The sequence below is a fragment of the Aegilops tauschii genome, chromosome 2, assembly GCF_002575655.3.
Source record: "Aegilops tauschii subsp. strangulata cultivar AL8/78 chromosome 2, Aet v6.0, whole genome shotgun sequence".
NCBI classification, from domain to species: Eukaryota; Viridiplantae; Streptophyta; class Magnoliopsida; order Poales; family Poaceae; genus Aegilops; species Aegilops tauschii.
The window spans coordinates 288,478,520-288,550,608 of record NC_053036.3 but is presented as its reverse complement, the minus strand read 5'-3'; the positions used below and the strand labels follow the sequence as shown (position 1 = coordinate 288,550,608).

Sequence of the window (72,089 nt, the reverse complement as noted above, 5' to 3'; positions counted from 1 at the left end):
CTGAAGTCCGTCCGAATCATGTTAGCAATTGCCGCATACTATGATTATGAGATATGGCAGATGGACGTCAAAACGGCATTCCTTAACGGCTTCCTTAAGGAAGAGTTGTATATGATGCAGCCGGAAGGTTTTGTCGATCCTAAGAATGCTAACAAAGTATGCAAGCTCCAGCGCTCAATCTATGGGCTGGTGCAAGCATCTCGGAGTTGGAACATTCGCTTTGATGAGATGATCAAAGCGTTTGGGTTTACACAGACTTATGGAGAAGCCTGTGTTTACAAGAAAGTGAGTGGGAGCTCTGTAGCATTTCTCATATTATATGTGGATGACATATTATTGATGGGAAATGATATAGAATTCTTGGAAAGTATAAAGGCCTATTTGAATAAGTGTTTTTCAATGAAGGACCTTGGAGAAGCTGCTTATATATATTAGGCATCAAGATCTATAGAGATAGATCAAGACGCCTCATTGGTCTTTCACAGAGTACATACCTTGACAAAATATTGAAGAAGTTCAGTATGGATCAGTCCAAGAAGGGGTTCTTGCCTGTATTGCAAGGTGTGCAATTGAGCACGGCTCAATGCCCGACCACGGCAGAAGATATAGAAGAGATGAGTGTCATCCCCTATGCCTCGGCCATAGGGTCTATTATGTATGCCATGCTGTGTACCAGACCTGATGTAAACCTTGCCGTAAGTTTGGTAGGAAGGTACCAAAGTAATCCCGGCAAGGAACACTGGACAGCGGTCAAGAATATCCTGAAGTACCTGAAGAGGACTAAGGATATGTTTCTCGTTTATGGAGGTGACGAAGAGCTCGTCGTAAAGGGTTACGTCGACGCTAGCTTCGACACAGATCTGGATGACTCGAAGTCACAGACCGGATACGTGTATATTTTGAATGGAGGAGCAGTAAGCTGGTGCAGTTGCAAGCAAAGCGTCGTGGCGGGATCTACATGTGAAGCGGAGTACATGGCAGCCTCGGAGGCAGCACAGGAAGCAGTCTGGATGAAGGAGTTCATTACCGACCTAGGGGTGATTCCCAATGCGTCGGGCCCGATAACTCTCTTCTGTGACAACACTGGAGCTATTGCCCTTGCGAAGGAGCCCAGGTTTCACAGGAAGACCAGGCATATCAAGCGTCGCTTCAACTCCATTCGTGAAAGTGTTCAAAATGGAGACATAGATATTTGTAAAGTACATACAGACCTGAATGTAGCAGATCCGTTGACTAAACCTATCCCTAGGGCAAAACATGATCAACACCAGGACGCAATGGGTGTTCGATTCATCACAATGTAACTAGATTATTGACTCTAGTGCAAGTGGGAGACTGTTGGAAATATGCCCTAGAGGCAATAATAAATGGTTATTATTATATTTCTTTGTTCATGGTAATTGTCTATTATTCATGCTATAATTGTATTGTCCGGAAATCGTAATACATGTGTGAATACATAGACCACAAAGTGTCCCTAGTAAGCCTCTAGTTGACTAGCTCGTTGATCAACAGATAGTCATGGTTTCCTGACTATGGACATTGGATGTCATTGATAACGGGATCACATCATTAGGAGAATGATGTGATGGACAAGACCCAATCCTAAGCATAGCATAAAAGATCGTGTAGTTTCGTTTGCTAGAGCTTTTCCAATGTCAAGTATCTTTTCCTTAGACCATGAGATCGTGCAACTCCCGGATACCGTAGGAGTGCTTTGGGTGTGCCAAACGTCACAACGTAACTGGGTGAATATAAAGGTGCATTACGGGTATCTCCGAAAGTGTCTGTTGGGTTGGCACGGATCGAGACTGGGAATTGTCACTCCGTGTGACGGAGAGGTATCTCTGGGCCCACTCGGTAATGCATCATCATAATGAGCTCAATGTGACTAAGGCGTTAGTCACGGGATCATGCATTGCGGTACGAGTAAAGAGACTTGCCGGTAACGAGATTGAACAAGGTATTGGGATACCGACGATCGAATCTCGGGCAAGTAACATACCGATTGACAAAGGGAATTGCATACGGATTGATTGAATCCTCGACACCGTGGTTCATCCGATGAGATCATCGTGGAACATGTGGGAGCCAACATGGGTATCCAGATCCCGCTGTTGTTTATTGACCGGAGAGGCGTCTCGGTCATGTCTGCATGTCTCCCGAACCCGTAGGGTCTACACACTTAAGGTCCGGTGACGCTAGGGTTGTAGAGATATATGTATGTGGAAACCCGAAAGTTGTTCGGAGTCCCGGATGAGATCCCGGACGTCACGAGAGGTTCCGGAATGGTCTGGAGGTGAAGAATTATATATAGGAAGTCAAGTTTCGGCCACCGGGAAAGTTTCGGGGGTTACCCGTATTGTACCGGGACCACCGGAAGGGTCCCGGGGGTCCACCGGGTGGGGCCACCTGTCCCGGAGGGCCCCGTGGATTGAAAGTGGAAGGGAACCAGCCCTTAGTGGGCTGGGGCGCCCCCCTTGGGCCTCCCCCCATGCGCCTAGGGTTGGGAACCCTAGGGGGGAGCTTCCCCCTTGCCTTGGGGGGCAAGGCACCCCTTTCCACCCCTTGGCCGCCGCCCCCCCAACCCTAGATGGGTTTTGGCCGCCCCCCCCCTCCCAAGGGGGCCTATATAAAGGGGGGAGGGAGGGCAGCAACCTACAGCCTTGGGCGCCTCCCTCCTTCCCTGCAACACCTCTCTCTCTCTCGCAGAAGCTCGGCGAAGCCCTGCCGGAGACCCGCTACATCCACCACCACGCCGTCGTGCTGTTGGATCTCCATCAACCTCTCCTTCCCCCTTGTGGATCAAGAAGGAGGAGACGTCGCTGCACCGTACGTGTGTTGAACGCGGAGGTGTCGTCCGTTCGGCACTCGGTCATCGGTGATTTGGATCACGGCGAGTACGACTCCGTCATCCACGTTCATTGGAACGCTTCCGCTCGCGATCTACAAGGGTATGTAGATGCACTCATTTCCCCTCGTTGCTAGTAGACTCCATAGATGCATCTTGGTGAGCGTAGGAAAATTTTAAATTATGCTACGATTCCCAACACTCTCCCACTCTGTAACTGTAGCAACCTTAGATGGATCAACTGCAACTCCATTACCTAACACAATATGTCCAAGGAACGCTACCTCATCCAGCCAAAACTCACATTTGCTGAACTTGGCATATAGCTGATGTTCGCTCAGTTTCTCCATTACCAAACACGATGCACCTCATGCTCTTGCTTTTTCTTGGAGAACACCAATATATCATCAATGAAAACAACCACAAATTTATCCAAGAACTCCATAAACACCTTGTTCATCATATTCATGAAGTATGCCGGAGCGTTAGTCAGTCCAAATGACATAACAGTATATTCATACAACCCATACCTCATAGTAAAAGTAGTCTTGGGAATATCTTGCTCACGAATCTTTAATTGATGATAACCAGAACAAAGATCAATCTTAGAAAACACAGTAGCTCCCTCCAACTGGTCAAACACATCATTTATCATAGGCAAAGGATACTTATTCTTAATGGTTACCTCATTCAAAGAACGATAATCAACACACATCCTCAAGGTTCCATCCTTCTTCTCTACAAACAAAACTGGACATCCCCAAGGTGATGAACTTGGGCGAATAAATCCTTGTGCCTGCAATTCTCTTATCTGCTTCTTCAATTCCTCCAACTCTTGTGGAGGCATTCTATATGGTCTCTTTCCAATAGGTCCAGTGCCTGGTATTAAATCAATAAGAAACTCAATATCTCTATCTGGTGGCATACCTGGCAACTCCTCTAGAAACACATATGGATAATCTCTCACAACTGGCACCTCTTCCAGGCTACCCCCTTAAGGGAGTTCACCTGCACCTGATTACGCTTATACTTACACACATATTTGATCCTCTTCCCTCCTGGTGCACTAAGAGTAATAGTTCGACTGGCACAATCAATACGACCTTTATATAACTGCAACCAATCCATACCCAAAATAATATACAAACCTTGTGACTTCAATATAATTAAATCCGTAGGAAACTCATCCTTCCCAATAGACAAAGTCAACTGATGACAACCAACACCTGCTATCATCTTAGCTCCTGGGTAACTCACTCTAATAGGCATACTAAGTGTTTTGGTTGTCAATCCATGTTTATCAACAAATACCCTCTAAATGGATGAATGTGATGCACCAGTATAAAAAAGAACAACTACAGGTACTGAATTAATCAAGAACTTACCAATCACTGCATCAGGTTTATTGTAAACCTCCTCCACATTAACATGATTTACATGACCCTTTTGGAAGGGGTTTGGCTTGCTGGATCCTGAGTTCTTCTCCCTCGGTCAATCTGTGGGGTAGTGCCCCATAGCCTTACACCTGAAGCACTGCACCTGACTCAAATCCCTTGGCGCACGTGTAACCTGGTGGTCCTGGTTATTGTTCCCTCCATTGCCATTACCATTACCATTACCATTACCTCTGTCATTGCCATTGTTACTCTTGTGCCCATTATAACGATGGTGGCCATTATGGTTGTGGCCATTCCCTCCATGATGATTATGATCATTACCTCCATGATGATTACGCCCATTACCTCCATGATGATTATGTCCATTACCTCCATTAATATGATATGAAGTGCGTTGCTTCTGTTGTGGTCCTGAATTATACATGTTATTGCTGTTGTACTTCCTCTTGTGATTCTCTATGGCATGTTGCTTTCCCTCCACCACAATAGCCTTATAAATCAGATCCTGGCAATTCCTAAAAGTGGCCACTGTCAGCTGAAGGCTCAACTCATCATTTAGGCCCTCCAAGAATTTCTCCTGCCTAGCGGCATCAGTGTTAACACCATTAGGAAAATAACGTGCAAGATTATTAAATTCCTCCACATAAGCATTAACTGTGTGACCCCCTGGCGCAAACTGCGAAACTCCTTTTTCCGACTCATAGCATGAGCAGACACCTGTGCAGCATAGAAAGCATCCTGAAATTAAGGCCATGTCATAGTAGCAATGGGATAAGGGACCAAGTAGTTGTCCCACCAAGCTGCGGCAGGACCCTCCAGCAAATGTGAGGCAAAACTCGGCCTCTCTGCATCTGTGCATCCAACCGTCTCTAGGTTCCTATTGACTGCACGGAGCAAATCATCAGCCACAATAGGTTCAGGGGAACTAGAGAACCTCTGAGGATTCAACCTCAAGAACCTGGTAAGCATATCCACATGTGGCGGTGGCGGTGGATTGTTGTTGTTATTGTTGTTGTTCTGGTTCTGAGTAAGCAACTGGATCAACTGGGTCTGTCCCTCAATAACCTGATGTATGTATGGTGGTACTTCATTGCCATTGTTGTCTCCTCCTGCAGCAGTGCGCCTAGTTTCACGCCTCGGCGGCATCTAGTGGGCAAGCATAGATGATTTATAGATATAATAGGGCCAAAAGCTATGTATATATAAATATATTCTACCCATATGCATAATATGATCAAGCCAACAAAACCCAACAAGGAATAACACCAACAAACAAACAACAAACAACAACAATATGATAATATTATATATATATATAGTCGAATAATTTCGACAAGATGCAATTTAACAAACAAACTACCAATCAAGCAAACAATCTAGTCTCTTCATACCATCAAAGTGGGCATAATCAGATACGCTAATACGATAACGTTGCAATATAAAACAAACATGAATGTTGGTCTCAGCACTAGTTCCTACCTAACTGGTCAACATACTTGAGGGGTTTACTAATAAACAACAAGAAGTATAGCTAGTTTATAAAATAACTTTAATCCTATGGCTTTTCTAATCCATTTTCTAGGGTCACGTCCTACAGTCAACACACTGCTCTGATGCCATCTGTAACAACCAAACCTTGAAGGATCTGAGTCTCTGTGCTTACCGTGCTAGTCCCTGGATCGAACTCGCTAGGACACATAGTATAGATGAATAACAGAATAGCAAGTGCATCATTTATTACAATGTATGATCCAGAGTATATAAAATAAGACAATATGCATAGCACATGGCTAGCTTTATTCAACCAAACAGCGGAAAGTAGCAGAAAATAATGATGAGTCCCATCATAGCCCACTGGTGATGCTGAGTGCAGACTCGCGACCCTAACGGTACCTTACTCTTCGTCTGAATATCCTGCAACATGAGATGTTGCAGCCATATAGGTCAATACTTTGAATGTATTGGCAAGTTAGACAGGAGTGATAATAAAGCAGACCTACATGTATATGCATAGTATAAAAAAGGAAGGCTTGAGGGTTTATTTTTGCAGAAAGCTGACTTTGTCCTCATAACTACCTAATAGTCATATTTTAATGTAGTTCTTTTATTACTACAATTATAAACACAAGGTTGAGTTGGCAAAATCAACTCCAACATACCCTTTATTAAGTTTTCCCACAAATATTATTAAGTGTCACATCTGTCAAGATCATCCAACAACTAGAATGGCATAGTGGCTCAAATTTGCCCATAACCGGTGGCACGGCTAATCATGATTAGTTTTTAATACTCTACAGAGTTTAGTATGCTTTACCCACTTGACCCAATCCGAAGATTGAGACGAAGTCTTTCAGAAGAGGTTCCCTTAACCACCTGACGGCCACATCACACCTACATATGCTACATCTGTCGACACTGTCTGGGATAGGGTTCCAGCAACTGATCAACTAAGCCAGAGCCCATATAGCTAGTGGCCGCACATGGAAGCTACTAGTCACTAAGTCTGTTTGATCTTTTTGAACCTGGGCGGCATTCCACTTAGGGTGCACTCTCATGAGAGCATGGCCTTAGAAAAGGTGCAAGACCCCATGATGCCTTCCCTCAACGGCAAACAATACCACTTCCGCCCAGAGGTGAGTTAAATCCTAAGTTACTACTCAATTTTTTAAATATATAACCCTCACATAAGCTCAATGAATACTCGAACCACCCCCGTCTACGAAGCATAGCAACACTACAACTACCACGATCTGCAATGAGGGGAGATAGCTCAACAATATAGCAAAATAATATAATAACCCTGTACATGCATATATTCACAGTGTGATATAACTACATGCATACAAAACAATAGGTAAAGGATGATCAACATGTAACTTGCCTTGGTTCTGGTTCAGAAAGTCACACTCCTGACAATAGCTCGCGTCGCACTCCGAACAATCTACACGTTTCACACAATTCATCAAATCAATCACCGGAACACGAAAAGAACCAAAACAAAACCAACAGCAATAAAAGCATTTTTAAAACTCAACAACAGAAGCTTAACAGCACCTAAATGCTCTATGGTCACAACGCAAAAAGAAACTATTGATTCCGATGAACGGTTTGAAAGTTACGGCCTCTGGAAGGTTTAATTCAAATTCAAACGAATTCAAATTTGAAAAGTGCAAACATGTGCAAAGTTGTTACTATGATAATGTGTTGATTTTTTTGAGTGCACCGGAAAAATAATTACCTAAATTGGACTTATATAATAAAAGATATAGCTAGTTGAAGTTTTAGCTGAAATCTGAAAAAGAAAACAAAAAACAACAGAAACCCCCTGTTCCTGTAGTGACTCCTGTGCATGCGCTGTAGCGACTTGCCACGTGGCAGCGCGTGATTGGCTCAGGTCGTGCTATGCGCGTGTGTGCTCACCCAAACATGGGACGACGGCGGCGGTTCCGGCGTCGACGGCGGCGGCTCTCCGGTGGTGCTCCGGTGAGGGAAAAGTGACGGGCGGGTGCGGCGTCGAGCGACGGAGGTGGTAGTGGTGTTCAACGGCGGCGGGGCGTCCTCTCCGGGCGACGGTGACGACGTGAACAGCCACTGCTCCGGCGGCGTCGGGTTCGCTCGGGCGGCTCGCTCCGCTGCGATTCCGGCGTCAAAAGTATGTCAGCAAGGTGCGGAGTTGAGCGGAGGGTCGAGGGGTGCAAGTGGCTGAGCTCTGTGAGTTCTTACGGCGACGGGAACAACCGACGAACGACGGCGAACAGCGGAGCTCCGGACAAGATCCAAATCACCCCAGGCGGCTCGTGCGGCAGCAGGAGAGATCGGGAAGGGGAGGCGGGGTGCGTTGTGGGCGTGAGCAGCGCTAGGCAACTCGGGCGTGTGCGGGGTCAACCATGGCGCCGGGTCGAGTCGGGCTCGTGCTCGGGTGCGCGAGTGGTGCGGCGGCGTCCAGTTCGGGGTGGGAGAAGCGACATGGGGCCCGCTAGTCAGTGGCTCTAGGTGGCTAGAGGATCGTGTGCGGGTCGGGCAATAATACGTCTCCAACGTATATATAATTTATGAAGTATTCATGCCATGTTTACAATAGTTTTATATGATTTTGGTATGATTTGATTAGAACTAACCGAACTGACGCTGTTTTCAGCAGAACTACCGTGGTGTTGTTTTTGTGCAGAAATAAAAGTTCTCAGAATGCGATGAAAATCAACGGAGAATTTTTCTGGAAAATATAAAAAATACTGGAACAAAGAGTTACTGAGGGGAGGCCCGTGGGCCCCATGAGGGTGGAGGGCGCACCCACCCCCCTAGGGCGCGCCCCTATGCCTCGTGGAATTCCCGTGGGGCCCGCTGACTTGTTCTCGATGCCAACCTCTCCTATAAATACCCAAACCTCCAGAAAATAACCTAGATCGGAAGTTCCGCCGCCGCAAGCCTCTGTAGCCACGAGAAATCAATCTAGGGCCTCTCTGGGACCCTGCCGGAGGGGGCCATCATCATCGGAGGCCATGGAGGAAGATCCCGGAGGGGCCATCATCGCCATGAAGGCCAAGATCCAGAGGGAGAACCTCTCCCCATCCAGGGTGGATGCCATGGAGGAGGAAGCACAAGGGGGAGAACCTCTCCTCCTCTCTCTCAGTGGCGCCGGAGTGCCATCGGGAGGGGAATCGTCGCCGCGGTGATCGTCTTCATCATCATCACCATCCTCATCTCTTTTACGCGGTCCACTCTCCCGCACCCCGCTGTAATCCCTACTTGAACATGGTGCTTTATGCCACGTATTATGATCCAATGATGTGTTGCCATCCTATGATGTTTTGAGTAGATATCCTTTGTCTTTGGGTTGATTGATGATCTAGATTGGTATGAGTTGTATGTTTTATTTTGGTGCTGTCCTATTGTGCCCTCCGTGTCGCGCAAGCGTGAGGGATTCCCGCTGTAGGGTGTTGCAATACGTTCATGATTCGCTTATAGTGGGTTACTTGAGTGACGGAAGCATAAACCCGAGTAAGGGGGGTTGTTACGTATGGGATAAAAGGGACTTGATATGTTAATGCTATGGTTGGGTTTTACCTTAATGATCTTTAGTAGTTGCTGATGCTTGCTAGAGTTCCAATCATAAGTGCATATGATCCAAGAAGAGAAAGTATGTTAGCTTATGCCTCTCCCTCATATGAAATTGCAATGACGACTACCGGTCTTGTTAATGATTGCCTAGGATAATTCCGCACACCGACCCATCATTATTATAATATTTAGTAATATATTCTAACTTTATGATAACATCACCTACTTTTATATTTTAGCTCTCCGAGACCATGCAAAGTTATCCTCTTCATACCCACAACGTAGTTTTATTTCTCGTTTCTAGTTGGAAGCAAACGGTCGGTGTACGTAGAGTCGTATCAGTGGTAGATAGGACTTGAGAGAATACTGATCTTACCTTTAGCTCCTTGTGGGTTCGACACTCCATACTTATCACTTCCACCTTTGGGAATTGCTACGATGATTCCCTGCACTTGGGGATTATCAAGCTCTTTTCTGGCGCCGTTGCCGAGGAGCAATAGCGTGGGGTTGATATTCTCGTGTGGCTTGTTTGCTTTCTTCACTAAGTAGATTTTGTTTTTCCTTTTTGTTTCTGTTTAGTTGTGGGTGAAACATACATTTTTTTAAGAATGAAAATACAAATTTTTTTACTTGCCTCTCATGCCTAATTTTTTTTTCAATAAGAGAAGTGATTGGAAGTTATGCATTGGAGAAGTGAGGGTCGACCTTGAACACTTGTGTTCATGCTCATGGAAACAATGTAAAAAAATTCATGGAACTTTCTCTGAAAAAATTATCCCCTTGTATATATCCATTGTATTATAAAAATAATCTGCCAAGCTTTGGTTTTAGGATGATTAGATTGCTTGTTTACTATGTGCAGTACAAAAACAGAAACTTTGGCTGTAGCGCGTGAATTTACATTTTTACTGGAAATTCAAATGGGTCTGAAACTATTTGCACATTACTTATGTACAATTTTTTTGAATTGTCATATTTTCTTTAGAATTTTTGGAGTTATAGAAGTATACTAAACTTCCAAATTACTAAAGATTGTCCTGTTATTGACAGATTCTGTTTTCTATGTGTTGTTCGCTTATTTTGATGAATCTATGGGTAGTATCGGGGGGTATGAACCATGGTGAAGTTGGAATACAGTAGATATAGTTCTAATATGAAATTGGAATGAGTTCGCAACAGTACCTAAAGGTTGTGATTTGCTTTATTATAGTAATGGATCTCACAAAGTTTTTGTTAAAGTTTTCTGTGGATTAAGTGTTCGAAGATCGAGGAGCTATCAATATGAGAAGAATAAATAGAGGCAAGAGTTCAAGCATGGGGATGCCCAAGGAACCCCAAGTAAATATTTCAAGGATACTCAAGCATCTAAGCTTGGGGATGCCCCAGTTGGCATCCCATCTTTCTTCTTCAACAATTATCGATATACCTTGGTTTTTGTTTTGTTCACATGATTTGTGTCCTTTGTGTTTTTCTTTTTCTTTAAGAACCATGCTAGTATGAGATATCCCTTCATCGATTTATAGAATGATTCATTTGCTTCACTTAAATCTTTTGAGTATGGTTTTATAGAATGCTTCGTGTGCTTCACTTATATATTTTGAGCTTGGATATTGGTTAGTCTATATTAATTGTAGAATGCTCCATGAACTTCACTTATATCTTTTGGAGTATGAATAATACTATCATCTAAAGCGGATTTGGAAGAGTGTCGACTTTAGTTAGTAATGATTCCACTATTTCGGAAGAGGTTCCAATTGATTATGAGAACAAAGTTGCTATCTATGATGATTATTGTGATGACATGTATGCTATAAAGAACAATGTTAACCATGAAACGTGTCATCATGATTTTAATTTTCAATTGGATTATGCCTCACATGACATTTATTTTGTTGAGTTTGCTCCCACTATTCCCAATGAGAAGAATTCTGCTTATGTGGAGAGTAGTAAAATTTCTATGCTTGTTGATCATGAAAATAATGCTTTATGTGATGGTTATATTGTTGAACTAATTCATGATGCTACTGAAAATTATTATGAGGGAGGAATCCATGCTTGTAGGAGTTGCAATAATATCAAGTTTCCTCTATATGTGCTTAAAGTTTTGAAGTTATACTTGTTTTTCCTTCCTATGCTAGTTGTTGTTCCTATAAATTATGTGCTCACAAAATCCCTAGGCATAGGAAGTGGGTTAGATTTAAATGTGCTAGTCATATTCTTCATGATGCTCTCTTTATGTTTCAATTCTTATCTTTTATGTGAGCATCATTGAAATCATCATGCTTAGCTAAAAGGCATTAAAGAAAAGCGCTTGTTGGGAGACAACCCAATATTTATCCTTATTGTTTTTGTGTGTTTACATGATTTAAGCTACTGTAGTAATCATGTTTTAAAGCTTTTGTTTCTATGAAGTGCCAAGTAAGACCTTTGGGAAGACATGGGTGAAAGTTAATGTAATCTTGCTGTAAAAAACAGAAACTTTGCGCTCACGAGATTAGCTGTCATTTTTTACAGAGGAGTGCTTTTGAGTTGATTATTTTTGAAGAAGATTAATAGAAAAATTCCTCACGACCACCAATTTATTTCATAATTGTTTGACTAGCAGAAGTATGGTTGCTGTTCAGATCATTACAGACGGTTCTGTTTCTGACAGATTATGTTTTCATTGCATAGTTTGCTTGTTTTCTAGTTTCTATGGCTTATATTTCTCAATATAAATTGTAGAAATGATATGGTACAGTAGGAATTGTGTGAGAACAATTATGAACCTTGTCTTTGACAGTACCAAAGTGAATGGTTTACTCTTTATCATACTAACCTATCTCACGAAGTTCCGTTAAGTTTTGTGTGATTGAAGTTTTCAAGCTTTGGGTGAGATATCGATATGAGGAGAACAAGGAGTGGAAAGACCCTAAGCTTGGGGATGCCCAAGGCACCCCAAGGTAATATTCAAGAAAGACTCAAGCACCTAAGCTTGGGGATGCCCCGGAAGGCATCCCCTCTTTCGTCTTCAAAACTATCAGTATACCTTACTCGGAGTTATATTTTTATTCGTCACATGATATGTGCTTTGCTTGGAGCGTATTTTCAATTTTACTTGCTGTTTGAATAAAATCATTGGATCTGAAATCTTGAATGAAAAAGAATCCTCCCATGGCTAGTTAATTATTTGACTACTCAGTGTTCTTCAATTATATCTTTTGGAGTAGTTTGTCATTTACTCACGCGCATCACGTATATCCTAGGAGTAAATGGTTGAATGAATTGAATATCATAAATCTGAATTTATATACGTTTCATATGCTTATAACATGGGGAGTAATGACTTCACACATAATAAGTATAGGTAGTAAACTTATTGGAAGTTAGCAAACACAGAATTGGTCACTTGAACAATTCATGAAAGAATATTGAAGGAAGAGAGATTTCACATATAAATATACTATCTTGGACATCTTTTGTAATTGTGAGCGCTCATTAAAATATGACATGCTAAAAAGTTGATGTTGGACAAGGAAGACAACTTAATGGGTTATGTTTTCCTATATCCGAAACGTTATATTGTCTTGGATCATCCAACATGTTGAGCTTGCCTTTCCCTCTCATGCTAGCCAAATTCTTTGCACCAAGTAGTGATACTACTTGTGCTTCCAAACATTCCTTAACCCAGTTTTGCCATGAGAGTCCACCATACCTAACTATGCATTGAGTAAGATCCTTCAAGTAAGTTGTCATCGGTGCATGCAATAAAAAATTGCTCCTTAAATATGTATGATCTATTAGTGCGAAGAAAATAAGCTTTATACAAAATTGTGATAGGGAAGAAATAAAAGCGACGGACTGCATAATAAATGTCTTTATCACAAGCGGCAATATGAAGTGACGTTCTTTTGCATTAAGATTTTTGTGCATCCAACCATAAAAGCGCATGACAACCTCTGCTTCCCTATGCGAAGGGCCTATCTTTTACTTTTATTGTCTACCCTTATACAAGAGTCATGGTGATCATCACCTTTCCTTTTTACACTTTTTCCTTTAGCAAGCACTTTGTGTTGGAGCGATCCGGATATATATATCCACTTGGATGTAGGTTTTCATAAATTATTATTGTTGACATTACCCTTGAGGTAAAAGGTTGGGAGGCGAAACTATAAGCCCCTATCTTTCTCTGTGTCCGATTAAAACTTTGAACCCATAAATATCACATGAGTGTTAGCAATTGTGAAAGATTAAATGATAGTCGAGTATGTGGAGTTTGCTGAATCAAAGCTCTTACATAGACCCTTCCCAAAAATAAGATGAATTGCAATTGTTTGATGACTAAGAGCACGGTTTGTTAGTTTTCAAGAAAGTTTATGATCTATACTTTAACATGTGAATAGCTTGTTACTTGATCATGAGAAGTTTCATGAGTTGAGCCACTGTTTTGATATATAATGATGCTAGAAAAAGTGATTGGAACTATCATTGATCAAACTTATGCACTTGCTAGCATTCACACTTCATAAATTATTTCTTTTATCATTTACCTACTCGAGGACGAGCATGACTTAAGCTTGGGGATGCTGATACGTCTCCAACGTATCTATAATTTATGAAGTATTCATGCCATGTTTACAATAGTTTTATATGATTTTGGTATGATTTGATTAGAACTAACCCGGACTGACGCTGTTTTTCAGCAGAACTACCATGGTGTTCTTTTTGTGCAGAAATAGAAGTTCTCGGAATGCAATGAAAATCAACGGAGAATTTTTCTGGAAAATATAAAAAAAATACTGGAACGAAGAGTTACTGGAGGGGAGGCCCGTGGGCCCCACGAGGGTGGAGGGCGCGCCCCTGTGCCTCGTGGACTTCCTGTGGGGCCCCCTGACTTGTTTTCGATGCCAACCTCTCCTACAAATACCCAAACCTCCAGAAAATAACCTAGATCGGAAGTTCCGCCGCCGCAAGCCTCTGTAGCCACGAGAAATTAATCTAGGCCCTCTCTGGCACCCAGCCGGAGGGGGCCATTATCACCGGAGGCCATGGAGGAGGATCCCGGAGTGGCCATCATCGCCATGAAGGCCAAGATCCAGAGGGAGAACCTCTCCCCATCCAGGGGGGAGGCCATGGAGGAGGAAGCACAAGGGGGAGAATCTCTCCTCCTCTCTCTCGGTGGCACTGAAGTGCCATTGGGAGGGGAATCATCGCCACGGTGATCGTCTTCATCAACATCACCATCATCAGCACCATCCTCATCTCTTTTATGCGGCCCACTCTCCCGCCCGCGCTGTAATCCCTACTTGAACATGGTGCTTTATGACACATATTATGATCCAATGATGTGTTGCCATCCTATGATGTTTTGAGTAGATATCCTTTGTCTTCGGATTGATTGATGATCTAGATTGGTATGAGTTGTATGTTTTATTTTGGTGCTGTCCTATTGTGCCCTCTATGTCACGCAAGCGTGAAGAATTCCTGCTGTAGGGTGTTGCAATACGTTCATGATTCGCTTATAGTGGGTTGCTTGAGTGACAGAAGCATAAACCCGAGTAAGGGGGTTGTTGCTTATGGGATAAAGGGGACTTGATATGTTAATGCTATGGTTGGGTTTTACCTTAATGTTCTTTAGTAGTTGTGGATGCCTGCTAGAGTTCCAATCATAAGTGCATATGATCCAAGAAGAGAAAGTATGTTAGCTTATGCCACTCCCTCATATGAAATTGCAATGACGACTACCGGTCTTGTTAACGATTGCCTAGGATAATTCCGCACACCGACCCATCATTATTCCACACTCACTATTTATAATATTTAGTAATATATTCTAACTTTATGATAACAGCACCTACTTTTATATTTTAGCTCTCCGATACCATGCAAAGTTATCCTCTTCATGCCCACAACATAGTTTTATTTCTCGTTTCTAGTTGGAAGCAAATGTTTGGTGTACGTAGAGTCGTATCAGTGGCAGATAGGACTTCAGAGAATATTAATCTTACCTTTAGCTCCTTGTGGGTTCGACACTCCATACTTATCACTTCCACCTTTGGGAATTGCTACGATGATTCCCTGCACTTGGGGATTATCAGGCCTCGGGCGGCGTGGCGTGTACTGCTTCGGCAGCGGGTAGGTGGGCTGCGACGGCTCGGATTGGTGGGCCGCGGGTGGCCGGCAGCTCAGCTGTGTCGCGTAGTGCGCTGTGTTGCGTTTTTCCTTTTTTTTAAACACAAACCCTAGCAGGAAAATAAATAAAATAGAAACCACAATATAAAATCTAGGAAAAATACCTAGACACATAGTAAAATATATACTACTAATATAAACTACATGAACACTAGTTCCTCACCTAATGTAATTTTTGAAAATTCATTTTATGCATTAGGCCACACAAAATAGCAACAAAACAGTCAAATAAAATATTTTGAAGATTAAGAAAAATAACAGAACATATTAAATGAACTGGAAATAATATTCTGGACATTATGAACATTTTAAAACAGGGGAGAAGTCATGTTATCTCCACTCCAATAAATTGCATTTTGTTGCATAATGATTTGAATATTTCAGAAAAGCAAATAATGCAATAAAAAAATGATATGCATATGAATGATCTATTAACATCCTAATTTAGGAAAATTGGGATGTTACAGAATACAAGTGCCCAAAATTGCTGGAAGACAGCAAAGTGTACAAACTAAATAATTAAAATTGAATTTCTCGTTTTTTTCTTCTGAAACGGAGGCAAAAGATTTGCCTGAGTTTCATTGTTTGCATGTGACCCTACAAATAAACGACATGGCAATTAATCTCAATACGCCCTAGTTTCTTAGGACCCGTGTAACCCTTAGTACATACGGTGGCACACTGACTTAGGCCGAATACAAGTGCCCAAAATATTTAAAATTGGAGGATGGTGCAGCCCACCTTTCGATATTTTGACCGTGTGTGGTTCAGTTGTTCTTCACTTCGGAGGGTCGTGTACCACACGTGAACCTTAGTAAGCACGACTGGGAGGCATGCAGCGTTAATTGCAAGTTGACTCCTTCGAGTGTTAAATTTTCTTTACGTACTAGCATTGCCCAGTATTTTTCTTCACTACATTAAATAAAGAGTTCAGTTTCGTGCACAATTTAAAACGATTTTTATGGAGAGAAAAAGAAAACCACTCCATCTATATACGCTGCAGCCTTGGCGCTTGTTTTCTAGGGTTTGCTCCCTTCACACACTCTCTCTACTATATATACACGCTGGAGCCTCAGCGCTTGTAGTTGCTCTCTTCACACTCGCTCACCCTCTCTAGATCTAAACAAAACTTCGTTGGCCTATCTCTCTCTCCCCTCATTGTAGCATCAAGTAAACATGGCATCAAAATATAACAGATTCAGACTTAGTAGACCAGTAACAACAAGTAGGTCACTTAGCAAGCTTGTTCTAGTAAACACAAGGCATATCAAAATACATGGATTGCACCACTGCAAAGATGGCATGATCATGCTCCTAAAATATATTGACATGATGCTCAATAGAAAATCACACAAAATGCTATGAAAAAAGACAAATAGGCAAGTTACATCAGTTTTCAGCAGGTTATATCACTTAGCACTTTTGCAACGAGGATTAAGGCATCAAGATGGGCAGTAACATGCATACAAATTATCCCACCGTGTAGAGCATGTAGAGATGAACATTTTGACATATCATACACGCAAATCGGAGCCACATGCACAAAGTTACACCATGTACAAAATGCCTATATGATGCATGAAATCTGGGTCTTGGAAGAAATTCACCACCTCGGATCTAGGGTTTGATGGCGCATGAACCGAGGGAGCGACGAGCTCGGGGATGGTCGGGGAGTCGCCAGAGTTGCGGGGGAGGGAGACAGCGAGGCGGCCCGGGGCCGGATCTGGCCGGATCCAGCCGGCGGTGAGTAGGAATGGCGGCGGAGGGGCGCGGGGCGACGGCAGCTACACCTAAAGCGGGCAGCGGCGGGCTGCAGGCAGCGGGGCAGCGTAGCTGATGCGGCACAGGGCGGCGGTGGAGACGAGCGGGCGGTGATGCGACTCGGCTCGGGCGCGTGGGAGACGGGCGACGGCGACCCGGGCCGGGAAGGCCAGCGATGGGCTCGCGGGCCCATGCGGTGCGACGCGGTGGAGGGCGCGCGGGCGACGTGGCGCGCTTCGATTCGTCCGGGCCAGTGGCTGGACGTGTCCGGCAGCGTGGAGGAGGTGGTAGGCTAGGGTTTTGCCTGAAAATGGAGGGGGAGGTGCTTATTTATAGGTAGAGGGAGCTAGGAGAGGGCTATCAAGGTGCGGTTTTAGCCCACACGATCGTGACCGAACGGCGAAGAGCATGGAGGTGGTTTAGATGGGCCTGTTATGGAGGGGTGCTGGGCTGCAAGCAGAAAGGGGTCCGTAGGTTAACGCGGTTAACCGTTGGGGCATCAAACGACCTCCAAATGCAACGATATTTGACAGGCGGTCTACCGGTGATGTACCAAGTCCGCTCGTCAACTCTCGGCCCATTCCGAGAACGTTTCTCTCCCGCTCACGAAAGAAGATCTGGGAGGTGCGACGGGTGCGGGAGAGAGTGTCGGATTCGGAAACGGACAACGGAGGAAATGACGAACACGACCGGATGCAAGTTTTGAAAACCATGCAGATGAAATGCACATGATGACATGGCAAAGTGCAACACACAAGAAAATGACATGGCAACGACGGCGAATAACTAGAAGACACCTGGCGCATCGGTCTCGGGGTGTTACAGTTGGTCGAAAAGGGAAAACATGGACAAACGCAGTACACACATCTGTAATGAACTGGCCTTTCTGTTTTGGGGGACAAGGCTGTAGAGTTTAATTTGAGCAGGACTGGATTTGCTGCCCTCACATAGGGAAAGGTGTCTAAAGATAAAAAAACTAGGACCAACACAAATATGCTCCTTGGTTGTTTGTTCTTTGTTGCTACGTACTGTGCATCACCCCTTTATACATCGGTAGATGCACATGGTGCTGGTGCGTCCACTGTCCCGTACAACTCTTTAGCTGTTGTTAATCTAAGGCCCTGTTTGGTTAAAAAGTCCTAGGACTTTTTTTAGTCCCAACTAAAAAGTCCCTAGTCCCTACCTTTTTGGTTCCAGGGACTAAACATGGACTAGAGGTTATTAAATGACATGCTAAAAGACCATGTTACACCTAGTAATAAACTAACAGACATAAGGTGCGATGCGGGGCAGGGGCAACTGTTGGAAGAAGTCCCAAAAAGACCCTCCCTCAGGGTCTTCTTTCTTTAGTCCCAAATGCCCACTTTTAGTCCCTAAAAGTCCCTCCTGTTTAGTTTAGATGGGACTAAAAGGGACTTTTTTTATCTCCTACACCAAAAAGTCCCTTTATACAAACACCCTCTAATAATGTCGTTGGAGAATTGAAGCAATGCCACAGTTAAAAGCAAATTACATGTTTAATGAATTTTATTGTTAATATAATATCTCTGTTCATATGAATCAATGCCACTGTTTGAGAAATGCTACTGTCTTGCTTTCTTTCCCATTTAGATAAGTTAGATGCTTCTTTTTGTGGGCTTCTGTGTCATCCACTGTTATTGACCAGTAGTTGTTTCCTTTGCACCTCTATGTAAACAGGGTTATCTACTTCACCTCGTTGCTATTGCGACCTTTTGTTGCACTGCACAAAACACTTTTGTTTTAAGAGTGTTTTGTGCAGTTCAACCAAAATGTCACACCGACAACGTTCCTTGATTGCTTGATCTTAGTAGAACTGCACAAGAGTAGATTTGACTTCCTACCGTGTTGGCAAATTTGTTTCAGATGTTCTTCTTGTGAGTTGTTTGAATTCCGCGTCATGAGAGGTCAGTACTAGCCTTCTTTCACATGATTGTGCAGTGTGCTATCATATGTTGTGCTACTTATACGGTAATGTTGCTTGATTTTAGTGAACTGCGCAAATGGGGACAAGACTTCCAATCTGTATGTGCACCGTAATATCCCATTGAGGTAAGATAATGATATTTCACAACTGTTGGCCTGTATTTTTCTACTGTCATCAGAAAATTAATGTCATTGTTTAGTGCTATACTTGTGCTCCCTAATTAACATGCCAAATCTTACATTGATGGCGAAGCTTGTCTTTTATTGAACCAAGTGATGAACGGGAAGAACAAGCAGAAGAAAAACAAAAATCAACTCCCGGTGCTGTAATGAAGCACTAGAACTGTGATGAAACAAGTAATGATAAGTTTTGCATCTTAATTTATTGCTATGGCTGGAACGAGCAATTGTTTTGCCAATGATTTGATGCCACTCTTAATGTAATATGTAATTATGTCTACTTGTGCAAACATGGATCTTCTTTAAAGATAACATACATTTTAGTGGAACTTCACAAGAAGATGATGGAAACATTAAACTAATCGAGGAGTATATAGTAAGCATGGCAACCACAGTAGATAACAACAGATGGATCCGGAGAAGTGCTTCATCTTTATGCTCTACACAATAAGCCTCCTAACAAAGGTTGGTACTGGCCCACGGATTTCATCCATATGATTGAGCTTTGTCATCTCTATTGGTGTTGTGCTACTGTTTAGATACTGTCATGAGAAAGTGGTATTGTCCACGAGAAGTGCTTCATCTGTGCTGTTTTAATTATTTCCTTTCCTTTTTTTCGAGCAAACAGGGATGCAGCATTTAGTTGTTCTCTTGCCTTTGCACAACAGGATCATCCATGTCATAATAGAAGGAAGAAGTTGAAGGATGGTTACATTATTGCCCACAAGAACAAACTAACTTCAGCTCAGAAGGACTCACGGATCTCCATCTTTGTTGCTGTGATGGCCAATTGTTGTTTTAGGATTCTTTCTGGTGAGTTTCATTTTTTAAATGTGTGCTCTGCATGGATCATGTAGGTTGCCTATTTAAACTGTCAATTGATAGTACAATTTGCTTTATACTAATCACTTCTTTTGTATTTATGCAAATAGGGGTGGTCATCTTGATTTCAATGGGAATTGCACATAATGTTCTTGAATTCATAGAATATTCTCGAATCATTCATTTCCACCACAAGAAAGGAGGTGCTGATATGTTCAAGGCGTTGCAACATATAAAAGGCGAAATCATCCAAGCTACGCGCGAATTTGGTTGATTTTGGTGGAACTGCACAAAAAGAACAGCTGGTTTATTTAGCACAAGGTGCCATGTTAATGTCCGAACTGATGGCAAACCCTGCCCATTCCACAATCGTAGGCATTTGATATTTTGGAATGGGAAAACCTTGTCAAAGTTTGCTCGTTGATATATGCAAAACAACACGCATTTGACATTTTGGAACGGGACAACCTTGTCAAATTTTGCTCATTGATGTTAGCAAGAAGAAATTCGTTTGATATTTTCGAATGGGATGCCCTTTGCTGTCAGCAGCATCGATCGATTTTTCTTTATTCTTTAGTTGTGAAGTAAATACTGGCTCTGACATGTGAATTGTTGAGATGCATAATCATCGATTGTTTTGAATGTTCTCTATGAATTGCCAGGCATGTGTGTTTGATTGCAATGTACAGGAACGCTAAAAAGCTGCTCAAACTTTTTATACCCCCTCTGTTCCTTTTTACTTCGCATATTAGATTTCGTTCAAGTCAGTTGATTTTACATTGTGAATGTTGACAATTCTTTCTATAAGATTGGTCAAAGTAGAGATACTTTGACTCCAGACTAAACTTATATGCAGACTAAAATGGACCGGAGGGAGTACATGTGAAACTGTTGCAAACGAGGTGATCACCCTGGGAATAATGCTAGTACGTATTGTTTTGCATGTTCATCCAATGCCAGTGATACAAGAATTTGAAATAATCGAACTTAATTCATTCATACACGGCTGGATTTCATATAAACATGCCGGATTTCATTACATTTCATACATTCTTCTACTAAAAAGGGGTGCGCTGGAGGTATAAACATGTAAGTGACCCAACTGCACTGCAGTTAAGTCACTGAAGCAGCGTCCTTCTCCAGCATAGCTCTCCGACTCCAGGTCGCCGCCAAGAAGCTAGTCGGCCATCAATGGTCAACCCGCCAAGCTTGGCTTCAACCGGAGGGTAGCAGGAGTGGCCTTACTTGGACCCGAGCGGCGGCGACCTACCGTGTTCTACTCTTCCCCGTTTTCTGTGTGGCACGGCCTCGTTAGCAGCGGGGCGGGGCCTCGACGAGCCGTTGATGTCCTCTCTGTCATTGCCGGCGGGGCGGCGCCTCGGCGGAGCGGGGGAAATCCTCCCCTCCTTGCTGGCAAGGCTGGGCCTTGGCGGAGCCGGCGATGTCCTCTGCCTCGTTGTTGGTGGAGCGGGGCCTCGGCGGAGTAGGGACTCGCCGAAGCCAGCGAAGTCCTCTGCCTCGGTGCCGGCGGTGTCCTCTGCCTCGTTGTTGGCGCGGCGAGGCCTCGGCGGAGTAGGGCCTCGTCGATGCCAGCGGAGCGGGAACTCGGCGGAGCCGGCTTTGTCCGCTACCTCGTTGTCGGTCTCGCCAGGCAGCGCCTCGCCCGCTTCATCGCCCTCTTTGTAGGCGGCCGCAACCTCCGCTACCCACATGCGGTACTACCAGCATGCGAGGCGGCTCTCACTGGCAGAGCGGTACCACTCGAGTAGCGCCTCCTGCTCCGCCCGCTCCGCGGTGATCTGCTCCTCGGCCTGCAGGTGTTCCTGAAGGAGATGGTGGTTGTAGGCGGCGTGTCCATGTATTGGGCACGGAACTGCTTCTGACGCTTCTGCCTCACTGTGTCCATGTATTGGGCACGGGCCTCGCCGATGGTCATGGTGCAATGGACCAGCGAGGATGACGCGGAGGAGGGGGTTGGCGCCAGATCGTCGACTAACATGTTCTCCATTGGAACGTCGTCGTCCTCCGGCTACCTGCCGGCCAGCCAGTCGGCAGCAATGGCTGCCATCTCCTTGTGGTCCGTCGTCCGCCCATTCCGAAGAGCGCTGGAGCGCGAGGACGCCATGGTGGGCAGTAGTGGTGTGGACAGGAAAAAGGGAATGGAGGCAGATGACTGCGGCTATGGCGGGCGCAGCAGTTTATATAGAAATGGTGGGTGGCGGAGGGACGAACGGGTGGCGCTGGAGTAGCCGCCTCAGCAACCTTATATCATTAATGTGGGCAGCAGACGGGCGGATGGACGACACTTGTGCCGTTTGAACGCGGAGCAATCGCCTGCACCGGGAAGCGGCGCGGGCGACGCTGACCGTTTCGGGCGGAAAGCGCGCGCGGGCGAGGGAGGCGGTCTGGGTGGGCCAGGGCGGCCAGACTCGTGCTGGGCAGCGGGTCAGTCCGACAACTGGACATGCTGGCTCGCAAGCGAGCTCGCCGAGCTGAGCGACGACAATCAGACGATGAGCGTAGCTTCCGACCAGGAGCCAACGCCACCGTCCTGCTGTGTTCACCATAGAGCAGGTGCGGCCGCACTTCGACGCCCTAATGTCGGAAGAGCTACCAGCGCAAGTGGACCTGTGCTGCAACCTCCGTCTCCTCAACGAGCACCGGCGAACAAGCGAACGACAATGCCGTCGCGGACATGTGGCCCTATGATCCTGTCTTCCTGAATGAGCAGCGGGCGCTGTATCAGACCATCCGCAGGGCCCGCGATGCCCTCCCTGTCGTCCTTCGAGTTGTTGCGCTCGCCGTGTTGCCGCCGTCTCGCGTTGTCCACATGATCAACGGACATGAGGAATGAGGAGATGACTTTACTTGGAGAGAATGACAGTGGGGACCCACCAGGGCCATAGCCACACGTACTCAAGTGCCTCCTTATTATATACAACTATTATTTTTTTGCTTCCTCCTGGTTTCCTGACATCACGGACCCACACCATTGTCAACCTATGTAGTCAATAAATGAGAGAATTGTACAAGGAGCGGTCGACAGCTGGGACCAAGCATCTTGAGCAGTATTTGTGTTTTTGATGTGTGAGCAGAGTTTTTCTTGATCGATGTTTTGTTGTTGTTCAGAGGAGAGCAGGGTATCAGCTGGGCGGGCTGTGGCCCGTCTAGCCCATGCGAGATATCCAACCCAGATATTAATTTTTGTCAAGATGAAAATGGCTAGCCCAATAATACTTTTTTTAGGAATACCCACGCAAGGTCAAATCGTTATTCTCCGCCCCGCTGGGCTGCAAATCTTTCCTAGGAGGGATGCATTAGGCTTAACAAGATAATGGACTTTAAGAAATAATAAATGGGATGTAATTCTAAAAGCTGGGCAGTAACTATAAAAAATGCACCAAACACTTAATTAGTTTTAAAAATATTATTTTTGATTTTGAAAATTTAATTTCATTACTTGTTGCGCGCGCAATATTTCGTTGGCTTTTTTCGTAATACAAATTTATTTTGAAATTAAATTTAATCTGACTAGAAATTTCGGGATAAAAATATTTCGGATCCCATCAAAATGTTGGATATTTTATTGAATTTTGTTTTGAGCGGTTGGTTGAAATTATTAATCATTGTCCTAGCTAGAAAATGGGTTGTACTTTTAACAAACTGTAAATAGGCTGCAGTAAATTCCATTAGAATTCAAAAATGAGCTGTAAATTCTTACAAATTGCAAATGGACTATACATTCTCTGCCACACACTTGTGGGCCTACTAAGTTGACACATACGCAAGGCTTTGTCAACTTATAGTCAACACACGGTTCAAGCAGCAGTGGCCGTTGGATGTCCATCCAAGGGATGTCGTGCTTCTTCTTCAATCTCAGATATTCTTGCTTCAGCCGCCCAAAAAATTATTCCTCCCCCTGACATCTGGGGCGCAGCGTTTCGGAGGCTGACTTATGGGCCTACTATGTTGACGCGTACCAAGGGGTTTGTCAACTTAGTCAATATAAACGATTCTAGCTGCAGTGACCGTACAATGTCCATCCAACGGCTGTTGTGCTTCTTCAACCTCTGGTCTTCTTGCTCCATCCGCCCAAACTAGCGCCGGCTGTGTCGCCTGCTCCTGCCTCTCGTGTCCGGCTGTGCTGCCATCGCTGGCCATGCTATCCCTCTATACTCACCCACACCTCCTATTATTCTCCGGCGACGGCAGCCTCACACTGCACCCGAAGCAGTCAACCCCCGTACTCCCCTCTGCGTGGGCATCCACTGCCACGTCTTCCCCGGCTCCGCGTCGTTCCCTTCCCAGGCCTCACCATCGTCCACCGCCTTGGTGCTCTCGACGCAGCGTGGTCAACATGGTCAACGAAGGGTAGCCATCGGAAGAGGACTTTAGGCGGTGAGGCTGACAGCTGGACCCCCTAGCTACATCTTTGAACACAAGGAAGTGCCTCCTTATTACTCGCAAAATAAAAATGATTCATCCCCCTGACAGCTGGGACCGACCAGCTATATCTTCGCATGCAAGGAAGTGCGTCCTTCTCCTCCCTGATCGCTGGGACCCACCCGGTCAAAGCGTACATAGCGTTGTCTGTCTGGTCGCGAACGTGTATGTACATACTGGTCGATCGGTCTCTCTCCAAGTATGAACCGTGGCCAAGTAAGTAGCGACACGTGTCGTTGTAGAGCACCCAACATAGCAGTTCACGCAGTCCCGTCTAAGTCCTGTACACGTACATACATCCACAGGGCAAAAATAGGGCCACGTACGTACATACGAGCAGGGTCTCGAGCGCATACTCGCGCATATATATGGACGACAAGGGCTTCTGTACATGGAGAGGCAACGGACGGCAGCAGCGGCGTCCTATTCATTGGGCAGCGGACCGGCTGGGTCAGAACAGCAAAACAGCGTCCTATGCACCGGGAGGCAACCGACTGGGTCAGAATGCGTCCTGTTCAACGGGAGCCAACCGGCTTGGACGGAACAGCCAAAACGGGGTCTGGCGTACCGCAGAATGGAGGAAACGGCCTTCTGTTCGACCGGCCATGGTCGAAACGGTATCATGTTCATCGGAGGGGTCTGGTGTACCGCACAACAAAGGAAACAGACTTGTGTTCGAGTGCCTACGGTCGAAACGGGGTACTGTTGATCGGGAGGGGTCTGGCGTACCGCAAAACGGAGGAAAAGGACTTGTGTTGGAGCACCTACGATCCAAACGGGATCCTGTTCATCCGCCGTCTACTGCCTCGCTCCAGCCTCCACGGATTACGGTTCATCCACCGTCGACCTCCTCCAGCCTCCACGGGCTACTGTTCATCCAGGGCTACTGTTCATCCAGCCTCCACCGGCTGCTGTTCAGAAAGCCTCCACGGGGTCCTGTTCATCCACCCCCAACCGACTAGGGTGCGGCGGCCTCCTCGGGGTCCTGTTCATCCAGCAGCAATGGCCTACTACCACGGGGTCCTGTTCATCACCCCCACCGAGAACTATTCATCCATAGCCAACCAACCGGCTCCACTCACCATGTCTTGACTCGTTCTACGTATCGCACGCACGGTAGCAACAGTCATTGTTCATCGAGAGGCAACCCAACACCGGCTAGCTACGTCTCGAATGGGAGCTCGATCGGCTTCATTAAGCAGTAGCAGTGATCGATCGTTCGGGTCCAATTAGTAGCTGCAGCGAAGGAATTGCTCGGGTTTAGTCCGCAGCGAATGAATCACTCAGGTTCAGTTAACAGCCAAGGGATCGATCACTCGGGTTCAATAACGTGCGATCGCTCGGGTTTAGTTAGCCAATGCCTCGCACACACGCGTGTACATGAGAGAAACGCGCAAACCACAGTGCATCCCTCGGCCCCGACCACCCATCGTAACTAGGAACTCCGCGATATTTTCCTCGCCCTCGCTTCTACCATGATTTTTTCTGTCATGGACTGCCCAAAGAATGTCATGCAGCTGCGTCTCCGGCCCACCCATGACGAAAAGCCCATTTCCTGTCATGATTTTTTGTCATAGAAATAGGAGCCCAACACATCTATGATGATACCGGGTTTTGTCATAATTATCGTCATAGAAGTGTCATAAGCATGATAGAAAAAAAATTAGTTCGGCCCAAAATGTCATGGATGTGTCTTTTTTTTGTAGTGCATATCTATAATTTACGAAGAATTCATGCCCTGTTTATTATGGGTTTCTATGATTTTGGTGCACTTTTATATGGGCTTTCTAAGATTTTTAGCGACTAACATGTTGACCTAGTGCCGAGTGCCAGTTGTAGTTTTTTACTTGTTTTTGGTTTTCCAGAAAATCCATAGCAAATGAAGTCCAAATGCAGCGAGACTTGTTGATGATTTTTTTGGAACAAAAGAGTCCCCGAAGCTTCGTGGGAGGACCAAAAGAGCCATGAGGTGGCCACTACCCACTGATGTCTACTACGTAACCTTCTTCTTGTAGACGTTGTTGGGCCTCCAAGTGCAGAGATTTGTAGGACAGTAGCAAATTTCCCTCAAGTGGATGACCTAAGGTTTATCAATCCGTGGGAGGTGTAGGATGAAGATGGTCTCTCTCAAACAACCCTGCAACCAGATAACAAAGAGTCTCTTGTGTCCCCAACACACCCAATACCATGGTAAATTGTATAGGTGCACTAGTTCGGCGAAGAGATGGTGATACAAGTGCAATAAGTATGGTAGATATAGGTTTTTGTAATCTGAAAATATAAAAACAGCAAGGTTACTAGGGATAAAAGTGAGCACAAACGGTATTGCAATGCTAGGAAACAAGGCCTAGGGTTCATACTTTCACTAGTGCAAGTTCTCTCAACAATAATAACATAATTGGATCATATAACTATCCCTCAACATGCAACAAAGAGTCACTCCAAAGTCCCTAATAGCGGAGAACAAACGAATAGATTATGGTAGGGTACGAAACCACCTCAAAGTTATCCTTTCGGATCGATCTATTCAAGAGTCCGTAGTAAAATAACATGAAGCTATTCTTTCCGTTCGATCTATCATAGAGTTCGTACTAGAATCACACCTTAACACACAAATCAACCAAAACCCTAATGTCACCTAGATACTCCAAGGTCACCTCAAGTATCCGTGGGTATGATTATACGATATGCATCACACAATCTCAGATTCATCTATTCAACCAACACAAAGTACTTCAAAGAGTGCCCCAAAGTTTCTATCGGAGAGTCAAGACGAAAACGTGTGCCAACCCCTATGCATAGGTTCATGGGCGGAACACGCAAGTTGATCACCAAAAGATACATCAAGTGGATCACGTGATATCCCATTGTCACCACAGATAAGCACGGCAAGACAAACATCAAGTGTTCTCAAATCCTTAAAGACTCAATCCGATAAGATAACTTCAAAGGGAAAACTCAATCCATTACAAGAGAGTAGAGGGGGAGAAACATCATAAGATCCAACTATAATAGCAAAGCGCGCGATACATCAAGATCGTATCACCTCAAGAACATGAGAGAGAGAGAGAGATCACACACATAGCTACTGGTACATACCCTCAGCCCCGAGGGTGAACTACTCCCTCCTCGTCATGGAGAGCGCCGGGATGATGAAGATGGCCACCGGTGAGGGTTCCCCCCTCCGGCAGGGTGCCGGAACAGGGTCCCGATTGGTTTTTGGTGGCTATAGAGGCTTGCGGCGGCGGAACTCCCGATCTATTCTGTTCCCCGATGTTTTAGGGTATATGGATATATATAGGCGAAAGAAGTCGGTCAAGGGAGCCACGAGGGGCCCACGAGGGTGGGGGCGCGCCCAGGGGGCAGGCGCGCCTCCCTACCTCGTGGCCACCTCGAAGATTCCCTAACTTCAACTCCAAGTCTCCTGGATCATGTTCGTTCCAAAAATCACGCTCCTGAAGGTTTCATTCCGTTTGGACTCCGTTTGATATTCCTTTTCTGTGAAACACTGAAGCAAGGGAAAAAACAGAAACTGGCACTGGGCTCTGGATTAATAGGTTAGTCCCAAAAATATTATAAAAGTGCATAGTAAAGCCCATTAAACATCCAAGATGGATAATATAATAGCATGAATACTTCATAAATTATAGATACGTTGGAGACGTATCAGCATCCCCAAGCTTAATTCCTGCTCGTCCTCGAGTAGGTAAATGATAAAATAAATAATTTATGATGTGTGAATGCTAGCAGGTGCATAAGTTTGATCAATGATAATTTCAATCACCTTTTCTAGCATCATTATATGTCATAACAGTAGCTCAACTCATAGAACTTTTCATGATAAAGTAACAAGCTATTCACATGTTAAAGTATGGATCATAAACTTTCTTGAAAACTAACAAACTGTGTTATTAGTCATAAAACAATTACAATTCATCTTATTTTCGGGAAGAGTCTATGTCAGAGCTTTGATTTAGCAAATCCCACATACTCAACTATCATATAGTCTTCCATGATTGCTACCACTCAAAGCATATTTTTAGAACAAATAGCATCCATCGAACACAGAGAAAGATAGGGGCTTAATGTTTCGCCTCCCAACTTATTTATCATATAGATAATTGTCAACAATAATAATTCATGATCAAATATATTTGAATGGCCATATATGCTTAGATCTTTCCAACACATGATGCTTGCCAACTAAAGAGTAGTTTGGAATGAGAAGGAATACTACTGACTCTTGCATAAAAGTAAAAGATAGGCCCTTCGCAGAGGTGCCAGAGCTCGAAGCAAAAACAGAGATGAAAATTATTTTGAGAGGTATGCTTTCATTGTCAACATAACGACCAAGAGTTCCCAATATCTTCCATACTACATACATTATAGGCGGTTCCCAAACAGAAAGGTAAAGATTTTACTCCCCCTCCACCAACATTCACACTCCACGGCTTGTCCGAAACAGCGGGTGCCGTCCAACTATCAACATTCCTGGGGGAGTTTTGTTTAAATTATTTGCGAATTTGTTTTTGATCTTTTGATCATAGGACTGGGAATCCCAGTTACCAGCCATTTTCTCGTGAATGATGAGCGGAGTCCACTCATCGTGAGAATAACCCACCTAGAATGGAAGATACTGACAGCCCCTAGTCGCTACATGAGCGATTTGGGCATACAAAACAGATTATTATTTGAAGGTTTAGAGTTTGGCACATGCAAATTTACTTGGAACGGCGGGTAAATACCGCATATAGGTAGATATGGTGGACACTCATGGAAGAAACTTGGTTCAAGGAATTTGGATGCACAAGCAGTATTCCCGCTTAGTACAGATATTTGGCTAGCAAAGGATTCTAAATAGCAAGCACCACATGTTAGAGGATCCATAAAAATATAACTTCTATACAAATATACCCAAGCATAACTCATTATGTTGTCTTCCTTGTCCAACTTCAACTAATTTGCTCAGGTTTGAAAATAATTAATGGGGCTCACAATCATAGAAGATGTTCAAGATAGTATATTTATATGTGAAATCTCTCTTCCTTCAATATTCTTTCATGAATTGTTCAAGTGACCAATACAATGTTTACTAACCTTCAAAAAAATTACCACCTCTACTTCTTATATGTGAAGGCATTACTCCCCATGGGATAAGCGTACGAAACATATATAATTTCAGATTTATGACATTCAAATCATTCAACTATTTACTCATAGGATATAAGTGAAGCACACGAGTAAATGACAAACTACTCCAAAAAGATATAAGTGAAGATCAATGAGTAGTTAAATAATTATGTAGCTTTGTGAAGACTCTCTCTCATTTAAGAATTTCAGATCTTGGGATATTATTCAAACAGCAAGCAAAACAAAATAAAACGACATTTCAAGGATAGCACTCATCATGTGAAGAAGCAAAAACTTAGGATCAACCGATACTAACCGATAATTGTTGAAGAAGAAAGGTGGGATGCCTACCGGGGCATCCCCAAGCTTAGATGCTTGAGACTTCTTAAAATATTATCTTGGGGTGCCTTGGGCATCCCCAAGCTTGAGATTTTGTGTCTCCTTAATTCCTCTCATATCACGGTTTCCTAAATCTCGAAAGCTTCATCCACACCAAACTCAACAAGAACTCGTGAGATAAGTTAGTATAAACCAATGCAAAACCCTTATCATTTTCTACTGTAACAAATCACTAAAATTATTATTCAACATTGCATACTAAATGCCTCTGCGTATTTAATACTCCTATCCTCAAATAGAATCATTAAACAAGCAAACATATGCAAACAATGCAAACATAACAGCAATCTGCCAAAACAGTACAGTCTGTAAAGAATGCAAGATTCATCATACTTCCCTAACTCCAAACATTTTGAAATTCTACCACACTGTAGAAAATTTATCAGAGCTTATTATGCAAAAAGTTTCAACATTTAATCATATTCTGGCTTTTCTATGGAATTTTTGCAACAACGGTAAACTTTCTATTTTGAAACAGCAACATGTATACTTGCAAAATAAGCATGGTAAAGGATATCCTTGACATTTTTATTGAAAATAGAGATGCAAAACATTATTCTAAATAACATCAAGCAAATAATAACAAAACAAAATGACGCTCCAAGCAAAAAGCATATCATGTGGTGAATAAAAATATAGCTCCAAGTAAAGTTACCTATGAACGAAGACGAAAGAGGGGATGCCATCCGGGGCATCCCCAAGCTAAGGATTTTGGTTGTCCTTGAATATTACCTTGGGGTGCCTTGGGCATCCCCAAGCTTAGGCTCTTGCCACTCCTTATTCCATAGTCCATCGAATCTTTACCCAAAACTTGAAAACTTCACAATACAAAACTTAACAGAAAACTAGTGAGCTTTGTTAAGAAAACAAAACACCACTTCAAGGTACTGTAATGAACTCATTCTTTATTTGTATTGGTGTTAAATCTACTGTATTCCAACTTCTCTATGGTTTAAAAACTACTTTACTAGCCATAGATTCATCAAAATAAGCAAACAACACACGAAAAATAGAATCTGTCAAAAACAGAACAGTCTGTAGTAATTTGTAACTAACGCAAACTTCTGGAACTCAAAAACTTCTACCAAAATAGGAAGACCTGGATAATTTGATTATTGATCTGATGAAATTGGAGTCAGTATTTTATCACGTTCTGGTGATTTTAAACAATTGTTTTCGTGAACAGAAAGTTTCTGGAATTTTCAGCAAGATCAAATAACTATCATCCAAGAAGATCCTATAGGTCTTACTTGGCACAAACACTAATTAAAACATAAAACCACATCTAACCAGAGGATAGATGATTTATTTATTCCTAATCAGACCCAAAAAGAATGAACAAAAATAAAAGTTGGGTTGCCTCCAAACAAGCGCTAACGTTTAACGCCCCTAGCTAGGCATGATGATTTCAATGATGCTCGCATAAAAGATAAGAATTGAAACATAAAGAGAGCATCATGAGGAATATGACTAGCATATTTAAGTCTAACCCACTTCCTATGCGTAGGGATTTTGTGAGCAAATAACTTATGGGAACAATAATCAACTAGCATAGGAAGGCAAAACAAGCATAACTTCAAAACTTTAAGCACATAGAGAGGAAACTTGATATTATTGCAACTCCTACAAGCATATGATCCTCTCTCATAATAATTTTCAGTAGCATCATGAATGAATTCAACAATATAACCAGCACATAAAGCATTATTTTCATGATGCACAAGCATAGAAATTTTACTACTCTCCACATAAGCAAATTTATTCTCATCAATAGTAGTGGGAGCAAACTCAACAAAATAACTATCATGTGATTGAAAATTAAGATCAAGATGACAAGTTTCATGGTTATAATTATTATTTATAGCATACGTATCATCACAATAATCATCATAAATAGGAGGCATGCTTTCATCATAATAAATTTGCTCATCAAAACTTGGGGCACAAAAAATATCATCTTCATCAAACATAGCTTCCCCAAGCTTGTGGCTTTGCATATCATTAGCATCATGGATATTCATAGAATTCATACTAACAACATTGCAATCTTGCTCATCATACAAAGATTTAGTGCCAAACATTCTATAGATTTCTTCTTCTAGCACTTGAGCACAATATTCCTTTCCATCATACTCACGAAAGATATTAAAAAGATGAAGCGTATGTGGCAAACTCAATTCCATTTTTTGTAGTTTTCTTTTATAAACTAAACTAGTGATAAAACAAGAAACTAAAAGATTCGATTGCAAGATCTAAAGATATACCTTCAAGCACTCACCTCCCCGGCAACGGCGCCAGAAAAGAGCTTGGTGTCTACTACGCAACCTTCTTCTTGTAGACGTTGTTGGTCCTCCAAGTGCAGAGGTTTGTAGGACAGTAGCAAATTTTCCTCAAGTGGATGACCTAAGGTTTATCAATCCGTGGGAGGTGTAGGATGAAGATGGTCTCTCTCAAACAACCCTGAAATCAAATAACAAAGAGTCTCTTGTGTCCCCAACACACCCAATACAATGGTAAATTGTATAGGTGCACTAGTTCGGCGAAGAGACGATGATACAACTGCAATACGGATGGTAGATATAGGTTTTTGTAATCTGAAAATATAAAAACAGCAAGGTAACTAGTGATAAAAGTGAGCAAAAACGGTATTGCAATGCTAGGAAACAAGGCCTAGGGTTCATACTTTCACTAGTGCAAGTTCTCTCAACAATAATAACATAATTGGATCATATAACTATCCCTCAACATGCAACAAAGAGTCACTCCAAAGTCACTAATAGCGGAAAACAAACGAAGAGATTATGGTTGGGTACGAAACCACCGCAAAGTTATCCTTTCGGATCGATCTATTCCAGAGTCCGTAATAAAATAACATGAAGCTATTCTTTCCGTTCGATCTATCATAGAGTTCGTACTAGAATAACACCTAAAGACACAAATCAACCAAAACCCTAATGTCACCTAGATACTCCAATGTCACCTCAAGTATCCGTGGGTATGATTATACGATATGCATCACACAATCTCAGATTCATCTATTCAACCCACACAAAGTACTTCAGAGAGTGCCCCAAAGTTTCTACCGGAGAGTCAAGACGAAAACGTGTGCCAACCCCTATGCATAGGTTCATGGGCGTAACCCGCAAGTTGATCACCAAAACATACATCAAGTGGATCACGTGATATCCCATTGTCACCACAGATAAGCACGGCAAGACATACATCAAGTGTTTTCAAATCCTTAAAGACTCAATCCGATAAGATAACTTCAAAGTGAAAACTCAATCCATTACAAGAGAGTAGAGGGGGAGAAACATCATAAGATCCAACTATAATAGCAAAGCTCGCGATACATCAAGATCGTATCACCTCAAGAACATGAGAGAGAGAGATCAAACACATAGCTACTGGTACATACCCTCAGCCCCGAGGGTGAACTACTCCCTCCTCGTAATGGAGAGCGCCGGGATGATGAAGATGGCCACTAGTGAGGGTTCCTCCCTCCGACAGGGTGCCGGAACAGGGTCCCGATTGGTTTTTGGTGGCTACAGAGGCTTGCGGCGGCGGAACTCACGATCTATTCAATTCCCCGATGTTTTTAGGGTATGTGGATATATATAAGTGAAAGAAGTTGGTCAGGGGGCCACGAGGGGCCCATGACAGTGGGGGCGCCCAGGGGGCCTGGCGTGCCTCCCTGCTTCATGTCCACCTCGAAGCTTCCCTGACTTCAACTCCAAGTCTCCTGGATCACGTTCGTTCCAAAAATCACGCTCCCGAAGGTTTCATTACGTTTGGACTCCGTTTGATATTCCTTTTCTGTGAAACACTGAAACAAGGGAAAAACAGAAACTAGCACTGGGCTCTAGGTTAATAGGTTAGTCCCAAAAATAATATAAAAGTGCATAGTGGTGGGCTGGTGGGTTGTGGCCCCCTCGTGGCCCATCTCAGCGTGAAACCGACGCCAAAAAATCCTATAAATACAGAAACCCCCAAAAATAGCCCCAGAACTTGGACTCCGCCGCCGCAAGCCTCTATACCTCCATGATCAAATCTAGAGCCCTTTTATGGCACTCTACCGGAGGGGGAAATCATCATCAGAGGCAATCTTCATCATCCCGGCGATCTCCATGATCAGGAGGGAGTAGTCAACCCTCGGGGATAAGGCTTTGTACTAGTTGCTATGTGTTTGATCGCTCTCTCTCTCTCTCTCGGGTTCTTGAGTCGGCATGATCTTCATGTATCGCGAGCTTTGTTAATATAGTTGGATCATATGGTGTTTTCCCCTCTCTTGTTGGGAATCGTTGCATGGAAAACAAAAAAAAATTATGCACACACAATGATCTATCCATGAAGATGCATAGCAACGAGGGGGAGAGTGTGTCTACGTACCCTCGTAGACCGTAAGCAGAAGCATTTCACAACGCGGTTGATGTAGTTGAACTTGTTCGCGCTTCAACCGATCAAGTACCGAACGCACGTCACCTCCGTGTTCTGCACATGTTTAACTCGGTGATGTCCCTCGCCTCCTTGATCCAGCAAGACGTCGAGGTAGTAGATGAGTTCTGACAGCATGATGGCGTGATGACAGTGATGGTGAAGTGATCTCCTCAGGGCTTCGCCTAAGCACTACGAAAATATGACCGGGGGTGTAAAGGGTGGAGGGTGACGCCACACATGGCTAGGCAATTGTCTGGTGTGTGAAGGCGCCCCCTGATACGTCTCCAATGTATCTATAATTTTTGATCGTTCCATGATATTATATTATCTGTTTTGGATGTTTAATGGGCTTTAATATGCTTCTTTTATATTATTTTTGGGACTAACCTATTAACCGGAGGCCTAGTGCCAGTTGCTGTTTTTTTTGCCTATTTCAGTGTTTGGCAGAAAAGGAATATCAAACCGAATCCAAACGGAATGAAACCTTCGCGAGGATCTTTCTTGGAACAAACGCAATCCAGGAGAATTGGAGTGGAAGTTAGAGACGCAACGAGGCGGCCACGAGGCAGGAGGGCGCACCCATGGGTGTAGGCACGCCCCCCACCCTCGCGGGCCCCTCGTAGCTCCACCGACGTACTTCTTTCTCCTATATATTCCCTTGTACCCTAAAAACATCCAGGAGAGCCACGAAACCACTTTTCCACCGCAGCAACCTTCTGTACCCGTGAGATCTCATTTGGGGCCTTTTCCGGCGATCTGCCGGAGGGGGATTCGACCACGGAGGGCTTCTACATCAACACCATAGCCTCTCCGATGATGTGTGAGTAGTTTACCACAGACCTTCCGGTCCATAGTTATAAGCTAGATGGCTTCTTCTCTCTTTGGTTCTCAATACAAAGTTCTCCTCGATGTTCTTGGATATCTATTTGTTGTAATACTTTTTGCGGTGTGTTTGCCGAGATCCGATGAATTATGGGTTTATGATCAAGATTATCTATGAACAATATTTGGTTCTTCTCTGAATTCTTATATGCATGATTCGATATCTTTCCAAGTCTCTTCGAATTATTAGTTTTGTTTGGCCTACTAGATTGTTCTTTCTTGCAATGGGAGAAGTGCTTAGCTTTGGGTTCAATCTTGCGGTGTCCTTTCCTAGTGACAGTAAGGGCAGCAAGGCACGTATTGTATTGTTGCCATCAAGGATAAAAAGATGGGGTTTACATCATATTGCTTGAGTTTATCCCTTTACGTCATGTCATCTTGCCTAATGCGTTACTCTATTCTGATGAACTTAATACTCTAGATGCATGCTGGATAGCGGTCGATGTGTGGAGTAATAGTAGTAGATGCAGAATCGTTTCGGTCTACTTGACACGGAAGCGATGCCTATATTCATGATCATGCCTAGATATTCTCATAACTATGCGCTTTTCTATCAATTGCTCGGCAGTAATTTGTTCTCCCACCATAATATATGCTATCATGAGAGAAGCCACTAGTGAAACCTATGGCCCCCGGGTCTACTTTACATCATATAAGTTTCCGATCTATAATTCTAGTTTACTATTTATATATTTTGCAAGCTTTATTTTCCAATCTATACAACAAAAATACCCAAAACATTTATCTTATTATCTTTATCAGATCTCACTTTTGCAAGTGGCCGTGAAGGGATTGACAACCCCTTTATCGCGTTGGTTGCAAGGTTCTTGGTTGTTTGTGCAGCTACTAGGTGACTTGCGTGTAGTCTCCTACTGGATTGATACCTTGGTTCTCAAAAACTGAGGGAAATACTTACGCTACTTTGTTGCATCACCCTTTCCTCTTCAAGGGAAAACCAACGCATGCTCAAGAGCTAGCAAGAAGGATTTCTGGCGCCGTTGCCGGGGAGATCTCCGCTCAAGTCAAGACATACCAAGTACTCATCACAAACTCTTATCCCTCACATTACATTATTTGCCATTTGCCTCTCGTTTTCCCCTCCCCCACTTCACATTTGCCTTTTCTTCGCCTTCTTCCCGTATGTCTTTTTTGTTTGTGTTTCCATGTGCCTTCTATTTGCTTGCATCTTTTCTTGCTAAAGATCTATTGATATGGATCCACTTAAAGTGTTCTACTTGGATCCACTTGCCTTAGATGAGCATGCTCATTTTGTGCGTCATCGTTTGTCTGAAAAAGGGAAGCTCTTATGGTATCAAATACATAGTTTGCTATGCTATGCTTGGAATCTTTGTGAAATTTATGATTTTACTTGTTGCTCTAAGAACCCTAAAAAACACCTTCCCTACCTTTGTGTGTTTAATGATAATGAAATCTTATGTTCTCATGCAAAGGGTGTTTATAGTTACTATGATATCGAAAAAATTAAAGAATTTGTCATTTTTAAGGGTGCTCATGAAGTTGCTTCTTTGATTGAAAAGTATGATATTACTCTCTACAAACCTGGAAATTCCGACATACTTAAATATTGCTATGAAAACTATGCTCATAATGCCTATGTTAAGGAATTTATTGAGAGTATGACCGTTGATTTGGAAGAGAATAATGATATGCATGAATCTATAGATAACTATGATTCCAATGATTTGATTGATATATCCCTTGATGAACATGATGCCTGCTATTCTTGTGGCCATGATGCCAATATTTATGAAGATAAATTTGCTATAGTTCCTTTTAGTGTGCTATGCAGATCAAGTTTAACTCCTTTTACTTTCAGGAAATACCCAATGATACATGCTACAACAAACAAAGAGCAAGAAAGGTGCCCCTTTAACGACATAATCATGGCCGTTAGCCCATGCTTGATATAATGGACTAACAACTGCCAAATATATTTGTTACAGGATTTCACCGGGTCCAAATAAACAAAAACCAAGAAAGAGGAAACAGATAGTCCATGGAAATCAGAGCAACAAGTGTGCAAGGTTGGTTCAAAGAAAACAAAATTGTGAAACTGAGTCTGCTTTGAGTACAACAGCTGGCGAACATGCTTTAGAAGCATCAAATTTTGCTAGAGGCTTAACAGATACCGATTTGATTAGAAGAAAGGAGATAAGTAAGTTGCATCGAGCAAATAGAAAAAAGTTACAAGCGATGAAAAAAGGAGGTAAATCTCAGAGCTCTCCAAGTGAGGTTTCAAATTTTAGAAAACCAACATGCATAGGTCCATTCTGCAATGCTATAATGTGGCATCAAGAGAGAAGCAAGCATAACACAAATAAGTCAAGACCAACATTCGGACTTTGTTGCAGGGAAGGCAAAGTCAAACTGCCACCATTAAAAAAACCTCCAGCATACCTTCAACAGCTACTAACATCTAATAAAAAGGGAGAATCATCAAATTACAGAGACAATATCAGGAACTATAATTCAATGTTTGCATTTACTTCGATGGGTGGCCAGGTCGACTACGAGATAAACAAAAAAGGTGGTGCACCATATGTTTTTCGCTTGAATGGCCAAAACTATCATCAAATTGGCACGTTGCTACCTAAAGATAATGGAGATAATGCTCTCAGGCCAAAGTTTGCTCAATTGTACATTTATGATACAGAAAATGAGGTGAGAAACAGAATGTCGGCTTCAACCTCAAAGGAAAGGAAAACACAACTTCATGAAGGCATTGTGTCTGGATTATTGCAGATGCTTGATGATCACAATGAGTTAGTGAAATCATTCTATATGGCAAGGGATAGATACCGAGAGTCCGATCTCGAAAATGTGTGACGCCCGGATAATTAGACTACAGTAATTCCCTGCTAATGATGCCACGTCACCTCTGTCGCTGTAGTTAATCTCGGGTTAGTTCCAAACTGATTCAAATTCAAAATTTAATAAAGGCAAACATCAAAAAATTTCAAAGATACAAAACAAAATTTTCGGGTTGTGCCAATTAATGCATATGAAGAATCCACATTTTTATATAATGTATAAATGCACTGAAATAATTTAAACGGTAGAAAAAACATTATTTAAATGCCTTTGGTATTTTATAAAACACTAAACTATTTTATTTTGGGTTAAAACCTTTTGTGGATGAGGGTAGTTTTGAAACGTTAATTTAGGAGCTATTGCCATATTTTACTAAGTAAAAATAAAGTGGGGCTAAAAATAAAACAGTAAAGAGAAAATAAATAAAAAGAAAAGACTAAACATGATTAAAACAAAAACAGAACAAAGTAAAAGGACCCCCCCTAGCTGGGCATCGGCCCAGCAGGCTACTGGGCCGCCAGGCCGGCCCGACCCCGCCCGCTACTACTCCCCCCCGGCGCCAGAAATCCTAGCCCCTCCCCCCCCACTACCCCCGACCCCCACTCTCTCGCTCGCTCCCCCACTCCCCCCACCCCCCCCCCGATTTCTAGATCGGGGCAAACCACCCCGACCACATCGTCCTTGACGCCGCCGCCGCACATCGTCGCCGCCTCGTCCCGCCACTGCTTCGCCGGAGCCACCCCGTCGCCGGAGCACCTCCTCGTCCTCTTCCCCGTCGGATCGCCCGAGCCCGGAGCCGCTCTACCCCGACGTCGGCACCTCCCCCGAACGGCGCCACCCTCCGCCGCCCTCCCATCGCCGGCGAGACTGCCGCCACCTCCTCGAGCCCACTGCCTTCCCCCTACAGCTCTCATGTGAGGAACCCCCCCTCCTACCCTCCTTTCCCTCCAACTGTATGGCCACCGCCCATTACTCGCGCGCGTGCGTTGGCGCGCACCACGACGCACCGCGCGCCTTCCCCTGCTCTGGACACTAAGGCCCACGCTCACCGTGGCCTCGCCCCGCACCCCGCCGCCTTAGCCGCCTATCCGCGTCGCCGGCACCTGGCCGCGCCGGCCAGGGTCGCCGCCATCCCCGCCTCCCAGCACCCCGGCCACCCACTGGCCGCCGGCGGCCCTCTCGTGCAACCCCGCACCGGCGCCAGGCCCCGCCCCTCTCTGCCGCCCCTCGCCCCTGCAGCAACCGTCGCCGCTTCCTGCTCTGGCCTCTGCTGCTCGCCTCCTCTGTCGACGCGCGCCACTGCCCGCCCCGTGCCGCGCCGTCCGCCGTCGTCGGCCACCGCGAACCCCCCTGCCCTTCGCCGTGCGCTCTTCCCGCGGTGCCTTGTCGGGCGTCAGCAGCGCCCTGTGCCCATTCGCCCGCTAGCGCCGGACCCGTTAAGCCCCCAGGGGCCTATGACAAAGGGGCCCCACCGCCCCAGAACGTTTATTAAATAAAAATAATAAGAAATAGAAATATTAAATAAATAATTAATTAATTAACTAGATTAATTAACTTAATTAATTATGCTTAATTAACCTAATAACTAGTTTTTTTGCGGGGAACCTAATAACTAGTTAACCTAATTAACTACTGTTAATTAGCTAAACAGTCCCTGACACGTGGGACCCACCTGTCAGGTTGACCAGGTCAACGGTCAACGTTGACTGCTGATGTCATGCTGATGCATTAATTAATTTTCGAATTAAAATTAATTTATTAAATCCAAAAATTGTTTAATTTTTTTAAAATTAGTATAAAATAAACTGTAGCTCGGATGAAAATACTTTGTTCATGAAAGTTGCTCAGGGCTACGAGACGAATCCGAATACGTAGTCCATTCGTCCGCCACACGTCTCTAGCATAGCGAACGTGCAACAATCCACCTCCGGTTCATCTGTCCGAAAACGCGAAACACCGGGGATACTTTCCCGAATGTTTCCCCCTTTGCCGATATCACCTACTACCGCGTTAGGGCACATCTAGCACCGCGTTTGTCATGTTATGCTTTGTGATGCTTTGATTGCTCTGTTATTTATTATGTTCCCCCTCCGTTACTTCTTTCCGATAGACCCTGAGACCGATGCCGGTACCCGTGTGATCGACTACATCGACGACGAACCCTTCTTGCCAGAGCAACCAGGCAAGCCCCCCCCCCTTGATCACCAGATATCGCCTATTCTTCTCTTTACTCTTGCATTAGAGTAGTGTAGCATGTTACTGCTTTCCGTTAGTCCTATCCTGATGCATAGCCGTGTCCCTCGGTAAAAAGACGACCCGGAGTTGTACCTTGACCTTATGACAACTAGCACTGGATAATTAATAAAACACACCCTTCCAAGTGCCAGATATAACCCGGTGATCGCTCTCTAACAGGGCGACAAGGAGGGGATCGTCGGGTAAGATTATGCTATGCGATGCTACTTGGTGAACTTACCATCTACTCTCTCCTGCATGCTGCAAGATGGAGGTGGCCTGAAGCGTAGTCTTCGACAGGATTAGCTATCCCCCTCTTATTCTGGCATTCTGCAGTTCAGTCCACCGATATGGCCCTTTACACATATACCCATGCATTTGTAGTGTAGCTCCTTGCTTGCGAGTACTTTGGATGAGTACTCACGGTTGCTTCTCTCCCTCATTTCCCCCTTTCCCTTCTACCTGGTTGTCGCAACGAGATGCCAGAGCCCAGGAGCCAGACGCCACCGTCGACGACAACTCCTACTACACCGGAGGTGCCTACTACTACGTGCAGCCCGCTGACGACGACCAGGAGTAGTTTAGGAGGATCCCAGGCAGGAGGCCTGCGCCTCTTTCGATCTGTATCCCAGTTTGTGCTAGCCTTCTTAAGGCAAACTTGTTTAACTTATGTCTGTACTCAGATATTGTTGCTTCCGCTGAGTCGTCTATGATCGAGCACTTGTATTCGAGCCCTCGAGGCCCCCGGCTTGTATTATGATGCTTGTATGACTTATTTATGTTTTAGAGTTGTGTTGTGATATCTTCCCGTGAGTCCCTGATCTTGATCGTACACGTTTGCGTGCATGATTAGTGTACGATTGAATCGGGGGCGTCACAAGTTGGTATCAGAGCCAACTGCCTGTAGGAATCCCCCTTTCCAACTCCTTGGCCGAAGTTGAGTCTAGTCATTGCGAAACTTTTACTAACATGGTAGTGCAGCTTAACGGGCCCACGTTGCCATTGGGTGGTATTAGGATCTTTTACTCCTCCTCTATACTCTGGGACTCTGATCTCTTTTCTCTTCGGGTTAAAGGTTTTGCTAACTCTAACATTAGGATCTCGTGATCACGTCCACCCGGAGAGCCCCTTATTATAGATGATCGCCTGCTGCACCAGAAGATTCCGAAGATACTCTACGATGTTCTCTCAAGACTTTGTGCCATCGCTTTTGCAATTCCCCTCCATTGATAAACCCCTATGGATAAACACTTACACTTGCCACTCATACAATCATTCCCCATTGATCTTGTTATTATAAGATACCCCGAAATTCTATCTATTGTTCTGAGAATACTTTGTTCCTACTGCCTTGATAATTTCTTGCACTTACCGATTATCCATTCATCCCCAGTTGTTCATGTGATTCACAATATTCTTTGGAATACTATCCTGTTTTCTGAAAATCCTCAGCGACCATATGGTTAATTCCATATTTCTTGTAATCTCCATTGACATCCTCTGTCACTATCAATTCGAGTTTGTAGTAATCTCCATTGACATCCTATGTCACTATCAATTCGAGTTCCTTGATTCAATATGTTGAGGATGCTCGCAATCCTCAATTAGATTCTAGAATTCATCCTTCTGGACCAGACGTCGTTTTAAACATGAGTTGGTTCTCGACCAATCAAATTACTGTCGATTGTACCCCCTAAAGCTTACTCAAGTTATCCATCCTTAATCAGAGCGTTGCTTCTGATTCCTTGATTTGGAAATCATAAATTCCTTTGCATTTAAGCTTCGAATTATTCAGATGATTCCATAACCTGTTGCATTGCATTCTTCCCTCTTCTGGTTGAGTATCGATACTCACATAAGATCCTTTGTTGACCATCAAGTCCCTTGTTGGATTGTTATCAGACAGTTTCTTTGACATTTGATCACCATGTGAGTTCTTTCCCTGATACATAATGCCTTTGGTAAACTGTATCCTCTCCCTTTGTCAACCATGCTCTGCCTTCGAGCTATTGTTCATTACTCCTGAAGCTCGTGGTATATGTTCCTAAGATGCCCCGATGGGTTGAATCAATGCCTTTCCTAATCTGTGTGAACCCAAAAGATTTCACGGGTCATACTCCTCTGGTAATTCACCAGGTAGTTCTTCACCTTCAGTTAATTTTAACAGAGCAGTGAGTGAAAGGTTATGCATTGGAGAAGTGGGAGTCGACCTTGAACTTTGTGTTCATGCCCATAGACACGATGTAGATCTTGTCATGAAAGCTTCTCTTAAAAATAAATTGTCCCCTTGGTATAAGTTCATCTTACATCCGGGATTTGGTCCTTTGCGATTGTGGTTACGACCATATTGTTCTTCTTTGATCCCATTTATCGGACAAGTTGAAGTAATTGTCTTCTGCAAAGCAATATCCCAGTCCAACCTCTACTTTGGATTGTTGTCGAGTATTACCCCTCTGGTATCTCGAGAATATCACGGAACTACATAACTCCTTACGAGTTCTTCATCTACTATTATTCTCACCGATTCCAATTTTTCCTCGGGTTCTGAGTTGTTAGACACTCAAGGACACCGATAACGGAAACGAGTCCGCACTACGATTCAACGAGGATTAGAGATCTTCAATGCTTACAAGTTTAATACTCCATCATGTCTTTCCTATCCTGAACGGATACATCATTATCGTGCTAATTTTAACTGTGCTACCTGGCCCTTCTTCCCGGAGCACAAATTTCGACGGTGAGCTAATCTTACGTCGATCTTCCTCGTCATATCATTTCTCCTTGAACAACAAGATTGATTTCGAGTTGTGTCATACCCTTGGTACCAATAACCTTTCGCTTCATCATTCCTTTGACTTGATGTCATCGTCGACCGATTACATCTTCATGAAATCTCTCAACAATTGTGTCGTGATCATCATCGGCATTCTGAGCTCTTCCAGGATATCAATTGAGTTCATGATGAGAAATACCTCCTTGCCCTCGATGATCTGTGTTATCATCGACCACTTTTTTGACTTCCCTCCAACACAAACTTGATTGAGTTTTGTGTTATACCTTGAGTTCCTTGCTATCCAGCATCTGTTCTTCTTTACCTTGGAGTATTACCGTCTTTTATGTCAAGAATGTGGCAAGAATTTCACCACCTCTTAAAAATTCTTGGTATAGTGATACTTCTCACCATCATCATTCCTTCTTGGTTCCCGTGTTGATTCTAGCCGAGATACCAACAGGTGAACGCTGTTGCTTGGATTCTGTACTTCTAGCAACCATATTGCTTTGAAGTTAATGGTCGACATTTCATTCTTAGACCATTGGTTATCGAATCACCATTCTAACATCGGTCATGCTACCTAAGCCCATATTTCGGGTGCACCTTTCAACCAATGTTTAACTGTGTATGATTTCCTCGAGCATACCTCACTACATCATTTGATCTGACAAATGTTATCTCCTTGTTCACATAAGTGTGAAAATCAATCTTTTGAAAATCGCAATGAATTGTCGCTGAGTCAATCAGCCACCTCCTCACCTCTCCTTGATTTAATGATGAACTCTTGTTTCGAAACTCGCTTCCATAGTTCAATTCCCGAGAATCTTACAATGTCATCTCGACAATTTGTGTCGCACCTTTTCTCCTCGAGCCTCCTGAGTCTGAGTTATCCTGACACCAATCAGATCTAAATCTCGGTCAGATAGGATGGTTGGAACATATTTCCAAGAGTTATAACATTGGTCTTATGTGACCCGGTAAGGTGATGTCGTGCCTAGCACACCTGGCCGGTTGGCCCTATTGTTATAGATTCCTTTTCAGCAAGGTTATCCATTCTTCCATGTGGAAATTGTAAGACTTATTCTACAAGTTATTCCTGATAGATCCTTTGTGTTTCCAAAGTCTGATCTTCACCTGATGACCATGTCAATGCTATCTCGAAGCATGTCTATGGTACTCCAATTTTCAACAAGACCATTTGAAGCCCAATGCTAAATGTTTCCTGCTCAATTATCCAAACACCGCTGTATGGGTAATGTCATGAAATTTCTCTCCCCTACCTAAAGAGTTTTCTACATTATATCCTATCATGGATATCATACTCTGCTTGTCCTTGGGAAGGATATACCCTTGAAATACGTGTTTAAACACATTTTCCTTTCCATTGTTCTGTTTAATCTGATAATCATATTTTCCTTTCCATTGGTTGGTTTAACGTTTCTTGTGATCTATATGATCTAAGCAGTAACATTCTCCTGCTTATGTAAACACCTCGGTGTACAATTCTGTCAGCAAGACCCTGTTACTATTGTTGATGACATTCCGGTAACCACGAATGGACGAGAACTTTTCCTATTGGTCCGCCTCGTTTCGACGAGCAGGAATATGGTCCCCTTCGTCCCTCGCCCTTGGTACCGACGTTGCCGACATAATTGATAGGCTATCCTCTGACATGCCTTGTTATCATGACTGTGCAAAATACCACCGCCCTTTCTACTTTGAACCCACATGGTGGGCCCATAACCCACAGTTCCATAGGATCGAAATCTGACTCTCATGTACACCCCCTGTTTCCTTAGTTATTCCTCGCACGTGACCTCGTATGTAATTCACGAGCCACCTTCCTAGTGACCTATTCTGGTATCAGACGCAATACTTATTTTCGTTGCTCTGGACTCCTTTCGCACTTTGTTTCAGGCATCGAACGATTGCCTGCCCGCTCGAAACTTCCCATGATACCTCCTTACTTTGCTCTCGACATTTTCGTAAGTTTCAATTCGAGAGTTACTTCCGCCACCTTCCTCGATATTATCGACCAGGTAGTCGGCCTTGCAGAGGTCTGTTCTCCCGGAATGCCCACCCTTTATTCTTTCGTAAGTACGATGGAGTTCCTGAAGAAAGGACGCCGACTTCATCATGATGACTTAAAGCAGAGAAATGAAGACGTCAATGTATTGGACCGGCCTCTTCGAGAAGAGCAAGCCAGGATGAGAAGACCCGCTAGTTTCGTTACCAAACCTTCCCCCCTTTCACTACCTCTTGAATCTCGGGACGAGATTTCTTGTAGTGGAGGAGAATTGTGACGCCCGGATAATTAGACTACAGTAATTCCCTGCTAATGATGCCATGTCACCTCTGTCGCTATAGTTAATCTCGGGTTAGTTCAAAACCGATTCAAATTCAAAATTTAATTAAAGGCAAACATAAAAAAAATTCAAAGATACAAAACAAAATGTTCGGGTTGTGCCAATTAATGCATAGATGATTATGATGAAGAATCCACATTTTTATATAATGTATAAATGCACTGAAATGATTTAAACGGTAGCAAAAACATTATTTAAATGCCTTTGGTATTTTATAAAACACTAAACTATTTTATTTTGGGTTAAAACCTTTTGTGGATGAGGGTAGTTTTGAAACGTTAATTTAGGAGCTATTGCCATATTTTACTAAGTAAAAATAAAGTGGGGCTAAAAATAAAACAGTAAAGAGAAAAATAAATAAAACGAAAAGACTAAACATGATTAAAACAAAAACAAAACAAAGTAAAAGGACCCCCCCTAGCTGGGCATCGGCCGAGCAGGCTACTGGGCCGCCAGGCCGGCCCGACTGCGCCCGCTACTACCCCCGGGCGCCAGAAACCCTAGCCCCTCTCCCCCCACTACCCTCGACCCCCACTCTCTCTCGCTCGCTCCCCCACTCCCCCCCCCCCCGATTTCTAGATCGGGGCAAACCACGTCGACCACATCGTCCCTGACGCCGCCACCGCACACCGTCGCCGCCTCGTCCCGCCACTGCTTCGCCGGAGCACCTCCTCGTCCTCTTCCCCGTCGAATCGCCCGAGCCCGGAGCCGCTCTACCCCGACGTAGGCACCTCCCCCGAATGGCGCCGCCCTCCGCCGCCACCCGTCGCCGGCGAGACTGCCGCCACCTCCTCGAGCCAACTGCCTTCCCCCTACAGCTCTCATGTGAGGAACCCCCCCTCCTACCCTCCTTTCCCTCCAACTGTATGGCCACCGCCCATCACTCGCGCGCGTGCACCGGCGCGCACTACGATGCACCGCGCCCCCCTGCTCTGGACACTAAGGCCCACGCTCACCGTGGCCTCGCCCCGCAACCCGCCGCCTTAGCCGCCTATCCGCGTCGCCGGCACCTGGCCGCGCCGGCCAGGGTCGCCGCCATCCCCACCTCCCAGCACCTCGGCCACCCACTGGCCGCCGGCGGCCCTCTCGTGCAACACCGCACCGGCGCCAGGCCGCGCCCCTCTCTGCCGCCCCTCGCCCCTGCAGCAACCGTCGCCGCTTCCTGCTATGGCCGCTGCTGCTCCCCTCCACTGTCGACGCGCGCCACTGCCCGCCCCGTGCCACGCCGTCCACCGTCGTCGGCCACCGCGAACCCCCCTGCCCTTCGTCGTGCGCTCTTCCCGCGGTGCCTTGTCGGGCGCCAGCAGCGCCCTGTGCCCATTCGCCCGCTAGCGCCGGACCCGTTAAGCCCCCAGGGGCCTATGACAAAGGGGCCCCACCGCCCCAGAACGTTTATTAAATAAAAATAATAAGAAATAGAAATATTAAATAATTAATTAATTAACTAGATTAATTAACTTAATTAATTATGCTTAATTAACCTAATAACTAGTTAACCTAATTAACTACTGTTAATTAGCTAAATAGTCCCTGACAGGTGGGACCCATCTGTCAGGTTGGCCAGGCAACGGTCAACGTTGACTGCTGATGTCATGCTGACATCATGCTGATGCATTAATTAATTTTCGAATTAAATTAATTTATTAAATCCAAAAATTGTTTAAATCTTTTAAAATTAGTATAAAATAAACCGTAGCTCGGATGAAAATACTTTGTTCATGAAAGTTGCTCAGGGCTACGAGACGAATCCGAATACGTAGTCCATTCGTCCGCCACACGTCTCTAGCATAGCGAACGTGCAACAATCCACCTCCAGTTCATCTGTTCGAAAACGCGAAACACCGGGGATACTTTCCCGGATGTTTCCCCCTTTACCGATATCACCTACTACCGCGTTAGGGCACATCTAGCACCGCGTTTGTCATGTTATGCTTTGTGATGCTTTGATTGCTCTGTTATTTATTATGTTCCCCCTCCGTTACTTCTTTCCGGTAGACCCTGAGACCGATGCCGGTACCCGTGTGATCGACTACATCAACGACGAACCCTTCTTGCCAGAGCAACCAGGCAAGCCCCCCCCCCCCCTTGATCACCAGATATCGCCTATTCTTCTCTTTACTCTTGCATTAGAGTAGTGTAGCATGTTACTGCTTTCCGTTAGTCCTATCCTGATGCATAGCCGTGTCCCTCGGTAAAAGGACGACCCGGAGTTGTACCTTGACCTTATGACAACTAGCACTGGATACTTAATAAAACACACCCTTCCAAGTGCCAGATATAACCCGGTGATCGCTCTCTAATAGGGCGACAAGGAGGGGATCGTCGGGTAAGATTATGCTATGCGATGCTACTTGGTGAACTTACCATCTACTCTCTCCTGCATGCTGCAAGATGGAGGTGGCCTGAAGCGTAGTCTTCGACAGGATTAGCTATCCCCCTCTTATTCTGGCATTCTGCAGTTCAGTCCACCGATATGGCCCTTTACACATATACCCATGCATTTGTAGTGTAGCTCCTTGCTTGCGAGTACTTTGGATGAGTACTCACGGTTGCTTCTCTCCCTCATTTCCCCCTTTCCCTTCTACCTGGTTGTCGCAACGAGATGCCAGAGCCCAGGAGCCAGACGCCACCGTCGACGACAACTCCTACTACACCGGAGGTGCCTACTACTACGTGCAGCCCGCTGACGACGACCAGGAGTAGTTTAGGAGGATCCCAGGCAAGAGGCCTGCGCCTCTTTCGATCTGTATCCCAGTTTGTGCTAGCCTTCTTAAGGCAAACTTGTTTAACTTATGTTTGTACTCAGATATTGTTGCTTCCGCTGACTCGTCTATGATCGAGCACTTGTATTCGAGCCCTCGAGGCCCCCGGCTTGTATTATGATGCTTGTATGACTTATTTATGTTTTAGAGTTGTGTTGTGATATCTTCCCGTGAGTCCCTGATCTTGATCGTACACGTTTGCGTGCATGATTAGTGTACGATTGAATCGGGGGCGTCACAAAATGTTAGGTTGCGATTAATTGGTACAAGATCCAGTGATGGAAGACAATACAACCTACCAACTGCATCTGAAATAGCTGCACTCATTGTTGGGGAACAGACAGGAGAAAATGTTGAACGTGATATAATTGTAGAAAACAAAGACAAACAACTCCAGCGAATTTCAGAACTGCATCCAAGTTTTATGTCTATGCAATACCCGTTGTTATTCCGATGCGGAGAAGATGGATTCAGACCGGAAATAAAATTAGAAAAAACAAAAGGTGTCGAAGGAAAGAGAAAGTATGTTACCATGATGGAGTATTATGCATATCGCATACAGCAGCGACTGAACCAGTCAGTAGTCTTGCAAACGAGTGGAAAATTGTTCCTTCAGTTCATCGTAGACGCAGCAACATGCATTGAGCAATGGAGGCTGAATTGGTACAGGATGCATCAAGGGACGCTTAGAACAGAGTTATATAGCGTTCTGCAAGACTCAATTGATAATGGTGATACCAGAATTGATCAAGTAGGTAAAAGAATTATACTACCTTCATCATATAATGGAAGTCCGAGGAATAAACAGCAGTACTGCCAGGATGCAATGGCCATATGTCGGTGGGCTAGATATCCAGATATGTTTATCACTTTCACATGCAATCCCAAAGTGGACAGAAATACAGACCATGTTGGACTTCATACCAGGACAAAAACCAGAAGATCGTCTAGACATTGTCAATAGAGTATTCCTTATAAAGCTGAATGAACTAATAGAAGACATATACAAAAAGAAGCGGTTTGGAAAAGCAATAGCAAGTAAGTCAACAAAGTTTCGGCCAATTCATACATATCATCACAACTAAGTTTGTTATGTACCTTATATTCACATACCTCTATAAATTACTACGCAAACTTAAAACATGACTAATGAAATTATAATGTTTTTTTGCAGTTGTCTACACCAGCGAGTTCCAGAAAAGAGGTCTACCTCATGCACATATACTATTATTTTTGGATCCAGATGACAGGGATCCTAGCCCCCAAAATATTGACCAGATCATATCAGCAGAGGTGCCAGACAAGGATGTTGATCCAGAAGGTTACATGGCAGTTGAAAATTTCATGATGCATGGACCATGTGGCCAGGCATGCCACAAGTCACCATGCATGATCAATGGGAAGTGCTCAAAACATTTCCCTAAGATGTTCTGTGAGGAAACAAGCATCGGTGAAGAAGGATTCCCAATATACAGAAGAAGAAATAATGCCAGGATAGTAGAAAAAAGTGGAGTACAGCTAGATAGCAGATATGTTGTTCCATACAACAGGGACCTAATAGTCAAGTACCAGGCCCATATAAACGTGGAATGGTGTAATAAATCAAGATCCATAAAGTATTTCTCAAGTACATCCACAAACGACAGGATAGAGCAACTGTAATTTTGGGTGCAGGAAATAACTATGATGAGATACAAATGTACCTTGATGCACGATACCTATCTGCAGGTGAGCATCTTGGCGTATGTTTGGATTTGAACTTCAGCACCGGCAGCCTTCTGTACAGAGACTGCAATTCCACCTTTAAGATGAGCAAATGGTCGTGTTCCCGGACTCAACTGATATCAAGAAAATTGTACATAGACCTGGCATAGAGGAAACAATTTTCAGCGAATGGATGACCGCTAATCAATTGTATGCGGAGGCCCGTAATCTAACATATGCAGAATTCCCCACTAAGTGGACGTGGCATGCAAAGGAGAAAAGATGGAAACCAAGGAAAGGCGGGAAACGGTCTATTGGGAGGATCTACTATGCCCATCCAGCAAGTGGTGAGAAATATTACCTGAGGATTCTGCTAAATACTGTCAAAGGTTGTAAATCATATGAGGACATCAGAAAAGTAAATGGTATTGTTCACCCAACCTATAAATCAGCATGTTATGCCCTTGGATTACTCAATGATGACCAAGAGTGGGATGATTGTATTAAGGAAGCATCGCATTGGGCTTCTGCACAACAAATGCGACAACTTTTCTGCACAATACTCATTTTTTGTGAGGTCACAGATCCAGGGAAACTATGGGAATCTACATGGGAATTACTATCAGAGGATATACAACGACGTCAAAGGAAAATCTTGAACTTCGATGAACTACAGCTTAGTCTTGAACAAATAAAAAATCTCACACTTCTAGAGATAGAGATGTTGCTAAGGAGAGGTGGAAAGTCACTAAAAGATTATGAAGGAATTCCATTACCAGATAGCAACTCACTACAAGGTCTACAAAATAGGTTGGTAAGTGAAGAGCTTAACTATGACAGACAGTCTCTACAAATAGAGAAAGTGGCACTACTTGCAAAGTTAAATCTAGAACAGAAACGAGCTTTTGATGCAATACTACAATCTGTAAATAGCAAACTACACAAACTGATATTTGTCAATGGATATGGTGGAACAGGAAAAACATTTCTGTGGAAGGCAATCACGACATCACTACGATCTGAAGGAAAAATAGTTTTAGCAGTAGCATCCAGTGCAATAGCAGCACTTCTTATACCTGGGGGAAGAACTGCACATTCAAGATTTCACATCCGACTCAACATCAATAATGAGTCCACATGTGACATCAAGCAAGGATCCTATCTTGCAGACCTGCTAAAGAAAACATCCTTAATTATATGGGATGAAGCACCTATGGCGAACAAACATTGGTTCGAAGCATTGGACAAGAGCTTGAGAGACATCCTAAGGTTCACAAATGCAAGTAGTGCAGATAAACCATTTGGAGGGATGACGGTAGTGATGGGACGTGACTTCAGACAAATCCTGCCAGTAATACCGAAAGGGCGAAGATCTCATATTGTAGATGCATCCTTAAAACATTCCTACTTATGGAACCACTTTGAGGAATTCCAGCTCACTCAGAACATGCGCGTTTCTGCACTAACAGATACTCCAAAAGAACAAAAGAAGACCGCAGATTTTGCGGACTGGGTAAATATTGGAGATGGATTAGTTGGAAATAAAGAAGAAGAGGCATGGGTACATATACCGGAGGAATTACTACTGCAGAAAGGAGAGAACCAATTAGAAACTATCATCAACAACACCTATCCAAACCTATGGAAAAACTACATGAACCGAACATACTTAGAAGAGAGAGCCATCTTATGTCCAAGAAATGAGATGGTCGATGAGGTAAATTCTTACATCATGGGTAGAATAGAAGGTGAAGAGGTAACCTATCGAAGCTCAGATACAGTGTGCAAAGCAATGTCAAATTCAGAAGATGGAGACCATTTGTACCCAACAGAATTCCTAAATAGCTTGAAGTGCCCTGGAATACCAGACCACGAAATACGGCTGAAAGTTGGACTGCCGGTTATGCTGCTATGGAATATCAACCAAAGAGAGGGCTTATGCAATGGTACGAGACTAACTATAACACAGCTAGGCAAATGGTTCATAGAAGCTCAGATAATAACAGGGACAAACATTGGAAACAAGGTATATATTCCAAGGATTATTATGTCACCAAGTGACTCAAAATGGCCGTTTGTGTTGAAAAGGAGCCAGTACCCAATATCAGTTTGTTTTGCAATGACAATAAATAAGAGTCAAGGGCAGTCGCTAAAACATGTGGGGCTATATTTACCAAAGCAGGTGTTCACACAGGGCCAACTCTATGTAGCGGTATCAAGAGTCACAAGTAGAGATGGACTTAAAGTTTTAATTTCAGATGAAGAATCTAAGGAAAATAATTCGGCAAAAAATATTGGGTACAAGGAGATCCTTTAGTCAAGAGACCTTAGAATATTTCTATTTTACTCTATGTAACCTTCTTCAAAAGGAACTTCATACGGATTTCAGATGAATCAGGTATTTCTGCGGACACACATGACTATGTTTGCAAATTTGAAATAGCACTAAAACAATCTGTGGTCTGTCCATTGCATAATCAGTATTAAAAAAAGAACTAGATGAATCATGAATGTGTACCTTCAGTTTACTAAGTATCCGCAGTTTGGATCTCACGACTCATGCCCTGATCTGTCTCATAGCTCTGACATGACCATAATATAATTGAATGTACATCTGTCAATACAAAATAAAAGATCCATCAACATCTCTTCATTGAGCATGATCGAGCACAAAGTGGCAAGATTTTCGTGTTTCTATGTAAATATACTTGGATGATTTCGTTAATGATGATTCAGGTCGTACATCCGACCAAGCAAGGGCTAGATTTGATTATTATTTTCATAATATGCCAAGATCAATTCTGTCAATGGCAATCTGTGTGGTGTCATTAAGCATGGAGCGGTTGGATCTTCCACGTTATATGCCTAAATGGTGACGAATGTGGTCTGCTCTACAGGTATGACGGGGAACACATATTACAGGTTAGATCCTACAAATTCAAACAATTTAGCTCAGGCAGAAAAAACACAAAATAAGCTAACACAGGTGTATCGGTTCAGCTAAAACAGTCTCCTTGACGACTCCTCTACCACCCATCTCTACACCACACATACATCACCTCACTGCACATCTACACAGACCCAAAAGGGAAATAAGGCATCCCTCAAAGCAAGTTTCCAATTCTTAAGACAATACATACACAAAATCAAATGATTTAACCACGCACCTGATGTATCCCATAGTGGTTGCTTTGTAAGATTTATCGCTAAGAAATTGAAGGAGTGAGCACAAAATATATGACCGGTGGCTGGATCGAAGGCTTCATTTTGGGGGAACGGCGAGTGGGGAGAGGGAGGGCAGTCGGCGCTGGGCGTGGGATTGGAACTAGCGGCGACTGGGCTACGCACCCCGGCAGATTCCTGGATCAATCTTTGCCATGGCTGAAGATGTCCATTTTTGGGAGATAAGGGAAGAAATGGCAGGAGGAAGAAAGTATAGCACGCAATCGACTCAAGATTATTCGGCAACCTTTGCCTTTCTTTATTTACTGGACACATGGGTTGAAGTATAGCAGGATTATAATACGCTACCTATATATTTCTTTAACTATCTGCTACACCGCACACGTGAGCCCCAAGAGTATGGATAGCACAAGCATGTGCATATTCACGTTGCACACAAATATCAGATGTACAGTGAACGACTAAGAAGAATAACATGAAAATAAAAAAAATGTTATATTAAACATTAAAAAAATGTACTCGCACTAAAAAATATATTTTCAAAATTGGAGTTAGAAAGCTCTAATTTTGTTGATTTAAGTAATTATAAATAGCTGACATGTTAAATATGCAAGAAAAATAAACATCACTATTTACGTGCTTATTAACTATAATAAATAATAATTGCTTTCCCTTATGTCTATATCTTTTATGTTGGCCTTGGCCCTATAAGAACGTGGAAAAAAGCTTCACAAACAAACATCAAATAGAAATACCATAAATAATGTTTTCCGAGTATCATGCGCGAATCAGTAAAATCTAATACAGACAAAAGTCGTATACATATTTCCATTGCAAATATAATAAGATTTCAATCATAAAATCTTTAATAAAAAATTCAATTTTAATCTTAAAAGACGATAACAACAAAAACCTCGAGTAAGAAAGAACAAAAAGTCTAAAGAATTCATCTCAGATAAGTTATCTACAAGAACTACAAAATAATATTGTTTGAAAGCACTATTTATTACCAAGTGACAAAATTGAATACTCGCCTATATATGCTCCTGATCGTACCTGATTTTACTAAATTTTAGATGTCAAGGTGTTCCCTTTTTACAAATATACATGATCATATAAGATATCATTAATATATCAAACCAGCCTCAATTCGATAGATATACTGCCTTACTATTGTCAGTGGCACCGTGTGCATTCTACCTTTTCTTGGAAATTATTCATAATATACTCACGTAATAGTCCAAGGGATATGACTCCTTTTGTTTCAACTACAAAATAATATTGTTTGAAAGCACTATTTATTACCAAGTGACAAAATTGAATACTCGCCTATATATGCTCCTGATCGTACCTGATTTTACTAAATTTTAGATGTCAAGGTGTTCCCTTTTTACAAATATACATGATCATATAAGATATCATTAATATATCAAACCAGCCTCAATTCGATAGATATACTGCCTTACTATTGTCAGTGGCACCGTGTGCATTCTACCTTTTCTTGGAAATTATTCATAATATACTCACGTAATAGTCCAAGGGATATGACTCCTTTTGTTTCTTTTTGTAAGTCATGTTTTTAACAATGTACAAAAAATATATTTTTGTCTGGAACAATATTTGCATAAAACCAATAGTAAAAGTTCTAGCCTGTGCTGTCGCACGGGTTGATGACTAGTATATCTTAATACTATGGTTGGGTTTTATCTTAATGAACGTTAGTAGTTGCGGATGCTCTCTAATAGTTCCAATCATAAGTGCACAGAATTCCAAGTAAGGGATGACATGCTAGCAGTGGCCTCTCCCACATAAAACTTGACATCGGTCTAGTAACGTAGTCAATTGCTTAGGGACAATTCCGCAACTCATACCACCACTTTTCCACACTCGCTATACTAACTTAATTATTTATTTATCTAAACGGCCCCTAGTTTTTATTTACTTGCTCTTTATTATCTTGCAAACCTATCTTACCACACCTACAAAGTACTTCTAGTTTCATATTTGTGCGAATGTTAAGCGTGCATAGAGTTGTATCGGTGGTCGATAGAACTTGAGGGAATATTTGTTCTACAAACCTAAAAATTATGCTATACTTAAATATTTTTATGAGAATTGTGAATATAATGTCGATATTAATGAGTTTATTGAGAAAGTCTCCGTTGTCCAAGAAATATTTCCGGAATCTATGGAAGAAGAAATTGATGACACTGTGTGCTCATTAGATGGAAAATATGAGGAGGGGAGCAAAGAACAAAAGGAGGAAGAGCGAATTCGTCACCCGTGCCTACCTTCTAATGAAATTAACTCTTTATCCCATACATTGTTTAATTTACCTTCGTGCGTACCGAAGGATGAATGCTATGATAATTGCTATGATCCTTGCGATTCGTTTGAAATATCCCTTTTTGATGAACTGGATGCTTGCTATGCTTATGGCCGTGATGCCAATATGAATTATGCTTATGGAGATGAACTTGCTCCAGTTCCTTATGTTAAGAATGAAATTGTTGCTATTGCACCCATGCATGATAGTCCTATTATCCTTTTGAGTTCTCCAAACTACACTATATCGGAGAAGTTTGCGCTTATTAGGACTATATTGATGGGTTGCTTACTGATCCTACTTGCAATAATTATGAAAGAGGAACTACATCTCCGCCTCTCTATGTTTCCAATATGATAAAATTGCAAGAAGTTGTTTATGCTATGTATCGACCTTTACTATGTGTGCATGAATTATTCTTTTATGACATGCCGATGCATAGGAAGAGAGTTAGACGAAGTTGTTGCATGATATATGTTTGTTTGTGCTCACTACTAAATCACAAATCATTGTTAATTAAAATTGGCTTTGATATACCTTGGGATCTGGGTGGATCCATTACTTGAGCCCTATATGCCTAGCTTAATGGCTCTAATGAAAGCGCTGCCAGGGAGACAACCCGGAAGTTTTAGGGAGTTATTTTATTCTGTTGAGTTCTTTCAAAAAATTTAAAAACAAAAAAACTATAGTGGGGAACCTAAAACTTTTCAAAAAGAAAAGTGAAAGAAAGAAGGACGAGCACCGTTGAAGTGGGGGAGCTCCTTGAACTTTGTTCATGCCCATGGAAACTTTGCAAATCTTGAATTATACAAACTTTTCAACAAAAATAATTATCCCCTTATACAAATCCATTGTATTATAAAAATAATGTGCCAAGATTTGCCTTTAGGATGATTAGATTGCTTGTTCGGTATGTGCAGTGCAAAAACAGAAACTTTGGCTGTAGCGCGTGAATTTACATTTTTTACTGGAATGTCAAAAGTTTCTGAAATTTGTACACAATACTGCTATATAGATTGTTTATTTTATTCTATTTTTTCAGAATTTTTGGAGTTACAGAAGCATGGTGAATTTTTAGATTACTACAGACTGTCCTGTTTGAACAGATTCTGTTTTTGATGCATTGTTTTGCTAGTTTTGATGAAACTATCAATTTTATCAGTGGTATAAGCCATGGAGAAGTTATAATATAGTAGATACAATGCAAAAACAAAATATGAATGGGTTTGCAACAGTACTTAAAGTGGTGATTTGTTTTATTATACTAACGGATCTCACGAGCGTTTTGTTAAGTTTTGTGTGATTGAAGTTTTCAAGTTTTGGGGGAGATCACGATGGATGAAGGAATAAGGAGTGGCAAGAGACTAATATTGGGGATGCCCGAGGCACCCCAAGGTGATATTCAAGGACTCCCAAGCAACTAAGCATGGGGATGCCCCGGAAGGCATCCCCTCTTACTTCTAACGACCATCGGTAATTTTACTTGGAGTTATATTTTTATTCATCACATGATATGCGCAAATTCTTGGAGCGTCTTTTGTGTTTATTTTTCCTTCTTATTTTATGCACCATGCTGGTATGAGAAAGTCCTTGGTTGATTTAAGAATGCTTCATGCACTTCACTTATATCTTTTGAGTATGGCTTTATAGAATGCTTCATGTGCTTCACTTATATCATTTGAAGTTTGGATTGCCTGTTTCTCTACATATAGAAAACCGCCATTTGTAGAATGCTCTTTTGCTTCACTTATATTTGTTAGAGCATGGACATATCTTTTGTAGAAAGATTAAACTCGCATGCTTGGCTTATATCTATTTAGGGAGTTGACAGGAATTGGTCATTCACATGGTTAGTCATAAAATCCTACATAAAACTTGTAGATCACTGAATATGATATGTTTGATTACTTGCAATAGTTTTGCGATATAAAGATGGTGATATTAGAGTCATGATAGTGAGTAATTGTGGATTGGTAGAAATACTTGTGTTAAGGTTTGTGATTCCCGAAGCATGCACGTATGGTGAACCGTTATGTGATGAAGTCGGAGCATGATTTATTTTTGATTGTCTTCCTTATGAGTGGCGGTCGGGGACGAGCGATGGTCTTTTGCTACAAATCTATCCCCCTAGGAGCATGCATATTAGTACTTTGTTTTGATGGATAATAAACTTTTGCAATAAGAATGTGAGTTCTTTATGACTAATGTTGAGTCCATGGATTATACGCATTCTTACCTTTCCACCATTGCTAGCCTCTTCGGTACCGTGCATTGCCCTTTCTCACCTCGAGAGTCGGTGCAAACTTCGCTGGTGCATCAAAACCCCGTGATATGATAAGCTCTATCACACATAAGCCTCCTTATATCTTCCTCAAAACAGCCACCATACCTACCTATCATGGCATTTCCATAGCCATTCCAAGATATATTTCCATGCAACTTCCATCATCATCATATACATGACTTGAGCATTCATTGTCATATTGCTTTGCATGATCGTAAGATAGCTAGCATGATATTTTCATGGCTTGTCCGTTTTTTGATATCTTTGTTATGCTAGATCATTGCACATCCTGGTACACTTCCAGAGTCATTCATATCTAGTCATACTTTGCTCTAGATATCGAGTTGTAAGTAAATAAAAGTGTGATGATCATCATTATTAGAGCATTGTCTTAGTGAGGAAAGGATGATGGATACTATGATTCCCCCACTTGTGCTTTAGAGTAGCACCATGTTCTTCATATAGAGAGTCTGTTGAGTTATCACTTTCATATACTAGTCGGAATTTTCATTATAGAACTTGGCTTGTATATTCCTACAATGGGCTTCCTCAAATGCCCGAGGTCTTCATGAGCAAGCAAGTTGGATGCACACCCACTTAGTTTTCAGTTTGAGCTTTCATACACTTATATCTCTTAGTGCATCCGTTGCATGGCAATCCCTACTCCTCGCATTGGCATCAATTGATGGGCATCTCCATAGACCGTTGATTAGCCGCGTCGATGTGAGACTTTCTTCCTTTTTGTCTTCTCCACACAACCTCCACCATCATATTCTATATCCATGGCTCATGCTCAAGTATTGCGTGAAAGTTGAAAAGGCTTGAGAACATTAAAAGTATGAAACAATTGCTTGGCTTGTCATCGGGGTTGTGCATGATGAAATACTTTGTGTGATGAAGATGAAGCATAGCCAGACTATATGATTTTGTAGGGATAACTTTCTTTGGGCATGTTATTTTGAGCAGACATGATTGCTTTATTAGTATGCTTGAAGTATTATTGTGTTAATGTCATTTGATAGACTATTGCTTTGAATTGCTTTATTAGATTACATGATCAGGATTATGCTAGGTAGCATTCCACATCAAAAATTATCTTTTTTATCATTTACCTACTCGAGGACGAGCAGAAATTAAGCTTGGAATGCTGATATGTCTCCATCGTATCTATATTTTTTTATTGTTTCATGCCAATATTCTACAACTTTCCTATACTTTTGGCAACTTTTTATACTATTTTTGGGACTAACATATTGATCCAGCGCCCAGTGTCAGTTCCTGTTTGTTGCATGTTTTTTGTTTCATAGAATATCCATACCAAGTCCAAACGCGATAAAAACTTACAAAGATTTTTTGGAATATATGTGATTTTTGGGAAAAAGAATCAACGCGAGACGATGCCCGAGGGGACCACAAGCCCTTGAGGCGCGCCCCCTACCCAGGGCGCGGGCAGGGGCTTGTGGCCACCCCGTAAGGCGGTTGGTGCCCTTCTTCGGCTGCAAGAAAGCTAATATCCGAGTAAAAATCATGTTAAAATTTCAGCCCAATCGGAGTTACAGATCTTCGGGAATTTAAGAAATGGTGAAAGGCCAGAAACAGGGGTCGCGAAACAGAAGAGAAACAGAGAGACATATCGAATCTCGGAGGGGCTGTCGCCCCTTCGCTGCCATGGAGACCATGGACCAAAGGGGAAACCCTCCTCCCATCTAGGGGGAGGTCAAGGAAGAAGAAGAAGGAGGGAGGCTCTCTCCGCCTCTCTCCCGGTGGCGCCGGAACGCCGCCGGGGCAATCATCATGTGACGACGATATACTCCAACAACTCCGTCATCTTTACCAACACCTCCATCACCTTCCCCCATCTATCTACAACGGTCCACTCTCCTGCAACCCGTTGTACCCTCTACTTGAACATGGTGCTTTATGCTTCATATTATTATCCATTGATGTGTTGCCATCCTATGATGTCTGAGTAGATTTTTGTTGTCCTATCGGTGATTGGTGAATTGTTATGATTGGTTTAATTTGCTTGTGGTTATGTTGCTATCCTTTGGTACCCATCATATGAGCGTGCGTGTGGATCACACCATAGGATTAGTTGTATCTTGATAGGACTATGTATTGGAGGGCAAGGGTGACAGCAGCTTCAGCCTAGCATAGAAATTGATGCAAATGGGATTGAAGGGGGGCCAATATATCTTAATGCTATGGTTGGGTATTACCTTAATGAACATTAGTAGTTGTAGATGCTTTCTTATAGTTCCAATCATAAGTGCATAGAATTCCAAGTAAGGGATGACATGCTAGCAATGGCCTCTCCCACATAAAACTTTCTATCGGTCTAGTAACGTAGTCAATTGCTTAGGGACAATTCTGTAACTCCTACCACCACTTTCCACACTCGCTATACTAACTTAACTATTTATTTATCTAAACAGCTGGTAGTTTTTATTTAGGTACTATTTATTATCTTGCAAACCTATCTTACCACACCTACAAAGTACTTCTAGTTTCATACTTGCTCTAGGTAAAGCGAACATTAAGCATGCGTATAGTTGTATCGGTGGTCGATAGAACTTGAGGGAATATTTGTTCTACCTATAGCTCCTTGTTTGGTTCGACATTCTTACTTATCGAGAAAGGCTACAATTGATCCCCTATACTTGTGGGTTATCAGTCTCTCTTCCATCCCATGACAAACAGGCACACACCTCATCAAAACAGCCCGAGGAATATGTCTTCAGTGAAGCATAATTTATATTTACGGATATATGTATATCAAAACTAGAGTGTTTATATTTCAAGTTTGTGAACAAGTATTATTCTACTACTTTGGATCCATTGCAACGCACGGGCTGGCATGTTGGTAGTAGTACAAGAAACAAATTCTGAGTTTGGCACGAGTTCGTACTGCGGGAGCACCACAAGCCCTGGCGCAGGAGTTACACTTCCCTCTCAAGGCCCATGGGACCGAGCTTGAGCGGGTTAGTGCACCTGCCTTTGAGTCAATGACATGTAGACCCTAAATGCGGCTGGCCCACATGTCATTCTCATAAAAGCAGAGGGGCGGTGGGACCGAGAGGGGTGAGGCGCAGGTTGGCGGACGTCTGGTGTCATGGGTGCGAGCAGCGTCAGGGGAATCACATGTGGTTGTGGTAGAAATTTGATGGTCGCCGCAGTTCAGCTGGCCCGCATGTCATGCACACAGAGACAGAGGAGTGGTGGAGCCGAGAGGGGTGAGGCGCACGTCGGGGGACGTGGTGCTGTGTGACGCTCGGATAATTAAGCTACAGTAACCCTCTACTAATGTTGCCACGTCACCACGATTACTGTTGATAATCTCGCGATTTCAAAACTTGTTCAAATTTAAATTTGAAATAAAGTCAAACTAGAAAAGTTTTCAAAAGTCAAAACTAAAATGTTCTAAATGTAGCAAGTAATTCATAATAAATATTGGTGGAGAAGACACACTGTTATAAAGTAGTTAAATGCACTATAATAAATAAAATAATGGTAAAACTATTAATTAAATGCTCGTAAAATTAATAAACAAATACAAACTACTTTCTAAAATGTGCTAAATTGCTTGTGGGAGTGGGATATTTAGTAATACTAATTTAGGGACTATTACTGTATTTTATTTAAACTAAAATCTATTAAAGATTAAAAGAAAACATAAAAGAATAAGAAAAGACAAAACAAACCAAAAACATAAAACAAAAAGAGAACAACAACCCCCCCCTCAACTGGGCCAACCGGCCCAGCTAAGCAGCCAACCGACCAAGGCCCCTCCCCCGGCCCACCTAACCGCTATATCCCCCGGTCCACCCCCGCAAACCCTAACCCACCCCATGATCCCCACTCCCCCACTCGCTCTCTCCACTCACTCCCCCGATCCAGATCGGGATCGGGGCGACCGCGCCCTCAACGCCCGACGCCGGCCTCCCGCCTCTGCGCCAACCCCGGTGAACGCCGCCCCGTCGCCATCACCGGATCGCCTCGACCTCGTCTCCTCCCCTGCGTGCGTCGTCCCCGTCCCCCACCTCAAGCCCCGCTGCCATTGACCTACATCTACCTCGTGAGGCCCCCTCCTTCCTCCTCTGCCTTGCTACCGCCCGTGGCGCGCCCTCCCCTGCTCACTGCAACGCACGCCGCGGCCTCCGCCTCCGACCGCCGTCGCCCGCATACGCGCCACTGCCAGCAATCGCGCCGCCGCCATGCTCGACCCGCACTTGGGCCAGCCACATCGGCCCTCGCCCCGCACCCTTCCCTGCACACCGCTCGGGGCTGCGCCCAGCGCGCCTCCGCACGCGCCCTGGCGCGCGAGCCCGCACCGTTGCCTCGCTCGACGCCGCCAGCCACCGCGCCCGAGCTGCACTTCGCCCGGTCCCGCTCTGCCCTACGCCCTACCCGTCGTTGTCGTGGACCGCGCGCGCCCGCGCGCCCACAGCCGCGCCAGCCGCGTCGTCGTCCCCCCCTCGGCTGCTTGCCCTTGCCATCCGCGTGCCCGGCCTAGCGCTCGCGCTCGCCGCACCTGCGCACCCGCGCCTCCACGCGACCACCTGCGCTCCCCACCGCCCTCCTGCGCCTGCAAGCTGCGGCTGCTGCAGCCGCTGCCGCCCGCGGCTGCCATGCTGGTCGGCGCTCCGCGCCTCGCGTCGCCCTGCAGCCGCTGCCTGCCGGAGCTCCCTCTCTACGCTATCGTAGCTGGCCGGCGAGCCCCGCCTTGGCCAGAGCCTGACCCAGCGCCATGGCGGGCAATGCCCCGCTCGCGCCCATCAGGTTCGCCCGCTAGCGCCCAGCGCTCCCTCGGGTGACACCCGCACCCAAGCGCCCGAACCCGATAGGCCTTTGGCCCAATGACAGGCGGGAAAAAATAATAAAAATAATAATTATGAATTAATAAAATTAATTAATTAAGTTAATTAATCATGTTTAATTAATCTAATTAACTAGTTAGTTTAATTAAAACAGTAATTAGATTAGCTAAATCCTAATTAACCTAAATAGAGAATGACAGCTGGGACCCACACGTCAGTTTGACCCAGTCAACACCTCTGTTGACTGCTGACGTCATGATGACGTCGGCAAACACTATTCTGGATAATGTTGAATTAAAATAATTATATAAATGCTGAAAATGATTTAAATCTTTTAAAATTAATATAAAATAAACCGTAGCTCGGATGGAACAACTTTGTACATGAAAGTTGCTCAGAACGACGAGAAGAATCCGGATGCGTAGCCCGTTCGTCCGCCACACATCCCTAGCATAGCAAACTCGCAACTTTTCCCCTCCGATTCATCTGTCCGAAAACGCGAAACACCGGGGATATTTCCCGAATGTTTCCCCCCTTCACCGGTATCACCTCCTACTGCGTTAGGGCACTCCTAGCACCGTTACTTGTCATGTCATGCATAGATATGCATCTGTTTGCATTATATTCATTGTTTCTTCCCCCTCTTCTCTCCGGTAGACTACGAGACTGACGCCGCTGCTGGTTCCCCGATCGTCTACGTTGTTGACGACCCCTACTTGCCAGAGCAACCAGGCAAGCCCCCCCTTGATCACCAGATATCGCCTATTCCTTCTCTCTACTGCTTGCATTAGAGTAGTGTAGCATGTTACTGCTTTCGGTTAATCCTATTCTGATGCATAGCCTGTCATTGTTGCTACAGTTGTTATCCTTACCTGCAATCCTAAATGCTTAGTATAGGAAGCTAGTATTCCATCAGTGGCCCTACATTCCTGTCCGTCTGCCATGCTACACTACTGGGCCGTGATCACTCAGGAGGTGATCACGGGCATATGCTATATACTTTATACTGTTACATTACTTATGATGCTGTTCGGAGATGGGGGTTGAAGGGGCAGGTGGCTCCATCCCGGTAGAGGTGGGCCTGGGTTCCCGACGGCCCCCGACTGTTACTTTGTGGCGGAGCGACAGGGCAGGTTGAGACCACCTAGGAGAAAGGTGGGCCTGGCCCTGGTCGGCGTTCGCGGATACTTCAATTAACACGCTTAACGAGATCTTGGTATTTGATCTGAGTCTGGCCACTGGCCTAACCGACTACGCGGGAACAATTATGGGCACTCGGCGTCGTGGTATCAGCTGAAGCCTTCTTGACCTCAGCGACTGAGCGGCACGCGCCGGGTTGGACCGCGTAACGCAACTTCCTTTGTAATTGTGACGCCCCCGATTTGACCGTACACTAATCATGCACGCAAATGTGTACGACCAAGATCAGGGACTCACGGGAAGATATCACAACACAACTCTAAAACATAAATAAGTCATACAAGCATCATAATACAAGCCAGGGGCCTCGAGGGCTCGAATACAAGTGCTCGATCACAGACGAGTCAGCGGAAGCAACAATATCTGAGTACAGACATAAGTTAAACAAGTTTTGCCTTAAGAAGGCTAGCACAAAAGTAGCAACGATCGAAGAGGCAAGGCCTCCTGCCTGGGACCTCCTAACTACTCCTGGTCGTCGTCAGCGGCCTGCACGTAGTAGTAGGCACCTCCAGTGCCGTGGGAGTCGTCGTCGACGGTGGCGTCTGGCTCCTGGACTCCAACATCTGGTTGCGACAACTAGATAGAAAGGAAAGGGGGGAAAAGAGGGAGAGAAGCAACCGTGAGTACTCATCCAAAGTACTCGCAAGCAAGGAGCTACACTACATATGCATGGGTATATGTGTAAAGGGGCATATCAGTGGACTGAACTGCAGAATGCCAGAATTAAAAGGGGGATAGCTAGTCCTGTCGAAGACTGCGCTTCTGGCCATCTCCATCTTGCAGCATATAGAAGAGAGTAGATTGAAGTCCTCCAAGTAGCATCGCATAGCATAATCCTACCCGGCGATCCCCTCCTCGTCGCCCTGTTAGAGAGCGATCGCCGGGTTGTATCTGGCACTTGGAAGGGTGTATTTTATTCAGTATCCAGTTCTAATTGTCATAAGGTCAAGGTACAACTCCGGGTCGTCCTTTTACCGAGGGACACGGCTATTCGAATAGATAAACTTCCCTGCAGGGGTGCACCACATAACCCAACACGCTCGATCCCAATTGGCCGGACACACTTTTCTGGGTCATGCCCGGCCTCGTAAGATCAACGCGTCGCAGCCCCACCTAAGCACAACAGAGCGGTCAGCACGCCGGTCTAATCCTAAGCGCGCAGGGGTCTGGGCCCATCGCCCTATGCACACCTGCACGTTGCGAACGCGGCCGCGAGCAGACCTAGCAACCCACACGATCACGGCGGTTACGTCAAAGCGGTCCAACACGGCGCGCGCCACTCAGTCGCTGATGTCATGAAGGCTTCGGCTGATACCACGACGCCGGGATACCCATAACTACTCCCGCGTAGATGGTTAGTGCGTATAGACCAAATGGCCAGACTCAGATCAAATACCAAGATCTCGTTAAGCGTGTTAAGTATCCGCGAACGCCGACCAGGGCCAGGCCCACCTCTTACCTAGGCGGTCTCAACCTGCCCTGTCGCTCCGCCACAAAGATCCACTTGCGGGTACTCCTACGAGCCGACCCGACTTTAGTCATCACATGTGTCATGTATATAGTATATAAGTATATACCCGCGATCACCGCCCAGGTGATCACGGCCCGATAGTGTAGCACAGCAGACGGACAAGAATGTAGGGCCACTGATGGAAATCTAGCATCCTAGACTAAGCAAGTAGGATTGCAGGTAAAGGTATCAACAATAGTAGCAAGGATAGGCTATGCATCAGAATAGGATATCGAAAGTAGTAACATGCTACACTACTCTAATGCAAGTAGTAGAGAGTAGAGTAGGCGATATCTGGTGATCAAGGGGGGGGCTTGCCTGGTTGCTCTGGCAAGTAGGAGGGGTCGTCGACTCCGTAGTCGAACTGGGCAGCAGCAGTGTCGGTCTCGTAGTCTACCGGAGAGAAGAGGGGGAAGAAACAGTAAATACAATGCAAACATAAGCATGACGACGCGTGACATGACAATGACCGGTGCTAGGGGTGTCCTAACGCGACAGCAAGTGGTATCGGTGAAGGGGGGGGGAACATCCGGGAGGTATTCCCGATGTTACGCGTTTTTGGACAGACGGACCGGAGGGGGAAAGTTGCTAGTTCGATAGGTTAGGGAGGTGTGGTGGACGAACGGACTGCGTATCCGGATTCGTCTCGTCGTTCTGAGCAACTTTCATATAGAAAACATTTTCATCCGAGTTACGGTTTAAAAGATATGAATTTTCAAAGTTCATTTGAATTTCTGGAATTATTTAATTAACAGAAAAAGGGATATGACGTCAGCATGACGTAGGAGTGACGTCAGCGGTCAACAGTCCGGGTTGACTGGTCAAACTGACACGGGGGACCCACCTGCCATAGACAGTGGGTTAACAGAGGATTAAACTAATTAGTTTTTAGTTAATTAACTACTGGGCCCACCTGTCAGTGAGAGATTATTTAAAGTAATTAATTTTATTTATAAAACATTTTCTTTTTCTTTTTTTTTAATTATTGCGGCGGGGCCCGCATGTCAGTGACTGGGCCTGCCCAGTCAGCAGTTGACTGGGTCAACCCAGTCAACTGGGACCCGTGGGGGCCACTGGCAGTGACCCAGGGGGTGGCCCCAGGTGTGCCACGTCGGCGGCCGGCGCCGGAGCAACGCCGGCGACCAGACGCACGGCGGCGCGGCTCGGGAGGGGTACGGGTTTCACGTACAGGGGGTCTCCGGGGGCGTGGCTGGGCGCGTTCGACGCGTCTCGACGTCGCGCGGCCAACGGCGGTGGTCGGAGGGGCTGGAACGGCCGGAGACGAGCGCTACGAACTCGCCGGCGGCGAGGAGCTACGGGTGCCCGACGGAAACATATCTACGGCGAGCTAACGAGAAAGCGGAGGGGCTGGGGGGCATCTACAAACGGCGGGGAGTGCAACGGGCTTGACCCCGTGACCATTTGGTCACCGGAGACCCGCCGGCAGCGAGCTCCGCGGCGCGGCGTTCGGGCGCGCGTGGGGGGAAAGCTAGGGAGCGTGGGCGAGCTAGCGGAGTGGGGGAGGAGGTAGAGGAGCTCACCGCGTGGCGCAAGAAAGGCCCGTGGGTGCTTAGAAGCAGCAGGTCGGTGCCGGGGAAGAAGGGGGTCGTCGGCGTCCGAAGATGAAGGCGAGCTCGGGGAGGCCGATGCAGTGGCTCCGAGCTTCGGCGGAGAGGCGGAGGGGGTGCAGTCGAGGGCGGCGACGTCGTACGACACGGCGAGGTGGCGAGTGGGGCACGGTGGCCGCGTGAACGACGGGAACGGCGGCGAGCGCGTCGGGCGTGGGGAAGAGGAGAGCGGCGTGGATCCGGGGGGAGAGGCGCAGAGGCCGAGGGAGTGAGCGGGGTGAGTGGGAGAGAGGCCCGAGGGAGCGGGGGCCGCTGGCGCCCTTATCCTCTCGCGGGGTTCACCGCCGGCGAGGGGGTTCGGCGGCGACGCGCCCCGTTCCGACCCGGTCGGGGGAACAGGAAGGGGACGCGGGGGGGAAGGTGGGCTGGGCCGGGGTCGCGGCTGCGGCCCAGTTTGGGCCGGGGGGGCAGTGGGGGGGGGAGCGGGCCCTTTTTCCTTTTTTTTCTTTTTTTTCTCTGCCTATTTCTGTTTGCTGTTTTCTTTTTATTTGTTTATCTCCTTTTCTGTTTTTATTTCATTTAAAAGTATTTAGACATTTTATAAAAATGTGTTTTCTCCACCATAATTACCAGTGTATTATTTAGCACCCACTGAACATTTTTGTTTGAATTTTTGAAAACTTTTATTTTCCACTTTAATTATATTTGAAGTTTGAACTAGGAGTTTGAAAAGGAAGGTGATCCAAATGTGATCAAGCCCTGTTTAGCACATGATTAGCTTAATCACAGGGGGTTACTGTAGCATGATTCTCAGGGTGTTACAGTAATGGAGGTTGCTAGGTCTGCTCTCCGGCCGCGTACGCAACGTGCAGGTGTGCAATGGGCGATGGGCCCAGACTCCTGCGCGCATAGGATTTAGACCGGCATGCTGACCTCTCTGTTGTGCCTAGGTGGGGCTACGACGTGTTGATCTTCCGAGGCCGGGCATGACCCAGGAAAGTATGTCCAGCCAAAGGGGATCGAGCGTGTTGGGTAATGTGTTGCACCCCTGCAGGGAAGTTTATCTATTCGAATAGCCGTGTCCCTCGGTAAAAGGACGACCCGGAGTTGTACCTTGACCTTATGACAACTAGAACCGGATACTTAATAAAACACACCCTTCCAAGTGCCAGATACAACCCGGTGATCGCTCTCTCACAGGTCGACGAGGAGAGGATCGTCGGGTAGGATTATGCTATGCGATGATACTTGGTGAACTTACCATCTACTCTCTTCTACATGCTGCAAGATGGAGGCTGCGAGAAGCGTAGTCTTCGATAGGACTAGCTATCCCCCTCTTATTATGGCATTCTGCAGTTCAGTCCACCGATATAGCCCCTTTACACATATACCCATGCATATGTAGTGTAGATCCTTGCTTGCGAGTACTTGGGATGAGTACTCATGGTTGCTTTTCTCCCCCTTTTTCCCCCTTTCCTTTTCTTCCTGGTTGTCGCAACCAGATGCTGGAGCCCAGGAGCCTGACGCCACCGTCGACGACGACTCCTACTACACCGGAGTTGCCTACTACTACGTGCAGGCCGCTGAGGATGACCAGGAGTAGTTTTGGAGGATCCCAGGCAGGAGGCCTGCGCCTCTTTTGATCTGTATCCCAGTTTGTGCTAGCCTTCTTAAGGCAAGCTTGTTTAACTTATGTCTGTACTCAGATATGTTGCTTCCGCTGACTCTCCTATGATCGAGCACTTGTATTCAAGCCCTCGAGGCCCCTGGCTTGTATTATGATGCTTGTATGACTTATTTTATTTTTAGAGTTGTGTTGTGATATCTTCCCGTGAGTCCCTGATCTTGATCGTACACATTTGCGTGTATGATTTGTGTACGATTGAATCGGGGGCGTCACAAGTTGGTATCAGAGCCGACTGCCTGTAGGAATCCCCCTTCAACACTCCTTGGCCGAAGTTGAGTCTAGTCATTGCTAAACATTTACTAACATGGTTGTGTGGCTTACGGGCCCACGTCGCCATTGGGTGGTATTAGGATCTTTTATTCCTCGTCTATACTCTGGGACTCTTATCTCTCTTCTACTTGGGTTAAATGGTTTTACTAACTCTAACTCTAGGTTCTCGTAACTACTTCCTTCCGGAGAGCCACTCGATACAGATGATCGCTTGATGCACTAGAAGATTCCAAAGTTACTCTCCGATGTTCCCTCGATACTTTGTGCCATCGCTTTTGCACTTCCATTCCATCGATAAACCCCAATGGATAACCAAGTACACTTGCCATTCATACAATCATTCCCCGTTGATCTTGTTATTACAAGATACCCCGAAATTCTCTCTAATGTTCCGAGAATACTTTGTGCCTACTGTCGGTGTCAAAACCGGCGGATCTCGGGTAGGGGGTCCCGAACTGTGCGTCTAGGATTGATGGTAACAGGAGAAGGGGGGCACGATGTTTACCCAGGTTCGGGCCCTCTCTATGGAGGTAATACCCTACTTCCTGCTTGATTGATCGTGATGAATATGAGTGTTACAAGAGTTGATCTACCACGAGATCGTAATGGCTAAACCCTAGAAGTCTAGCCTATGTGAATATGGTAATGTGTATCCGTCTATCCGGACTATGCTCTCCGGTCTATATAGACACCGGAGAGATCTAGGGTTACATGGGGTCGGTTACATAAGAAGGAATCTTCATAGTTGGTCGCCTAGCTTGCCTTCCACGCCAAGGAGAGTCCAATTCAGACACTGGTATAGTCTTCGGCCTTCATACCTTCACAGCCCATCAGTCCGGCCCAATGAATAACAGGCCGGACGCCCAAGGACCCCTTAGTCCAGGACTCCCTCAGTAGCCCCTGAACCTGGCTTCAATGACGAGGAGTCCGGCGCGCAGATTGTCTCCGGCATTGCAAGGCAGGTTGCCCTTTTCCGACCTCCACGATAGTCTTCGGATGCGATGATTATATCCAGACCTGTAATGTATTCCACACACAACCGCAGAGAGAATATAATATTTGCATGAATCTAATCTGTTGACAACTTTTTCACAACACGACATCACGTCTGTCCGGTCATAATTTCGAACCGTTTTCATCTGCCATCCCACGTTTCGAGACGCGGTTGTAATTGGCACGTCCTGTCGAAGCAGAGATCGTGTCCCCTTATTGCGGGATTCTCATCAATGCGGGCATGGGTAACCCAACCGTGTCATTTATACAACCCTTGGGAATAGGCGAATCTTAAGGCGAGTGAGGAGGCGTTTAATATTTGCTGCCTTTGTAAGGGGATAAGGATTCCCTCTTCCTCTTCTCACGCTCTCTCTCTGTCTCCGCCTTTCCAATCTCGAGCTCCAGCGCCCAAGTTCTCATCTCCTTTCCACTCAAGCAACCATGTACAGATCCGGTGGTTAGGGCAAGTGGATGGTCTCCTCCATCAAGGAGGAGGACATTACTGAGCTTCGGGCGGCCGGATACTTAACGAAGGAGATCGCCCACCGTCTGCCGGCCGAGGGACAAGTCGTCCCCACGCTGAAGCCCACCAAGAGGGTAGTATTCATCCCCCATTTCTTCCGCGGGCTAGGGTTTCCACTCCACCCTTTCGTCCGAGGGCTGATGTATTATTACGGGATAGATTTCCATGATCTGTCCCCAAATTCCTTCCTCAACATCTCGGTGTTTATCATCGTGTGTGAGGCCTTCCTCCGCATCCAACCCCACTTCGGGCTGTGGCTCCAAGTCTTCAACGTGAAGCCGAAGGTGGTGGATGCCAGCACGCGGAGTGCGGGGGAGCCATGGTGAGCAAGCTATCCAACGTCTCCTGGCCCAAGGGCACTTTTGTGGAGACAGTAAAGGAGTGGCAGAAGCAGTGGTTCTACATCACAGAACCTCGCGGCACCACTTGGGCCGCAGCCGCCGAATTCCGCTCTGGTGCTCCTATGCGACTCACCTCCTCGGTCGAGAAGAGTCCGGACTGGTGTTCACCTGACGAGTTGATAGCGCTGCAGACGCGTGTTCAGAGCATGGTGACCAAGAATGTCAAGCTTGTTGACGTAATCCAGGTGATGCTGTTTCGCCGGGTTCTTCCGTGCCAGCGCTGAAGCCACCCTCTGTGGGAATTCAATTCGAAGAAGCACCAGACCTTGATAAGGCTCTTCGAGACTACTCACGAAGGCGCCTGGAAGTTTCCCTTTAAGGGCAATGAGAAGCCACCGGCCACGGACTTAGACCGTGGTCACGATTGTAAACACCCTGCCAGCGAGGTATGTTATTTCTGACGTATCCCCAACTTTATTGTTTCGAGGATGATGTCTGAGCTTTTATTATTGCTCTTTTCAGGACTGGACGGAGAGGGCGAAGCGGATCCAGTGTCCGGCTCCGCTGCCTGAAGAACCAGTCATCCCGCGTCTAGCCAAGATGCTGGTGCCGGCGCCATATAAGGCGCCGGAGAAGAAGGCCAAGAAGAAGGCAAAGGGGGCCAAGAGTGGCCCCCATTGCAAGGGCACTTCGGACGCGACGTCCAAAGACGACGAAGCTCATTCCTCTGTCCCTGAGGACAATGACGAGGAAGAGGAGGAGGAGGAAGAAAAGAACCCTCCCCCTGAGGAGAGGAAGAAGAAGAGGGCGGCTTCGGCGCATCTGGAGGCGGAAACGCCCAAGAAGGGGAAGGGTGTCCCAGCGGTCAACACCGCGTGGGACGTTGACAGCAGTCCAGAACGACGCCCCCGCACTAAGCCCCAGGCCGCATCGTAAGTGACATGGCTCGCTCGTGCGCACAACCGGCCCTTTCTCTCCATTATCTTGACATAGTTAACTATACTATTGCAGTCCGGCCCGCGACCTAATCCAACGATCCTCGTCTGGAGGTTCGTTGGCTCCGTCGGAGATGGCAAGCATGTCGCCACCGCCTGGTTACTCCCTCGGGGCCAGGGACGACACCGAAGTGTTGTCCCGGAGAACCGCTCTGAAGGGAGGGGCCCAGGACGCTGTCCGGGAGGCGCCACAAGGCGAGACCTCCACTGCCGGACACATGGGGGAGCCGATCCCCATGGAAACT

General features: G+C 44.7%; 1 long non-coding RNA gene across 3 annotated transcripts; it reads right to left on the bottom strand.

The window, feature by feature from the left end:
• Positions 1 to 37,954: 37,954 nt before the first annotated feature.
• Positions 37,955 to 53,603, bottom strand: LOC141041649 (uncharacterized). Of its 3 annotated transcripts, none has more exons than XR_012202503.1 (7): positions 53,315 to 53,603; positions 52,666 to 52,761; positions 50,147 to 50,308; positions 49,654 to 49,873; positions 49,217 to 49,390; positions 48,975 to 49,098; positions 37,955 to 38,380 (listed from the first exon to the last, which is right to left on the bottom strand). It is a non-coding gene; the product is annotated as an uncharacterized lncRNA (long non-coding RNA). The 3 variants fall into 3 exon arrangements; XR_012202505.1 differs by lacking the exon at positions 37,955 to 38,380 and adding an exon at positions 51,224 to 51,321 and having other exon boundaries at positions 48,772 to 49,098; positions 49,217 to 49,359; XR_012202504.1 differs by lacking the exons at positions 37,955 to 38,380; positions 48,975 to 49,098; positions 49,217 to 49,390 and adding an exon at positions 51,224 to 51,318 and having other exon boundaries at positions 49,463 to 49,873.
• Positions 53,604 to 72,089: the final 18,486 nt, after the last annotated feature.